Below are 72,089 nucleotides of genomic sequence, written 5' to 3' on the forward strand. Positions count from 1 at the left end.
TACAATTATGCCCCTATTAACCGAAATGGGCCCACATGCATATTTAATTATCCTAAACATGCATTTCTAATCACATAATCATTTAATTCACATATTAACATAACTAAATCAATTATTTCCCTCTCGACACGCTAATCAAGGAACTAAGCCTTATTAGCAAATTTGGGACGCTACAACTATCCCTTCCTTACAGAAATTTCATCCTCGACTGAATAACTCGGGATACCGATCCTGCATATCAGTCTCAAGCTCCCAAGTTGCCTCTTCCACTTTGTTGTTCCTCCATAGCACTTTCACTAAGGTAATGGTCTTGTTCCGTAAGACTTTATATTTCCAGTCTAGAATCTGAACTGACTTCTCCTCATAAGATAAATCTTGATCTAGCTCCAGGTTTTCATAGCTCAATACATGCGTAGGATCTGATACATACCTCCGAAGCATGGACACATGAAATACATTGTGAACCCCTGATAGAGCTGGAGGCATTGCCAACCTATAGGCAACCTCTCCAACTTGTTCCAGAATCTAGAAAGGGCCAACAAACATAGGGCTCAACTTGACCCTCACTCCAAATCGTTTCACCCCTCTCAAGGGAGAAACTTTGAGAAACACATGATCACACTTGAAACTCTACACTCCTACGTCTCAAGTTTGAGTGACTCTTCTGTCGACTTTAGGAGGCGAGCATTTGAGCTCTAATCTTCTCAATCGCCTTATTGGTCCTCTAAACAACCTCAGGACCTAAATACTTTCTCTCACCCGTCTCATCCCAATGGATAGGTGACCTACACTTCCTCCCATATAACACTTCATACGGAGCCACTCCGATAGTCACCTGATAGCTGTTATTGTATGAAAACTCAATCAAAGGGAGATACTTACTCCAAGATCCCCCAAAATCCAGCACTCAGGCTCGCAACATATCCTCCAATATCTGAATCCTCCTCTCTGACTATCCATCTGTCTGAGAATGATAGGAGGTACTAAACCACAACTATGTACCCATAGCCTTCTGCAGGCTCTCCCAAAACTTGGAGGTGAAGGTGCGGTCCCTATCGCTAACTATCGACCTCAGAGCCACATGAAGTTGTGCAATTTCCTTTACATACAACTCAACATATTGCTCCAGTGTATGAGTTGTCTTAACAGGCAAAAAGTGGGCTGATTTGGTCTACCTATCCACAATCACCCACACAGAATCATACTATCTTACTGTCTTCGGTAATCCAACCATGAAGTCCATGGTGATGTCCTCCCATTTCCATTCTGGAATCCCTAAAGGCTGTAGTAACCCTGCTGGCCTCTGATGTTCAGCCTTTTCCTACTGACAAGTCAAACACTTGGCCACATAATCCACCACATCCCTCTTTATTCCCGGCCACCAATACAAGGTTCTCAAATCCTCGTACATCTTTGTCGTACTCGGATGTAAGTAATAGGGAGTGGTATGAGATTCATCTAGGATCTCTCATCGGATACCGGAATCCATCGAAACGCGAATCTGACCCTTATAACTCAGTAAACCCACCTCTGAAATAGAAAAGTCCTTAGTCGCTCTGGCTGAGAGATCCTCTGTGTGCTTCCTCAACTAGGAATCCTCCCCCTGTGCTTCCTTGATCCTCTCAAGGAGCGTGGACTGAAGAGCGATATTGGCTAGCTGACCAACTACCAATTCAATTTATGCTTTGGTCATCTCTTCAGCTAACCTCTCTGATATCTGCCTCGAACTAAATAACTGTCTTGGGCCCTTCCAACTCAGTTCGTCGACCACCACATTGGCGTTCCCAAGATGGTATAGAATGTCACAATCGTAGTCCTTTACCAATTCCAGTCAACGCCTCTAGCGCATATTAAAATCCTTCTGGGTAAAGAAATACTTCAAGTTTTTATGGTCGGTGTATATTTCGCACTTCTCTCCATACAAATAGTTCCTCCAAACCTTTAGTGCAACTACCACCACTGCCAATTCCAAATTGTGAGTGGGATACCTCTGCTTATACTCCTTCAGTAGTCTTGACGCGTAGGATATCACCTTTCCATCTTGCATCAATAAACACCCCAAACCCTGCCTAGAAGCATCGCACTAGACTACAAACTTCTCATTGTCTAATGGAAGGCTCAATATCAGAGCGGTGATCAGTCACCGCTTCAATTCCTTGAAGCTATTCTCACATCTATCTATCCAGACATACTTGTTCTTCTTATGTTAGTTCAGTCAACAGTGTGGCTATTCTGGAGAATCCCTCAAAGAACCTCTGGTACACTGCTCAGCCTGGGCCAGTCTCTTACTGCCCCAATCTTGCTTGGGTCCACTAGAATCCCCTCCTTGCTGAAAATATGGCCGAGAAATGTTACTTGGGGTAACCAAAACTCACATTTGTTGAACTTAGCATATAGCCTATGCTCTCTCAACTGTTGTAGTACCAGGTGAAAATGCTTCTCGTGCTCTGTCTCTAAATAAGAGTATACTAGTATGTCGTGAATGAATACGATCACAAACTTGTCCAAATAATCCCTGAAGGCTCTATTCATCAAGTTCATAAAGGTTGTTGGGGCATTGGTTAATCCAAAGGACATGACCAGGAATTCATAATGTCCATACCTCATGTGAAATGCGATCTTTGGTACGTCCTCCTCTTTAATCCTTAACTGATTGTAGCCAGACCGAAGGTCAATCTTGGAGAACACTGTCCTCCCTTATAGCGGGTCAAACAAATCGTCAATCATGGGCAACAGATATTTATTCTTAATGGTTAACTTATTCAGCTCTCTGTAGTCAATGCACATCCTTAAGGAACCATCATTCTTCTTAACGAACAACACTGGAGCACCCCATGGCGAAAAACTGGGTCTGATGAATCCTAGGTCTAGTAACTCCAACAACTGAATCTTTAGTTCCTTTAACTCTGCCAGAGCCATTCTATAAGGTGTCCTAGATACTGGCTCCACCCCTGACACCAACTCTATGAAGAACTTGATCTCTCTGTGTGGTGGCAACCCTGGAAGGTCTGTTGGGAACACAATAGGAAATTCGCATACTAATCTGGTCTCTTCTGGTCCAATTGAAACAATCCTAGAGGTATCCACGACCTATGCAACCTTCTTGCATTAGGTCTCTAGCCTTCAGTGCCGAGATCATAGGTACTCGTAGTCCACTCACTATCCCCAAAAATACAAAGGTTACCTTCCCTTCCAGTTCAAAGGTCACCATCCTTTACTTGTAGTTTATCGTTGCCCCGTACTTTGATAACCAATCCATCCCCGGAATCATATCAAAGTCATCCATCGCTAGCTCAATCAAATCTATCGACGACTCCCTACTATCTATCTCTATTGGCAGTGCTCTAACCCATCTTCTAGAGACTACCGGTTCCCTAGTTGGCAACAAAGTCCTAAATCCCCTAGCATACAAATCACTAGGTCTACATAAATGATCTATCGCTCTAGTAGATACAAACGAGTGAGTAGCCTCTGAATCAATCAATGCAGTAAATGAAGAACCGACACTAGAAATCTGACCTGCCATGACCGAGGGACTAGCCTCAGCCTCAATCTGGGTCAAGGTAAATACTCTGGCAGGATTAAAATACTAGCCTTCGGGACCTCGAATCCTACTAAATTGGGTAGTAGGATCCTTCTTGAACCCTAACATTTGGGTTCCTGAGCCTAAAACCCTCAAATACCAACAAATTTCCATTTGTGCCCTGGCCCAGTCCTTAAGGGCCGCGACGTGCTCAAGTCGGAGAGCATTAAGCTCTCATCAAAGGGCCACGGACCGTGACACGCCTCAACCTGACTCGTGATGCCTGGGAAAAATTCCAAGGCCCCTAGCCTCTGTGTTCAAGCGGGCCACAACACTTGATGAGTAGGGCCGCGACTTGAGCCCCAGAACCCAGAAATACCATGCATTTCTTTGCATTTTTCCACAGCCTAACCTATAAATCCTCACCCAATTCAACCCATGAACTTAGAATTGAACCCAGAATTTATGTCTAGGCAACTTAGTTAGCAAAACATTCCAAGAACCGGCTCATAATCTCATCAAAACTTAAAAATCAAACTAAGCTTGAACCTAAGCAAACTTATCAAAATCACAGCAGAATCAACAAAAAAAAGATCAGGTTTGAACCCTTACCTCACTAAGAATTCCACCGAGCTAACCCCAAGCACTTCAAACCTCTAATCCTTCAATTCCTTAGCCTAAAGCCCTCAAAATTCAGCAAGCATCCAAGCTCTAAAGAGAGGGAGAGAGAGTCGAGAGAGAAAAAGTAACAAGGCTGAGGGATTCTGTATTTTTATTTGGTTTCCAGAATTGTGTTGTGGCTTAAGTCTATCCTCAGCTGCCTAAGTCCACAAAATGTATAAAATGCCCTTAAGTCTATCCTTAATCCGTTAATGCCACCAAGGGCAATCCCATCATTTGCCACATCCCACTAATTCCTCGAGTGTTCCTATAATTCCCTATATAACCCCCGACATACTTCAACAAACACGAAATCACTACCCGTTATCCGATAATCCTGGACACATATTATATCCCCAAAATACCCCTAGGCTCCCCCCGAGCTGGATCCTCGACCGCGTTGTGACTATTTCACTATTCCTCTCCCTAGGACCGTCTCGGATCACACATAAAAAATATATCACCACAATCTTGTGGTATCAAACACAACATACATATGATTCATATTTATGCCCTCAATGGGCCAAAATTACAATTATTCCCCTATTAACCGAAATGATCCCACATGCATATTTAATTCACCTAAACCTACATTTTTAATCACATAATCATTTAATTCACATATTAACATAATTAAATCAATTATTGCGCTCTTGGTATGCTAATCAAGGGCACTGCGGCTTATTAGCAAATTTGGGACGCTACAAGCATGCTCGAAACATTTCGAGGCTAGAAATGTGAAGTATGCGATAGAGGAAAAAAGCATTAAAGGTAGACAGTGCGCATAAAGGTTTCGATAAAGAAATTTAAGCATAAAATATAAAATACCATTAAAATATAAAAAACTCAAACCTTGAGTTTTAATTGTATTTACCCGAAGGGCAAAATAAAGTTAATTACAAAAAAATATATAAATAAAATGGGTCACAACCCATAGGATGGTCCTCAAGGATCGACAACTCCATCAACCGCGGTCCCGGCTTGCTCGGAGGCCTTCAGTGTGTCTTCAGCATCAAGCTTGGCCTCTTCCTCCTACAGTCGAGCTTGCCTCCTGGTGATAAACTCGGTCTCCCTGTCGGATAGAAAGTTGGTATCGAGATCAGGATTTTTGGCCCAAATTTGATACATCACCATGTTTACGGCGTAATATTTTTTGCTCTTAAACTTCTCAAGAAGACGAGCCTTCTCACTCTCGATGAACTCAAAGACCGTCTTCTTGTCCTCTTCCATCTTGGTGTTTAGCTCCTGAATTCTTTCAATCTTTGACTCTCTGGCCTCCACCTCCTTTCGGGTCGCTTCCAGCTTAGCGTCCAGCTCCTGGACCCTTTTAATCTCTACATCTCTAGCTTCCACCTCCCTCCGAGCCATTTCCAGCTTTAGCCGAGCCTTTTTAAGATCATCCTCGACCCTAAGCTGTGCATCTTTGGCCTCTTGGGCATGCACCTTACTTCATGTGACCTCGCAGTTCATGATCAAATTATGTTGAACGAAGGATAGGAAGGCCTGCAGTTAAAAACTGATGTTAGAAGTGAGGAAATAAAAAATTGGTACGGAAACCAAGAGCCTACCAATTTTGAGAAAATAACTTACCGAAGAGAGAAACTCTCCACTCTTGTCAAAAAGAGTGTTGGCATCCTGTCAGGTGGTCAGGAAGTCCCACTTGGGAGCCTCGGGGTTCCTAAGGCAATGACCTATGCAAGTCAATGTGTCAGAAACCAGCTGCACCCCGGAGGTACCGACAACACTTTCAACCACGAAATCAGCCACGTAGGTCAAGACCGTAAGATGGCGGTTTCGGGTAGGAGGCTGAGCAAGACGAGCATGCCCTGGTTGACCCGCAGGAGAAAAGGCCGCGGTTTCCAGGAGGGTCAATGACTTGGGCTAGGTTAGACGGTTTCGAGGCCAGTTTAGGCCAGTAGGGCTTCTTGGAGAGCTTGGAAGGGCGATCTCCCTTTTGCAACGATTGGTGGAATTTGTTTTCTCTCGAGGCAACCGAATTATTGAGGCGGTTGTCCAAGTCAGAATCCATCTCACCTAAAAAAAAAAAGATCAATTATGTTAAGAAAAGAAAAACTACACAAGTCTAATGTTGAAAACGACTAAGTATTAGGAACCTATTTGGAGGACTCATTTGAGCTCAAGTTAGGGGACCAGGAAATTCTACTATCTTCTGATGAGGCTAATGGAGTTCCCTCCCTAAAAGTAAGGGACATCCTCGAAAGTTCCATATAGTCGTTGGTCCCATACTGGACGGCTATCCCATCCCAAACTTCGTTTAGAATGTCATTGTTTGGTACTTCCCTAACCAACTATTAAACCTATGTACCTTAAGGTCTACCCCTGATCAGGCCATGAAATTATTTTGGGGATTGTTAAATAAAACTATGGTAGTGGGTTTCTGTCTAACCAAAGTGGGAGACCATTTGGACAGGTCATGCACAACTTTACCTCCTTCAGACGAGCTCATTGAGGCCTCATCTTGTGCTTCGTTACCCAAGCACGAAGGTTTGATGGGCCGAGGCACAGGGTCGTGTGACCTCGAACCCACATTTTTACCTCTAGTAGGGAGCTTGGCTGTTGGCACTGGGACTTCTTCTCACTTCGCATATTTGTGGATTCCTTAGTCGTCTATAGACTCGCCTTCACCAAGGAGGCCACAAAGCCGGAGCTTGTCCTCGTGAAAAAGGTAGTTAAGAGATTGCCGAACGTAGGGGAGCTTGAGGATTGCTTCCCTGTGGTCCTTCATGGCCTTTGTAGGTTATGAGCGATGGTAATTGGCTACAAGAAAAGATTGGATGAGCATTTCAAGCTCAAAATAAAATAAAGGAAAGAAAAGAACCATGACAGGATACTAACGTATTTACTGGAATGAGTAAAAATGGGAGGGAATGAGACTGTCTATCCAAAAGAACATGGTCTTGAAGTTGGGAGGATGGTTGGGGATATCCTTGAACAACCATCTCTCCTTTGGATAGATCGACAGGTAGTAAAACCCATCTCTACCATGAGCTCGGGAGGGGTGGCTCTTGAGGCAGAAGAGGTATAGAATCTCCTGTGTCGAATGCCCATCCCACTTTATCTCGTGGTATAAGGACCTAAGAGAGGCCAAGACCCCATATGAGTTGGTTTAGACATAGGATGGTGCGATGTCAGCATAGTTTGTGAAGCTCTATAAGTAGTCCCTTAGGGGAAGTAAGGCCCTAACTCGCATGTGTTCGCGACTCCAGGCCACGAACTTGACCTTCCTCTCAGGATCATCTTCGCCTGGGGTAAAGCAGCTCCTCTCATCGGAGCTGGCGGGCCGACACGTCAGCTTGTCGGATAGCTTTAACCCATGGCATAATAACTCTGATATCTGCCTGGTCGAGGTAATGGAACTTTGGTAATGCTCAGCCTCAAAGAAATTGTTCTCCGAGACTAGAATGGAAATGGACTTAGAAGTGGCCGGCTGGTTTGAAACATTCTCCATGAGGCTGAATGAGAGTGCATCGGGGGACTAGGCTATGGTGACTTTAAGCTTAGGATCTAGTGGAATTGGCCGGATCTCGGGGTCTGGATCGAGATACATAACAACCCAAAGCTTCCTTCTTTTTCCCTCTTTGACCTCGTCGATCTGGCGTTGAAAATGGGCTCGGATGTCCTCTCTTTCGAGCTGTTCCTTGTGGTCATGGATTAACTGTTGGTTTCGTGTAAATGACGATCCAAGACCAGGAGAGGGTGGATAGTAAGGGATGGCAAGCTAGGGCTCCCACCGATTCTATGAAGGCTACGACATCTAACAAGAAAGAAAAAGGTGAGGGCCCATTATAAAAAATAAAGTGGAAAAGATTAAGATCTTGATAACTTGAGTTTACAAGCTCAAGATAACAAGATCGCCTTAATCGAGTCTGAAGGTTCAAAATAACGAGATTTCCCAAATGCCAATACCGAACTATTGAAATTTTTTGGGCATCAAGAGTGTACTCACGTGAGAGTGAGATGGTTAGTGTCAGTTTGGAGTATCCCGAGTTTCTAGGGAAAAATGGACAGTTTCCCAAAAAAGGAGATACTATTGGGGTGCGTGCGTTAAAAGCTAATCCAAAATCCTTTTTTCTTAAGCTACATGAAACCTATATCCTAATACCCCATAACCTAAAAGGTCCCATTTTTATCATTTTTTACCATAATTGTTTTGCCTAAAATATATTTCCGATCTATGCAAGTCTACATAATCAGAAGCAATTTATTGTAAAAGGAATTTCAAGAATATGGTAGAAACCAGAAAAAATGTTTGTATGTACAAAGGAGACATAACCATAAAACAAAAATTATGAGAGGTAAAGACTAGAAAACTTACACAAGGTTGTTTGTGGAAATGTGGAGATCTTCAACTGAAGAATGGGAAGCAAGAATGATCTCACAGAGTCGAAGGTGGTGAGGTTTCTCTGCTTCTTTGGTTTGGAAAACATGCAACGGAAGGGGCTAAAATGCAAAAAGTGAATGAAATGGTGAAGAAGAAAGGTTATATATAGGCAAAAGGAATGGTAAAATTTGAATGGATCTGGACCGTTGCATGATGATTTGGAAAAATTTGACGGATCCTATTTGATCTTGAAAATGGCGGCAAAAAGGGAATAGGAGAGGACGTGTGCATGTAAAGGGGTACTTGAGTACTCTCGGTAAGTGATCCCCCAGTGACACATATCAACACTCGAGTGTGGTAGATGGGCACGTTTTTTGAAAGTGAAGTTCAAAAGTTTCCTTCTAAGAGGATTCGAACCAACACTTTTGAGGGGGCAAAATGTTACACCCAAATTTTGAGAATAAAATAAATATCCTCGAAATGTAGGCTTGAAAAAGTTAAGCTCGTATCTAGAAATGTTAGCAGCACACTTATACGAATCATCAAGTGGTTCCATATCTATTATTAGAACTCGAGCATGAGTCCCATTGTTCGAGCCTGAGTTGCAGGCTCGAAGACACCAACCTTCTTTGAGGAACGTACTTGACCAAATTACTGGATGAGGAGGAGGTTATAGTTGGAGCGATGAGCTCGATGCTTGGCCATTCTCGAAAGCACATCAACACAACGATCGAGCTCAGTGATGTGTATTGCACGTGGAAAGACTGTTAGGATATTCCAATTTCGTAAGGATTCTTGTCCTCGGACCTGGAGTGGCTGCCAGGAGTCAGACGTAGCAGCTGGGGCCCACCAGATCATCTGACAACTTTTGGTGAGCCTCGATTAGTGGTGTCAAGTTCATACCCTCGACAATCGACATTTCCCACAACCCCGCCTAACATGGGTGAACGTGTGCCTTATCTTGACATGATCAGATACATGTTCCCCATAAAGTTGGTAGGCATCTTTATGCAAATGGGCCCCGTGCGATCCGTCTGGGCCCATGGTCTTTGTTAGTGCATCCCTATGTAATTAATTAGCAGTTTACTCCCCAAATAATGGGGAATGTTGTATTAATTGTTAATTAAGGGAATTAATGACCGAGGCCTCTATAAATAGGGCTGGGGTATCTACTTGTAAATGGTTAAGAACTTTGGCTAGTTAAGCATTGTAAACTCTGAGCAATATATACAATGCCTGAGACTCCATTGAAACTTGCTCAAACAAGCTTCAAACTTACTAATACCAAATACTCATGGATTAGGGCTTTTTTTATAGCCTGGACCATGTAAAATCTCTGCGTTATTTTCTTTTAGTTTCTGTCAAGTTCTTAGATTAGGTTGATAACGAAAAAAGCAATCAACATTATGGTTCTTTCGTTGAGAGCTTGAAGAAAGTTTGAAGAAAAACGACCATGGTGACCACTAGACGGAACGCACCAGACAACGTAGCTCTTCCCACTGAAGATGAGGGGGGAGAAACCAGTCGTCCACCTCCACAAGACCTCCCGAATACTGTCCATGAGGGTTATGATGAAAATGTCGATTACGATGGTGTATACGACAAAGGCGATACAATATATTATGAGGAGGATTATCCTCAGCCTATGGATGTGAAAGATCCGCCAGAGGTGGTGACGCTTTGCAACCCGCTGGCCACTCAACAACGAAAACTCGATGCCCAAGAGGAGAATATTGTTGCCCTATAGGAGATGGTTAATGCCATGAGGGACACTTTGGCGACTCAAGGGCTACAAGTGGACCCCCACATGGTGAAGTACCATCTAACCAGCCAGCTGATGTGCCACCCATGTACCTAGATGGAGTGTTGCCTGTTAACGTAGTAGGTGTGCCTGCCGAGCACCCCGCTGGTGTGGCGTAAGATCTGCCAGCTGGTGTCCCGCCTGCGCACCCAGCTGAAACTGGAGCCCTACCTGTGCCATAGGAGCATGGTAAGGGAAGAGTCAATGAAAACCCTGCTCTAGGGCAGAAGAGGGTTCCTTGAGCCCCTGAACAGAACAAGGCCCAAAGTTCACCAAGCAAGAAGAAGGGGAAAGGTGCTCAAGGACATCGTCAGGCCGCTAGTGCCCGTGGTGCCGTAGGCATTCTTCTTAGGCGCACCGAGATGGACTGCACTAGGCCCAGAGGAGGTGTCCCCCCAGCACCTCGCCAGCCTTGCAGAACCCTTGGCCAAGGGACCAACAAGAGGAACGCCTCCATTAACCGAGAGCAAGCCTTCATCATCTTAGTTATTAACGAAAACATTAAGTACGATGGCTTATATGCTCGTACGGGTATAGCAGCCTCTGGGAGCAACCCCGGGAAGAAAGGTTAGCCAGACCTCCGAGACGATGTTAATGCTCATTAGAGAGAACACCCGACATAGAGTGCCAATCAAGACCACAACCCTCTCCACGCAGAATTGGAGAGCTTAACAAAGATCATGCTCAGGATGGATCGAAGACAAGGCCAGGACTACGACTCAGAGGATGAAGATGGGGAGTCGTTCCATCACATCTTATGAGGGCAACACATATCCCACTGACCATCTGTCAAAGTTCAATCGATTGATGTCGGTGCATTGTGTCTCTGAGGACACAAATTGCCACGTGTTCTCGTTGACCTTGATGGGTCTGGTGGACGAGTGATTCAAGAAGCACAAACCAAGGTCCATTCACTCATGGAACCAACTCTCCTCCTCATTTTGAAGATAGTTTATAACGGCTAGAAATGTGAGCTTTGAGGTCAACGCCTTGGAAAACATAAAGCAAGGACCCCTCGAGACCCTTAAGGCCTACATCAAGCGCTTCAAGGAGGAAGCCGCTAGGACCAAGAGGGTCGACGACGACCAGTAGTGGAAGGCCTTGTAGTTAGGCATTTGAGTAGGATCTCCTTTGTGGGATGACCTCCAGCAGAGGGAATGCCACAGGCTCGATGACTTCATTCATCGAGCACAAGAGTACATAAACTGGGAGGATGCCCAGATTGGGGCGTTTGGCAGACCTGTGCTTTCCCCACCCCATTGGCTCCGAGCCCAGTGGCTCCGAGGACCCAATACCCCCTTACACTCCCATCCAACAGAGTGTGGTGGGTACCCCGCAGTTTAGTCCGGCTGTCCAGTCAATTGGCTTTAGTGTCATGCCTCTTGCTATTTTCAGTGCCGCTCTGACGAGATATGGAGCCGCAACCACTAGATACAATGCTTTTTAGCCTACGTACAGTGCTAGAACTGTGACTCTCGCCCAGTCAGCTGCACGAAGCAGGACCCCCATTGGAAGTAAGCGCAGGGAAAAGGTAAGGGCAGAAAGCCCAAAGGAACTAGGGTAGTATCAGTAGAACAAGGAGCGACCCCTTAGGATAAATATGTCTCACAGAACTCCGAGTACACAAACCTGGTAGAATCTTGTCTTCATAGCCACGGAGCAGCATGTCCACTACCGAGAACAATAACCCATCTAGAGGGACAAGGTTTGGAGAAATCCCAAAAAAAAATTTCGGTTCCATAATAACGTGGGTCAACACACCAATGAGTGCCGACAACTCAAAGATGAGATTGAGAACCTCATCAAGCTAGGGCATATGCATCAGTATGCTCGGGGCAGAGTACCTCCAGTTCAGGCCCCGACTGCAGGAGCGCCTCCGCAGCTGGCAACTCCCCAAGATCTAAGAATAGTACTTATAGCCCCATAATAGCAAATAGTCCACAGGCCTCCCCTAGTGACTGGGAGAGTGGGAACTATCTCCAGAGGATCTTACTTGGAGGGCACCTCCCGGGGTTCGCAGAATAGATATGCGTGAGCCTTGAATCATGATGATGTAGTGCTAGTGTTATCTCAGCTGCTAGCACAAATGCCTAGGACGACTGACCAAGTCATCACATTCTCCAAGTACGATGCTCGGAGGATCCATTTTCCCCACCACGATCCTTTGGCGGTCGAGAGCTAGATTTCCAATATGATGGTGGCTCGGATCTTGGTGAACAACAAGAGTTTGGTTAACATCCTATTTAAGTCAGCATACAAGAAGATTGGGTTGACCACGAGTGACATGTCCTAGTGTACCTCGACTCTATACAGGTTCTCGGGGGAAGGGCTCATTTTTATGGGGAAAATTGAGCTACCCGTGACACTCAAAGAAGTGCCTCGTCATGCCTTCAAGTACTGTACCTTCGTTGCAGTGGATTGCTCCTTGGCGTATAATGCCATCTTTGGGCGTCCAGCTTGGTAGAATTTGGAGCAGTCACTTCAATTCACCACCTATGCATGAAGTTCCCCACAGAGGCGGGAATCGGTACAGTCTGAGGAGACCAGAAATTGGCCAGGAAATGCTACAATGTATCCCTCAAGCAACCGTAATGGTGATCGAGGCGACGACCCTTGAGCGACCTCTCCCCGAGGAGGTGGAAATACACGCTATTCAAGTAGAGGAGTCTGATGAGTTGGACTCTCGAGTTCAAGAAGAGAGAGCTGTCGAGCACATGGAGGAGGCCAATGAGGTAACTCTTGATGGCCTCCTTCCCTTACAAGAAAACCAAGATCGGGAAGAACCTTAAGGCGGAGGTCTGAGAAGCCCTGGTGAGCTTTCTCCAAGACAACATAGATGTTTTGGCTTGGTCTCACCCTGACATTACATACATTGACCCGAATATCATATGCCACACCTTAAACATTGATCCAAATGTCACTCCGTTTCAGAAAAAGTGTAGGACTATCGACCCAACCCGGGCACTGGCTTTGAAGGCCGAGGTGGACAAGCTTCTGGCGAATGGGTTCATTTGAGAGGCTCAGTATCCAAAATGGGTATCTAATCCAATCCTAGTGCCCAAAGCAAATGACACTTGGAGGACCTGTATAGATTTCTCCAATCTTAACAAGGCATTCCCAAATGATTGTTTTCCTTTTCCGAAGATAGGTCAGATGGTCAAGGCCACCTCTGGATATGAACTTTTGTCCTTCATGGATGCGTACTCAGGGTACAACCAGATTTCCCTGCATGTCTTATACCAAGAGCACACCAGCTTCAGAACTGAGAAAGAAGTGTACTGTTACAAGGTGATGCCCTTTCAGGCCCAAGAATGGTGGTGCCACATATCAGAGACTGGTAAACCGTATGTTCAAAAACCAGTTGGGACGAAACATGGAGGTTTACGTGGATGACATGCTGGTTAAATCCAGAATGGCGCCCGACCACATGAAAGACCTATTAGAAGTGTTTTTGGTGCTTCACAGATTTGGGATGAAGTTGAATCCTCAAAAGTGCACTTTTGGAGTTGCCTCTGGGAAGTTCTTGGGTTAGCGCCCGAGGAATCGAGGCAAACCCCAAGAAGATCAAAGCTTTGGTTGATATGCCATCCCCTCGCAAGCATAAAGATGTGTAGAGCCTCATCGGAAGGATAGCAGCCCTGAGCCACTTTGTCTCCAAGGAAACTGATAAGTGCATACAATTCTTCAACTTACTTAGAGGAGATCAGAGGTTTCAATGGAGGGAGGAGTGCGAACAAGTGTTCCAGCTATTAAAGGTGCACATGGCCAACCCACCGATCCTCTCGAAGCCTGTAGATGGAGAACCCCTTCTCCTCTATATGGTTGTGTCAAAGAGTGCCATCAATGCTGCCTTGGTGTGTGAGGAAGGTCAGGTCCAGCACCCCGTATACTATATAAGTAAGAGAATCCTCAGGGAAGAGTCCAGATACCTGCTTATGGAGAAGTTAACATTCTGTCTAATGGTGGCCTCTCATAAATTAAGGCCCTATTTACAGGAGCATCCCATCAAGGTCCTCACTAACCATCCCTTGCAGAAAGTCCTTCAGAAGTCGGAGTCATGCTGAGTCAGTTCAACATCACCTATCACCTGAGGACAACCATCAAGGGATATGCACTGGTAGATTTCACCGTCGAGGGAGCGAGAAATCATGAGAGACCCGGGGATGCCCCAATGCTCGGGCCTATATGGAAGCTATACGTAGTTGGGTCTTCCAATGAGAATGAATTCGGAGTGGGTTTGATCTTCGTATCCCCCTAAGGACATAGGGTCCACAGTGCCCTGAGGTTTGGGTTTGATTCTCCCAACAACGAGGCTGAGAACGAAGCACTTATTGATGGGCTCTGGGTAGCTCTGGAGCTCAAAGTTGAGGTTGAAATCTTTAGTGACTCACAATTGGTAGTCAATCAGGTGCTCAAAGAGCACCAAGCCTGGAGGACAAAGATGGCCGCTTATCTGGCGGAAGCCTAAGAAATGCTACACATCTTTAAGAAATTTACCATACGACAAGTGCCACGGGAACATAATTCTAATGTTGATGCCCTGGCTAAGCTTGCTACCCCCAGGTATGCTGCGTTAATCAACATGGTCCCTATTGAATACTTGGCTGCTCCAAGCATCTTAGCCCTCGAGGAAGTAGAAGTTGTCCAGCCCCAAGATGGCTGGATGGAGCCTATTGTGAAGCATCTTGTCTCAGGGGAGTTACCGCAGAACAAGAAAGCATCTCGTAAGTTGGTTTACCAGGCACCTCGGTAAGTCATCGTGGACAGTAAGTTGTACAAGCAAGGGTATTCATTTCCCTTACTCTGATGTGTGCCCAAGCAAGAAGCTAGTCTTATACTCCAGGATGTACATGAAGGCTTTTGCGGGGACCACGCTGGGGACAAAACCTCGCCAAGAAAATCTTGAGACGCAGATACTTCTGGCCCACTATGAATGGTGATGTAGCGGATTAAGTCAAGAAGTGTGACAAGTACCAACGCTTTGCCAACATACCCCGAGCTCCTCCAAATGAGCTCACTCGGATGACGAGTCCATGGCCCTTCACAGTCTGGCGCATAGACCTTATCGGGTCCTTGCCTATAGCGAAAGGAGTGAAATATGAAATTGTGGTAGTCGTCTACTACACGAAGTGGGTCGAAGCTGAACCCTTGCTACCATCACCTCAAAGAAGGCATTGGACTTCATCATCAAGAATATTATTTGCTGCTACGGGCTCCTGAGGAAGATAGTCTCCGACAATGGCCTACAGTTCGACAGTGAGTTGTTCACGAATTTCTATCGAAGGCATGGGGTGGTAAAGAGCTTTTCCTCCGTAGCTCACTTGCAGGAAAATGGATAGGTGGAAGCAGTCAACAAGATGCTTAAATCCACCTTGAATAAAAGACTGGAGCAGGCGAAAGATGCTTGGCCTGAGGAGCTGCCTAAGGCATTGTGGAGTTACCGCACCACTGCCAGGACCTCCACCGGCCACTCGCCATTCTCCATGGCCTATGGGTATGAAGCCATGCTCCCAGTTAAGGTAGAAATTTCCACACACCGAATAAATATGACTGATTTGACCACAAATCACACTTTACTCCAGGAGTCTTTGAACCTTGTGGAGGAGTTCTCAACTTCGAGTAGCTTCCTACTAGCAGAAAGTAGCCAGATATTTTAACTCAAAAGTAAAGGATTGAAAATTTGGGGTCAGAGATTTGGTGTTGTGTAGAGTTTTCTTAGCCACCCAAGATCCTGGTGCTGGAGTGCTGGGCCCTAACTGGGAAGGTCCATACCAAGTCGAGAGCATTGTATATCCCAGGACTTATAAGCTTGCCCGACTGGGTGGGGAGTTAGTACCCCACGCCTGAAATGTTGAGCATCTCTACCGGTATTACCAATGATGTGAGCATTGTATTTTTTTTAAATTCTGTAATCATTTTGTAGCCTCCGAGCACAAGTAATGGAAACCGTGTAGACAAAACTCGGTAGAAAATTTTAAAAAAATCTGGTTATATTTAGTTTCCTTTTTTTATTCTATTTGTGTCGCTCGCCTGTAAAAGTGAACGCAGACTAGTCTCTGATCACTTAGAGGGCATGGGGTTAGGGCAGCCTCGCAGAATATAGTGTCTCGCGAAGGGTGACCTAGGAAACAAGCTTGTCATGAGCGAAGTAAGCCTAGTGTCATTACCCAGAGAATAGAAAAATCTAGGGAACCAAGCAAAGTCTGGGGAAGTCCATGACTTAAAGATCCTAGAAGCGCGAGAACGAACTTTGGGTTACCTCCCAAGGACATTGAGCCCGAGGAGTCATGACTAAAGTCCTTAAATCTTGAGATGTGAACGAAACCCATGTCATCTATACTTTTGCCTAAAGATAGGAAACTAAGCTTGTCATGAGTAGAGTAGGCCTAGTGTCACGAGACTTCGAAGATTAGAAAAACTTAATTGTGCAAGAACGCATTTGGGTTACCACCCAAGGAGCTGTGACCAAGTTCATAAATCTCGAGATACGAATGGAAGCCCGAGTCATATGCACTTGAGCCCGAAGCCTCAAGTTGCCAAAACTCGAGCACCGTAAGGTTAATCCTAGCATTGGGAGTCAATGACCAAGGAAGCTAAGCTAGTCAATGAGCAAAGCATCCTAAGTGTCATGGGACCCCTAAGCTAAGACTTGGGAAAATTACCACTATCATAAAAATCCAAGTAACTCGAGGTTGGACCTAAGGTATTCTCCCGAGGACTGCGCGTGCCCAAGGAGTGAAGAGCATGTCCCAATCATCGAGATGTGAACAGAGTCCTGAGTCATTTGTACTCAAGCACAACCCCAAAATAATCACCCCAGCAATGAGAAATCCATGTAACGTGAGTGCTGACTCGAAGTGTGAATGAAAATCTAACATCGCAAGGCCTGGCCTAAGGACGTGAGACTTGGTTGCATGCTCCAGGGACTTACAACCCATGGACAACAAGTTCATGACTTCCACGTGGCACATGTCTGAAAAACTATACTCGGGGGGCAAGGTGAAAAGCCCAGGATAGCGTCACGGGGATAGTGCGCCCTGGGGCGCGATTATCTCAATACATTTGACCTCCCAGAGCCTGAGGGATTGGCACTTGAGGGTACCAGATGGCATTAAAGTTTCTCCCAAGGACAACGAGCCTAGGAAGCAACACTAAATGCCCAAAGAGTCAGTATTGAGATAAGAACCTTAGAACCATATAGTGTAATAAGGCCTCCTAAGGCCCAAGTTGTTGAGACTCGAGAGCGTAGGACCGTCAAGTGCCCCACTTGACGAGGAGTTAAAGTTAAACCCAAAGACTGCGTGATTGGGAGACAACACTAAACGCCCGAAGTGTCTAAACACTAAAAGGAAGATCTTCAAGCTCTAAGTACAATGGATATCCTAGGCCCTAAGTTATTGGGACTCAGGGACATAGGACTACGTAGTTGTTCCTACTTGACATCGCATTAAAAGTTAATCAAGAGGACTACGGGCCTGGGGGACAACACTAAGTTCCTAAGACTATCCAAACACTAAGAGAAGTAGATACACTCTAGTCACCAAGATTCGAGCGCAAGACCTAAGTCTCTAAGACTTGAGGCCCACAAAATGTGGATGGGTTGAGGTTTTGGACACTCGTGGCATTACGTTACGTTGAGTTACATGAAACCCAACCAAATTAATAAGACCAAATTGCATAATTATTAATTGTTAATATGTCAATAAAAATGGAAATAATGGCAAGAAAAGTAGTGCAAGTTGCATAAAGGTTAAAAGGTATTTACAATTGAGCTCGGGGGTTCGAGCATTTAATTATTTACACCCCAATAAACAAAAATGCATGCAGGCTTACTTAATTAAACAAAGATAAGTAAAATCACTTCGAGCCCTTGACCGAAGGAACTTCCGCCACCACCTCAATGATAGGATCCGCCTCGGCAGCATGACCAATCATCGCAACTTCCTTTTCCTGGGCTGCATTGGCTCGAAGGCGTTCCACGAGCATCATTTGCATATTCGACTCCTCAGTGAATGACAGATCCATGTCCCTGTTGCTCTGCCATGCTACAAATAGGGTGTCATCTGCCATAACATTGAGATCCATCTCTAGCTCCTCTGCTTAGAGTCAGAGGCTCTCATTCTCTCGAGCGAGGATGTCAGTGCGAGAGGCAGCGTCGCAGCTTCTTCTTTGGTCTTAGCGAACTGAGGACTCCTCCCAGCTTAGGTGGAGTTCCTATCGAACAACTTTGAGCTCCATCGACAGCTTGTCTTTGGCCTCCTCCACGAACCGGGTCTAACCCAGAGCATCCTCCATTAGCTTCGACTGCATCGTGACCAGCTGAGTATCATCCTCTAAGGCACGGGCCTTGAGATCCTCCAGCTCCTTCTGGAGCAGCGAGTGCTCCTCAAATGGGACCACATTCTCCTTGAGGGTTTCCATCTCTTCCTAAAGCTCCTTCAGCTTGAAGGACCTCATGGTCATGATGTTCCCAAGTCGTTGGTTGAAGGACGTATTCTGCACCAAAAAAATACTTGTTAGCTCGATGAAGAACTAAGACAAAAATAAAAAGGGGAGTTAAAGATTTTTGAGCCATACTCTTAGTGCAATGTGGCAAGATCTTGTTGTCACTACCACAACGAGCGAAGCAGGGGAAGGGCATGTCGCATAGGGACCCACCAATCCCTGAAGCAGCTCTGCGACGAGGGGGGGACATCTTTTCTCAGACTCTCCCCGCGAGGAGAGGCTCTAGCTCCTCGTGGCAAGGAGGAGCAACCAAACCCTGCAGTCTGTCTTCTTGCAGGTACTCCGCAAGTACTTTGAAATCCCTGTTGCCTTCATCAAGAAAGACATTGAAGTGCTCAACTACCTGTCTATGCTTTTCTAAGTCTTCTCCCTCGAAGTGGTCGGGAAAGACCACTAGGTGAGGTGTCCTGACCAAAGGATAGTCAGACACCCTAGACGAAATTTATTTTCCCTTCTGAGAGGCCCCTCATCATGAGGATGGGAGACCTCGAGGTCAATGACCTTTTCAGTAATTGTTGGCCTCAGAGTAGTAGCCAACAGAGCAGTGTTTGGGACTACAAGAGCCGTCGAAGGTGGAGGAGCGACCACCGGAGCCAAAGGCATTGATTCCGAGGGCAAGGGCACCCTGGCCAACACCTCCGTGGTGTTTATTTGAGAGGGATCCATCACCCTCTGATGCTTTTTCCTGACCAAGTTGGATAGGCCCATGCTTTCTGCACAAAGAGATAGTTTAGGTTAGTCTTCGAAGGAAAAGAAAGGAAGCTATCTATAAAAACATACATGCATGCAAGGCACAAAGATAAATCTGCTCGGCTTCTTTCGCCTCCGTGGTAGCTTGGATCGTGGGTATTATCTCTGTATGCTCCTCGCAGAGACTCTATTCGTACTCGTATTGGGCCTTCGCCGCAATATACTGCGTATGGAGCCTCGCCTCGTAAAGTGATTTCTTCGAGTCGTAAAAGCTGGTGAGTGCCACGGGGCTTATCCTTTGATCCTCTCGAAGTAGGCCATACTGCTAAAGATGGGCCTCGGTGACGAGGAAGCCAAGATTCATCTCTTCCTTGGGTAGTGCTTTCATTTTCTTAAACCTTTCATTGTAGGCGTCAACAAAATGTGTGTGGCGAAAGGGACCTGAGAAGAAACAGTTGAGATTAAAGAGCAACTACAGGCAGAGGAATATTAAATTGAATAACCTAAGAAGTAACACTTACCAACCCCGGCGAAGTTCAGGAGAAGAGTTGGGTTGGTCCGCGTGAGGAAGCCACTTGCCCTAAAGAAGTGGTCCTTGTAGTTCCTTGCGTGGTTCTCATTGCCGCACAAAGCCTTGCACTTCATCCCCGGGTACGTATGCTTCATCAAAGTATAGTACCCCTTCCGCTAATCCTTCTTCTCTCCTGGTCAGAACCTGTAGACATACAATATCTCAGCTAGGGATGGAGCGGGCCAGTTCTGCCTCTTGTACAGGACGTACAACCTTGTCAACACCCGATATATATTTAGGGATAGCTGGAATGGAGCTATGCCGACGAACTTCAAAAGGTCAACATAGTACTAATGCAATGGCAAAGCTGCACCAGCTTAGAAATGAGACGCACTCCAGGCCCTGAGGCCGTGGACGCACTCAGGTGCTCTCTCATCCTCCCAAGACAGGTGCACCCACATGGTAGTGGTGTCCACCCCATGGTGGGTTATAATCCTATCCAGAACTCCTCAGTTTCTGAGTTTGCTGGGGGTCACCTCCGCCTCAAAACCCGCAGCGATATATGTTTTGTTCGACAACAGGGGGCCCGAGTTTGCCTCTTCCTCCGACAGGCCGTGTCGGAGAGGCTTCTTCTTCATCTGGGGAATATCTTCCCTTACCATGAGAGCCTCTACTTGTTTTCTCTTCTTGGGAAGTCTTCCTGCCTCTCAGGCCATCTCCAGTATCTCTGAGTCAAACGCGTAGAACACTTACTGGTGTAGTTGTTGAAGATCCTCAGACATTTGAAACAAGAAACCAAGCAGTTAGCGTCATGACCCAAAAAAGATAGGACAAGGACAAGAACCCCTAAGATCACTACTCAAGAAGATAATAAGGAGAGTTTCTAAGGGACTGGAGTGTCTTTGGAACCGAAGGATGGTCTCCGGAGAACACCATGTGAAATTATGAACATTGCCGAAATCTGGGAATTTTCCAGATTTTGGTCGAATGTCGAGAAATGTGAAAGGTCGCATACAAAGCGTAAAGGGCCATTTCGACTGCTTCTAACGTCAAAATGTGTCAGAGAATGCCTAAAAGAGGTCAAAATGTCCTCCGAAGTGCAAAAAATTCAAAATCCTAGGAATGCACCTATAACACTCAACATAATTAAAAAAATGTGCTCCAAGCCAAACAGGGGACAGAGAAGTAAAACTTACTTGAAATGAAACACTTGTAAGTACTAGAGTGAGTTCGGACTTTGAAAATTGTTTGCCTTCTGACCAGAAGTATGATGATTCTCACTATCCGTCTAGGGCGTCAGGAGAGAGGTTTTGAAACAAGGAAGTGAAGGGGAAGAAAGGTTTTGAAGGTTCTAAGGTTTTGGATTTTGAATGCTAAAAGTGATTTATGAGAAGCGGTTTTTGAAGTTTTATACTCGAACGACTTAGGGTGGAAGTAACTCCACCCCAACCATTGATTACCTATGAGATAGGCACTCGAGAGCAATCCAATGGTCAAAACTGAAGAGGCATGGATTGTGATCATTAGCATGGGAAAATGATACCTCGGATATGGAGTGAAAAGACACCTAGGGTATGGATTAGACGTTTGGGTAGTGGAATGGGCTCCTCATTAATAGAACAAATTGATGGGCCCAACAATAAGGAGTCGACATGTGGCATTACTTTTTCCAAGAGTGACGACATGAAGAGCCCACGCGTCTCCTCCCGAAGACTTTTCGAATTACTCCTCTCAATCTAAGTCTCCACTGTCCGGAGATAAATGAAGACTTAGGGGGAAAATGTTGTCCATGTTTTCAACCAGAGGACACGTGGCATTCATTAGAGGAGTAATTAAGTTCCTCGGACGCTAGTGAGGTTTTGTACTATGATCTGGCCAGGCACAGATGTCTCCATGTGAGGTCATGTCCCGAGGACTATTCAAATGGCCCTCGCTCTCTTCATTCGCCATTCTCCCAGGTCTAGGATGTTGGGGTTTTATGCCCTAATTAAAACTCAATTTCTTTGTAATCTCATTTTATTATCAATAAAAGAATATAAATCAATTTTTGACTTGGTCAATCACTTTACTCACATATTTTATTTTCATGATTATTTGTTTAATATAAACTTCTATTAAATCCTGAGCATATAGCTAATTATATTTATAGTGACGTAATCACAGTGGAATATAAATATGATTATATGTTCAAAAAATGTTAGCCCTAAGATTAGTTAGTGCACAAGATTTACACTGACTTGCCAATCTACGATATGATCTACTTACACATTATAGTGTTATGTTCTTTCCAGAACATTAGCAAAGTAGATAAGATCGAATGTATTTGTTACTGTTGATGTCGTTTTTCGTCAACTTAGAAATGTAGAGCAATTAAACAAAATACCAGAGGAAACAAACAATAATAGGCACGATTTTTACGTCGTTCAGCAGTTAAAATTTGCCTGGTCCACGAGTCAGTGTTATTCACTTTATGGAATTCTCTCAAAGCTTTCTGGAAGCAATTTTACAGAGTCTTCCCAATATAAATTTCTCCATCCTCTACAAATGAATTATTCCACTCTATTTATAGAGTGGTTTACAGAATATCTCCCCTCATATTTCGGGGAGTTATTATACAAATCAATTAAATAAATGCAATTAATTATATATAGTTACTACGTATACGCATAAATCCCATGATATTTGGGATTTAACAACAAATTACAACCAATCCCTTAAACATAGCGACTTTATAACAATAAAGATGTTCACACTCAGCTTGTGACCTTGAACATTCAATTCACATGCCTTCGAGACCGATCAACAATCACAAGTTTGATGCCTCAATTCGCCTCAACTTTTAACAAGTAACACTGTTCTGATCATCCTTTTCGAGATCACAATGCCTGAGCTCGAACCGTATTGTCTGATGGTAGGAAGGGAATCAGGGAATTTATACAAGTGTTGAACCACTGTCATTGTAGCTTCGAGCTTGACATATATTCTCGGAACACCTCCAAGACCACGTAGTTTTCGAGCTCACCAATTTTGATGTTGTCGCACTTACTGGATAGCGAGGTTGTTCTTGATATTTTCAATAAAGCTGATTATGACGAACCTGCTCATTTCGAGATCAAAATTTCTATTCTCGAAATTTGGGTGTAACATTTTGCCCCCTCAAAAGTATCAGTTTGAATCCTATAAGAAGGAAACTTTTGAACTGCCTCTCACGAAAATTGAGCCACCTACCACACTCAAGTGTGGATACGCGTCAACCACGGATTGCGCAGTCAGAGTACTTGAGTACTTTTTCGACATGCCTACGTCTTTTCGTGTTTCAGCTTTTTGCCGTCATTGCCATATTTACACCCCAACAGTTAGATCAGACTCTAAATCAAACCAACAACCCAGATTAGTCCGACCCTTGACATCCTCTGGGGTCTATAAATATGTCTACTATGTCTTCTTCATTTCACTTTCACTCTCTTTACAAATTCGCACCAGAGAAAGAGAAAAGAAAAACTATAGACTCTTTGCATGTTTTCCAAGCCACGAAAACAAAATAATTCTAGCACTTTCGACTTCGTGAAGTCATTCTTGCAACCGATCCTTCAGTCGATAACGTCGCTATATCCACAAGCTTTTGTGTGTAAGTTCCTTTCCTTGATTTCTCAATCTTTAGTTCTTCATGCATTTTTATGTACTTTCTTTTCGTATGAATATATGCACTAGTTAGTAGCCTTAGCAATACTGTTTAGTTGGTACTACATAAAATTAGGACTCAAAAATCTTTAACCATGGGTTTGAAACCCAGATTCAGTGCAAAAAATGCAAAGGTAGGATTTTTTGAATAATAGCGTATCGTGTAAGCTAAGAAATGGGAGTTCTGAATTAGGATTTTTATCTGCACAATTCCCAAAATTATCACATTTTTTGGGTAACCATCAGCTTTATCCCTGAAAATTCGGGATCCTTAAAATGAATCCAAACTTTCCCACTCTCGTGTTAAGTACATACTCGTAGCCCGAACTTTAGAATAGTTAGAGATTCCACTTCGAATTTGATTTATCCTTTCGAGGCCTCAGTCTCGATCGAGTTTACTCTGTGATCTCATGCTTTCGAGCTTGAATCACCAAAACTGTAATCTGTGATTTCTTCCATGCCTGGTCCTCACCCTTTTTTTTCTTGTTAGATGTCGCAGAACTCTGAGAATCAGTAGGGGTCAGTGGTTGCAATTCCTTACTCTCCATCAACTCCTAGTCCGAAGTCTCCCTTCACTCGGAACCAACGTTTGATTCGCGAGCACCACAAGAGGTGCGAACAAGAGGACATCCGAGACTTTTTTCGACATCAGATTGGCGAGGAGGAGGAAGGAAAAAGGAAGATACTCCGAGTCACGATTTATCCAGATCCAGACCCTGAGGTCAGACCTATCCCGCTCGATCCCAAACTAAATGTCGCCATTGCTTGTGAGCCTGGTGCACTTTCCTTCTCGCTGATGGAGGACCCTTCAAACCATCCTTCTAGTTCTCGAGCTGCATCCATTCCCACCCTACAAGAGGGTTTTTTCGAGGCTGAGCATTACTGGAGTTAAGTTACCTCAACGGGCCAAATTTCTTAGCTATTAGCTTGTCACGACTTGAAACTTTCTGGCACACTAATGTTCCGACCTGTGACTCCGAACGAGAGAAGCTGCTTCACCTCGGGAGATGGCAATCCTGACAACAAGATTAAGCTCGCGGCCTGGAGTCACGAGCACATGAGGGCAGGGGCTCTGCTACCCTTGAAATCCTATTTTAAGGATTTTCTGGACTTTGTCGGGCTCACTCCCTTCCAACTCCAAACCAATTCATATAGGGTTCTTTCTGCTATCAAGTCCCTATACCATGAGCTGAAATGGAAGGGACCCTCGCCCCAAGAGATTTTGTATCTCTTCTATCTCAAAAGCAACCCCTCTCGAGCTCGGGGATGGGATGGCTTCTACTATTTGTCGAGCTGTCCGAAGGAGAAGAAATTTTTTAAGGATATACCAAACCATCCCCCAAACTTCAAGCTCGCGTTCTTCTAGACGGATGGCCTTGCTCCTTCTAGATTCTATTCATTCCAACTCATCCGTAAGTACTCACACTTATCTCTTTCCTGTTCATTTAATTATTAGGCTCAAAATAATAACATGTCACCATTTCTCCAGCCTACTATCCCTATCCCACCCCCTCAAAGTCGATGGTGGAACATAAGGACACTCTGCTCCAACTGCCCTATGGTCGACGTTCCTTATCTTATCTTCTCCATGAAGAGCAGCTCCGAGCCTGTGGCCTCTTGGAGCAAGACCAGTCTACAGACGACTCTTCCTATCGCAAGTACTTCAAGTTGGAGCTTGTGCCACTTCCCACTGAGAGACTTCCCCCGAGACGGAGGTCTTCGAGCTCATGGGCCCGTCCCTCTGTGGCTCGCCATCATGATCAGCCTGCCTTGAGAAATGAAGCCCAGGATAAGGCCTCAAGCTCAGGTGGTGGAGGTAAAGTAGTACTTAGTTCTGCCATGTGGTCCCCTTCTCTTTATAAACACAAACCCAACGTACTTGTCATTTTTGAGGAACCTAGCAATAATTTTCATGCTTTGTCCTGGGTAGATGAGTGGGTACATAGGTTTGATAGTTGGTTAGGTCAATACCAAACCATGTATAGTTTAAACGAGGTTTGGGATGGGTCGTCATTCAATACGGGACCAACATTTATAGAGACCTTTCGAGGTTGTCAACTACGTATAGAGAAGGGACTCCCCCAACATCCTCTGAAGATAGGGGAATTTCTTGGTCGCTGAGCACAAGCTCGGTATAAAGTACCAGTTAGGTATCTTTTGACCTTAGTCTTGCTTCTTTTTGTAATTTAGGCTCAATCACTAATGTGTAAATTGTGTATTTGCAAGCGACATGGAGTCCGACTTGGACAACGTACGGAGTCGTCCTATGAGGGCGAAGGGGAGTAAGCGCCAGAGGGTGTCACAGAAAGGAGGGCGCTCACCAAAGATCCAAAGAAGAGCTGAGGTGACTTCTCCAACCCCAAACTCCCAAGGCCCGAGCCAAGCTGCTGCTGCAAACCCCAAGGTCAGGAGACCTGCCAAGGCCTCGCTGCCCATGCCTCCTCTTGAAGTCCAGCCCTAGATACTCCAAGACGGTTACTATGAGCTTTAAACAGTGCTTAACTTGCTAAACGAGTCATTAGGTTATAAACGTGCATCTAGGTGTTATTAATTGGCCAGGGTGAAAATTTTCTATTAAAAGGAATGGATATATTTTATTTAAAACATTAAACTGTACAAGGGCCCATAAAAGCGTTTACAAATTATTTACAATCCAAAATGGTCATTACAGTGTAAAAATTGCAACCTGCTGACCTAAGCGGCAAAATATAGGGTTAACCCCTAGTTCCCCTAAGAAACACCTTGGCCGTGGTGGTCAAGAGGCCATATAAGTACACATTGCCACCTAAGCTCTCCACTCAAGGATGGGTGAGCATTTCTTTCCCTTTACCTGCACCATATAGCACCCGTGAGCCAAGGCTCAGCAAGAAAACTCATTACTGCATGTATACAATATCAAATGATGATTAAGATAATCATACTAGGCGCGTAGCCCTAATTAGATAATATCAAGATTCTAATAATCATGCTGGGGTGTGTAGCCCTAATCAGATAAGTGACTGATGAGTAAGTCACGAACTTAAACCAGATGAGTGACTATGGAGTCACAAACTTGAATCAAACAAATGATTAAGTCAGGAACTTGGGCTCCACACCCTTAGCGATGTGACGATGCAGTCACCTAGGCCTTCTATCCCTGGCTCTAAGTAACTAGCCTTTAGACTACACAAGCGCTTTTGTTTTTCATCGAACTTAAGGTTGGTCAAGCATTTCATGCCTATAACGATAATGCTTATGTCGATTAGATCTAATCTTTTTGGCTTGTGTTAAACACGCTAATATCGTTCTTGACTCTTAAGCCAATACCATATGACCAGTGCTCAGTGCTACTGCCGAACTTGACTAATGAGTCACAGCTTCACAGTCAATACTAACACCTTAGCCGATTCCTAACTCATAGGTCAGTTCCATACACAGATAAGCAAATTGCTAAGCATTTGATATGCATTCCAGATATACAAATAGAGCTCTCAACATGTTACATCAATAACCATACATGTCACATACTGGGTGCAGTTTTCTTACCTTTGGTTCGAGCATGAAATAATAAAAAATGACCCTTGAGAACGATCAGTCCTTTGATTCCTTAGCGGTCACCTAGTCATAACCAAATATGGAATTCCATCAATAAAATGAGTAATAAATGGTTCCCGGACCAAGACCTAGCCTCCGGGAGGACGAATCCTACTAAACTGGGTAGTAGGAATGATCCCGAGGCCTAAGGTTTGAGTTCCCATGATTAAAATACAATTCTGGCCAAAAATGCCCTTAAGCGCCGTGGCCCCACACAAACTTGCGCCGCGTTCCGTCGCTTCCCTACAGAGGCTGAACCCAATCTACCTGTGCCTAGCATCGCAGTGCTCCTACCCTGCGTCGCGGCCCTAACTGCCTAGACAGCAAGCCTACTCCTTCATCGAGCCTGGGCTGTGGCCCGACCACGAACCTAGCCAAAAACCTCATTTTTCCTCCTTTAAATCCTTCCAAAATCCTACTAAAACATCTCCAATTCCAAAAATAAAAGTTCCCAAACATCACAATGGCCCAAAACTATCAAAACCCCAGGCTCAAACAAATCAAACACTCATCAACACATAAAATCCAATTTAAAACTTAGAAACTCGAAAACTCAAAACTTAACGCTTGGATTACCTCTGATTGAGTTGTTTCTTGCTAAATCCTCTGGTTAAAAAGCTTATAATCTTTCCTAGTATTGCTATGCCTCGATCCTCACTTGAATCCGAGTCCTAAAACTCAAATTTCCTTCGAAAATGTGAGGAACAGTGAAAAGGGATAACAGGAGAAAGAGAAAAGGTGTTTGAACGTAGTTTTTCTTCTGACAGGTTACTTCAAACTTAAGTAACCTCAAGTAAATCCTAATGCTCGGGGTCCCAAAAATGCCCCTGGGGTAAAATAGTCAAAACTCCCAAAATTTCTTCCTGATCTCACTAACTCCCAATATATCATCAAATAATTATTCTCATTATCCAATATCCCAATAATTGACCCCGTTATGACAAAATCGCTAAATTGCATCCTAGGATCGTCTCATGCCGAATAGCTCGAAATATCCACATAATAATGTGATCTCATCCATAATTCCCCAACATGCATGAAAATATACAAATATGCCCTCAACGGGCCAAATTACCAAAATTCCCTTATAATAAAAAGTGGACCCACGTGCATGCATTTATCATGATGTAATAATATAATTCACATAATCATGCATATAATCATTTAATGGCATAATAAATCAATGATGGCCCTCCCGACCTACTAATCCAACCTTTAAACCTCATTAGGGACTTTGGGGCATTACAACTATCCCCTCCTTACAGAAATTTCGTCCTCAAAATTTACATGACAGCTCGGGATACTGATTCTGCATATCTGACTCCAGCTCCCAGGTCACTTCCTCGACCTTGTTGTTCCTCCATAATACCTTAACCAAATATATCATTTTATTCCTGAGGACCTTGTCCTTACTGTCTAGTATTTGGACTGGCTGTTCCTCATAGGAGAGATCTGCTTCAAGCTCCAGATCTTCGTAACTCAAGACATAAGTCACATCAAATACATACCTCCGAAGAGCTGAAACATGAAATACGTTATCCACGGCCGACAATGCTAGTGGTAAGGCCAACCTATAAGCCACCTGACCAATCCTCTCCAAGATCTCAAATGGACCTACAAATCTAGGGCTCAGCTTGCCCTTCTTCCCAAACCTTCTCACCCTTCCATGGCGAAACTCTAAGGAAAACATAGTCTCCCACTTGGAACTCCACGTTCCTGCATTTGGGATTTGCATAACTTTTTTGCCTACTCTGAGAAGCGAGAATCCGAGCTCTAATCTTCTAAATGGCCTCACCGGTCCTCTGAACTACCTTAGGACCCAAGTATCTCCTTTCACCTGTCGCATCCCAATGAATGGGAGATCTGCATTTCCTACCATACTGCATCTCATAAGGTGCCATCCCAATGGTAGATTGATAACTGTTTTTATAGGAAAACTCAATCAAAGGTAGATACTTGCTCCAGGATCCACCAAAGTCTATCACACATGCTTGGAGCATGTCTTCCAATATCTGGATCATCCTCTAAGATTGTCCATCTGTCTGAGGATGATAAGCAGTACTGAACTTCAACTGGGTTCCCATGGCCTTCTGTAAACTCCCCTAGAACTTGGAATTGAAAGTGGGGTCCTGATCTCACACGATCGACCTCGGTGCTCCATGGAGGCGTACGATCTCTCTCACATAAAGATCTGTGTACTGATCAACTGTATACGTAGTCCTCACTGGTAAGAAGTGAGCTAACTTGGTATAGCGATCCACAATAACCCAAACTGAATCATGTTGACCAACAGTCCTGGGCAACCCTACCACGAAATCCATCGTGATGTCTTCCCATTTCCATTATGGGATATCTAGAGGCTGCAATAACCCTACTGGCCTCTGATGCTCAGCCTTGATCTGTTGACATGTCAAGCACTTAGCCACACACTCCACTACATCCTTCTTCATCCCAAGCCACCAATACAGCGATCTCACATCCTGATACATCTTCGTGGTGCCTGGATGCAAAGAGTAAGGAGTAGTATGAGATTCATCCAAAATCTCTCGTCTCAAAGTAGTGTCTAACGAAACACATATTTGACCCTTGCTCAACAAGCCCAAATCAAATACTATATAATCTCTGGATACTCCAACCAAAATATCCTCTCTGATCTTGATTAGCTGTGGATCACCCAACTGACCCTCCTTGATTCTCTCCAACAACGTAGATTGTAGCGCAATATTGGCCAATTGGCCCACTAGCAACTCTATACCAGCTCTGGTCATATGTTCTGCTAACTCTCTGGATATCAACCTCGCACTATAAATTTGTCCCGAACCTTTTTGGCTTAAAGCATCAGCTACCACGTTGGCCTTTCCTGGATGATGTAGAATCTCACAATCATAATCCTTTACTAACTCCAGCCAATGCCTTTGTCTCATATTCAGGTCTTTCTGGGTGAAAAAATACTTCAGGCTCTTATGGTCAGTGTAGATCTCACACTTCTCCCCATAAAAGTAATGCCTCCATACCTTTAATGCAAAGACCACAGTCGCCAACTCTAAATCATGAGTGGGATATCTCTGTTCATATTCTTTCAGCTGACATGAGGCATAAGCAATCACCTTCCCTGACTACATTAGAACACAACCCAAACCATGATGTGAGGCATCATAGTATATCACAAACTTCTCATGATCTGTTGGAAGACTCAGAACTAGAGCTGTAATCAACCTCTATTTCAGTTCCCGGAAGCTGTTCTCACACCTGTCTGACCTCACAAACTTCTGGTTCTTGCATGTCAGCTCAGTCAATGAAGTAACAATATTAGAGAACCCTTCCACGAAACGTTTGTAATAACCTACCAATCCAAGGAAACTTCTCACTTCTGAAGCATTCTTTGGCCTTGGCCAATCTCTGACCGCCTCAATCTTGGCTGGATCTACTTTAATCCCCTCCATACTGACAATGTGCCCAAGGAAAGATACTTGAGATAACCAGAACTCACACTTCTTAAGCTTTGCAAACAATCTGTGTTCCCTCAGTCTCTGTAGAATTAACCTCAGATGTTGCTCATGTTCTGACTCTGACTGAGAATAAACTAGGATATCATCGATGAAGATGATCACAAACTGGTCCAAATAATCCTTGAACACTCTGTTCATCAAATCCATAAAAGCAGTTGGGGCATTAGTCAATCCAAAAGACATGACTAAGAACTCATAATGCCCATATCTAATGCGAAAAGCAGTCTTTGGTATGTCTCCCTCCTTGACCCTTAACTGATGATAACCAGAACGAAGGTCTATCTTTGAGAATGTCCTTTTACCTTGCAACTGATCAAACAGATCATCTATCCTTGGTAGAGGATACTTGTTCTTAATTGTTAACATATTCAGTTATATGTAATCAATACACATCCTCAGAGAACCATCATTCTTTTTCACAAACAAAACTGCCACAACCCAAGGTGAGAAACTAGGTCTGATAAAACTGAAATCTAACAACTCCTGCAGCTGTACTTTCAATTTTTTTAACTCTACTGGGGCCATTCTGTAAGGTCCTCTAAAGACTAGCTCCATCCCTGGTGCCAGTTCTATCACAAACTCAATCTCTCTATGTGGTGGCAATCCTGGTAAATCTTTTGGAAACACATCCAAAAACTCACAGACTAGTCTGGTCTCACCGGCATTACCTGAGTGCTGTCAACCACACTGGCTAAGAATCCAATGCAACCACCTTCCAATAGATCTCTAGCCCTCAAAAATAGATTTCTTAGGTATACGAGGTCCATGCACAGTACAAAAAAACACAAAAGGATCCTCACCTTCAAGCTCAAAGGTGACCATCTTCCTTCTGCAATCTATGGTTGCCCCATACTGCAATAACCAGTCCATACCCAAAATCATGTCAAAGTCAGTTGTAACTAACTCTATCAAATCCACTGACAACTCTCTGCCCTCCACTGTCACTGGCAAAGATCTGACCCATCTTCTGGATACTACCAACTCCCCAGTGGGTAATAAGGTCTCGATCCCCACAACATAATAATCACATGGTCTACACAGTATAATTCTACTAGTAACAAAAGAATGTGTAGCACTAGAATCAATCAAAATAGTATAAGGGGTTCTAGCACTAAGTAGCTGACATGTAACTACTGAGGGTGAAGCCTTAGCTTCTACTTGAGTCAATGTGAACACTCGAGCTGGGGCTGAGCTGTCCACCTTTCTGAGCTCTTCCTTTCTTACTTTAGGGAAATCTTTCTTGAAATGACCCACTGCTCCACATAAAAAGTAGACCTTTGCCCTAAATTCTCCCAAATGGCGCCTCCTGCACCTAGGGCACTCAGGATAAGTCTTCCAAGACACATTGCCACCCTAGTGACCCATTATAATACCTCGTGGTCGCCTATCAGGACCTGGAGCTGGGAAGGTATCAAGAACCTTCCTCTTTTGATCACTGGGGCATCCACCCCTACCTGAACCCATAAATGGAGGACCTGTCCTCCTTAACTCTCTTCTGGCTACATTGTCCCAGATCTTATTTTCTGTGCTCTCAATTGTGAGCACCTTCTCCACCACCTGTGCATAAGTTGTAACTCCAGTCACAGTAGTGATACGAACACACCGGGCTAGTCTAGGCTGTAGCCCCTAGACAAATCTCTCCCTTCTAGTCCCATCTATGGGCACTAGCTCCATGGCAAACTTTGCCAATCTATTAAACTTCAGGGCATATTTAGTCACTCATAGACACCCCTGAAGTAATCTGATAAACTCTTAAGCTTTAGCAGCCCTGATGGCATCATTGTAATACTTTTCATTGAACAGAGTCTGAAACTCTTCCTAACTCAGGGCATTGAAATTTATGGTTTAGGATATAACCTCCCACCAAATTTGAGCATCCTCCCGAAACATGTATGTGGCACAGGCCACCCTCTCATTACCAGACACCCTCATGAAGTCAAGGATGGTGGTAATCATGCTCATCCATTGCTCAACTTTAGCTTGATTTACAGTACCCTAAAAAACTAGAGGTTGTTGTTTCCTGAACCTTTCATAAAGAGGTTCCCATTTGCTTCCAGCCTCAGGCAACTACTCAACTGTTGGCACTAATACAGGTGGTGCCTCAGGAAAAATGTTTCCTGTAGGAACTTGCTATTGGTCATTCTCTTGACCCTGTCTCTTATTCTGGCCTTGATCTTCCTGGCCAAATGGTGAATCTGTCTATCTTGGAATCATTCTATCACTTAAACTGTGCTGAAACAATCAATACGGCCAATCAGGCAGTGATAACTAAACCTCTTGCCACCTCACAGTCCAAGATCAACAGATAATCACCCATATTCCACAATTATACAGATATACAAATGGATACATGATCATAGCATTTATCATTTAACACATATCAATTGATAATTCACAGTGAACAATACTAATAAGTATGTTTTAGCAATATCAATACTAATAGGCACGTTCTTGCTGATGATGCAGTAGTCAAGACCCAGATTTATCAATGTATTTCATGTAGACAAGTAAAGAATTTATACTTCATTTAAGCAGTTAAATATATAAATAAATAAATAATTACCAAACCATGAGTCGAGCTTTTGTTTAGTGGCAAGTGTACAGGCCCAGTCAGTCTACAAGAACCCTAAACCTTGGCACGCTCTGATACCAAGTTGTAATGCCCTGGTTATCCCAAGACCGTTATTGTGAGCTTTAAATAGTGCTTAACTCGCTAAGCGAGTCATTAGGTTATAAACGTGCATCTAGGTGTTATTAATAGGCCAGGGCGAATTTTTTTTATTAAAAGGAATGGATATATTTCATTTAAAACATTAAATTGTACATGGGCCCATAAAAGTGTTTACACGTTATTTACAATCTAAAATGGTCATTACAGTGTAAAAATTACAACCCGCCGACCTAAGTGGAAAAATATAGGGTTAACCCCTACTTCCCCTGAGAAACACCTTGGTCGTGGTGGTCAAGCAGCCGCATATGTACACATCGCCACCTAAGCTCTCCACTCAAGGCTGGGTGAGCTTTTCTTTCCCTTTACCTGCACCATATAGCACCCGTGAGCCAAGGCTCAGCAAGAAAACTCATTCTTGCATGTATACAATATCAAATGATGATTATGATAATAATACTGAGCTCGTAGCCCTAATTAGATAATATCAAGATTCTAATAATCATGCTGGGGCATGTAGCCCTAATCAGATAAGTGACTGATGAGTAAGTCACGAACTTAAACCAGATGAGTGACTATGCAGTCACAAACTTGAATCAAACTAACAAGTAAGTCAGGAACTTGGGCTCCGCACCCTTAGCCATGTGACGATGCAGTCACCTGGGCCTTCTGTCCTTGGCTCTAAGTAACTAGCCTTTAGACTAGACAAGCGCTTTTGTTTTTCATCGAACTTAACGTCGGTCAAGCATTTCATGCTTATGACGATAATGCTTATGTCGATTAGATCTAATCATTTTGGCTTGCGTTAAACACGCTAATACCATTCTTGACTCATAAGCTAACACCATACGACAAGTGCTCAGTACTACTGCCGAACTTGACTAATGAGTCACAGCTTCACGGTCAATACTGACACCTTTACCCATTCCTAACTCGTAGGTCAGTGCCATACACAGATAAGCAAATTGCTAACATTTGATATGCATTCCAGTTATACAAATAGAGCTCTCAACATGTTACATCAATAACCATGCATGTCACATACTGGGTGAAGTTTTCTTACCTCAGGTTCGAGCATGAAATAATTAAAGAACGACCCTTGAGAACGATCAGTCCTTTGATTCCTTTGCGGTCACCTAGTCATAACAAAATATGGGATTCCATCAATAAAATGAGTAATAAATGGTTCCCAGACCAAGACCTAGCCTCCGGGACGTTGAATCCTACTAAACTGGGTAGTAGGAACGATCCCGAGGCCTAAGGTTTGAGTTCCCATGATTAAAATACAATTCTGGCCAAAATTGCCCTTAAGCGTCGCGGCCTCACCCAGACCTACGCTGCAGCCCACCGCTTCCCTACAGAGGGTGAACCCAATCTTCCTGTGCCTAGCACCGCGGTGCTCCTACCATGCGTCGCGGTCCTAACTGCCTAGACAGCAAGCCTCCTCCTTCATCGAGGCTAGGCCGTGGCCCGACCACGAACCCAGCCAAAAACCTCATTTTTCCTCTTTTAAATCCTTCCAAAATCTTACTCAAACTTCTCCAAATCCAAAAATCAAAGTTCCCAAACATCCCAATTGCCCAAAACTATCAAAACTCGAGGCTCAAACAAATAAAAAACTCATCAACACATAAAATCCAATTCAAAACTTAGAAACTCAAAAACTCAAAACTTAACTCTTGGATTACCTCTGATTGAGTTGTTTCTTGCTAAATCCTCTGGTTAAAAAGCTTCTAATCTTTCCTAGAATTGATATGCCGCGATCCTTGCTTGAATCCGAGTCATAAAACGCAAGAGTCCTTCGAAAATGCGAGGAATAGTGAAAAGGGATAACGGGAGAAAGAGAAAATGTGTTTGAACATTGTTTTCCTTCTGATAGGTTACTTCAAACTTAAGTAAACTCAAGTAAATCCTAATGCTCAGGGTCCCAAAAATGCCTCCGAGGTAAAATAGTCAAAACTCCCAGAATTTCCTCCTGATCTCACTAACTCCCAATATATCATCAAATAATTATTCTCATTATCCAATATCCCAATAATTGACCCTGTTATGACAAAACCGCTAAACTGCATCCTGGGATCGTCTCATGCCGAATAGCTCAAACATATCCCCATAATAATGTGATCTCATCCATAATTCCCCAACATGCATGAAAATATACAAATATGCCCTCAAAGGGCCAAAATTACCAAAATGCCCTTATAATGAAAAGTGGACCCACATGCATGCATTTATCATCATATAATAATATAATTCACATAATCATGCATATAATCATTTAATGGCATAATCAATCCATTATGGCCCTCGCATCCTACTAATCCAACCATTAAACCTCATTAGGGACTATGAGCCATTACAAGCCCCTTTCACCAGCTTCTGCCCCGCAACCAAGACCGACCCCCATAAGGGAGCGCTTCTTAACAGTCTCACCCCATGTGCCTGAGTTCGTGGTTGACAAAACGGCTGGGCCACAGGGTGTTAACCTAGGGTCCGAGGTGCTGACCCGAGCTGGTCAAAGCCTAAGTAGCTTCACTGCTCCCCAATGGGAATTTCTGACCTCATGCAGCGATGCTAACACCATTTTTGACAAAGGAAGCAAACTCATCATCTCGGTAAGCCACTTTTCCTTTAACCCTATGCTGTGTTAATTCGAATATTACCTCCACTGACTTTGGTTTATTTTTGCATACATGCCTTTACTTCCTTTATTTAGCATAACTTCATGCTGAATAATGAGGTAACTAGGAGTAAGGCATTGGCCCAAGAGGCCAGGGATGCCTAGTTGAGACTGGTAGATGAGCTCAAGGTCGCCCAGCAGGAGATATCGTCTTGGGATGTAGCCCTCCGGAATATGTCGGAGCTCGAGGTGATGCTGGCGATGACCCTGAAAGAGGCCGAGAACAAGAATGCCGAGCTCAAGGCCCTTTGAGAACAGAACGCCAAGCTTGAGGAAGAAAAGGTAGACATTTCGATATCATCGAAGGTGAGAAGGCTCGCCTCCTGGAGGATTTCAAGGCTAAGAAGGTTCACGTCGTTGATATGGTGATGTATCGAATCTGGGTGAACAACCCTGAGCTCGATACAAGCTTCCTAGACACCTTGGAGGCCGAGTTCATTGATAGATGGTAGGTTCACCTTGATGTTGAAGACGCCAGGCTCGAGGCCGAAGAGATTGCAGGAGCATCAGGAACGGCTGGGGAGACTGCGGGAGCATCAGGAACGGCTGGGGAGAAGGTGTCGGCTCCATAAGTGTGGGATCATGGGATGTGTCCCATTATTTTTTGTAACTCATTTTATATATATGCCATTGGGGCAAAGACAATACATAGCTCACTTTAGAGCTATTTCATTATTATTTAGACAGTAATTTTAATCTTTATGCACACAATTTTCTTGCTCGAAAACCTTCATGCATTTGATTTTACATTCAACTTTTGCTTTTAGATTTTTGCTTTACATTTTTGGGTTGAAATGTTTCAAGCATGTTATATTAAAGTCTTGCTTTTATGTTTGTTTATTCGTACAAACACATTTGTTGGATTTAAGCTCGAGTTTCAATGCATTCATGCACAGTTCACTTGATATATCCATGTCCGACCTCGTTATTGTCAAGGTCGAACCTTACTTTTACCATGTACTCGAAAGTACTTATATGTCATGTAATCTTAGTAGTTTAGTTATATTTTGCTTTTCTAGTCACTTTTTCTCATCCTCAAGTAGGTCCTCGAGGTTGTGAGGTCGAAACTTATTTTTGCAAAACTTTCCAGCCTCAGAATCGACTTAATTCGCAGTGGGTTTATTTACACCAACTTTCTGTCGATTAGTTTTAGCTAGTTTGTTCCAAACTTATTTAGCTCATGTCGGGTTTGTAATCCATACACTTATAATTTTTATAATCTGGTTATGTCCAGACAATCTTAGCTCGCGTGTTTTGTTATTAATCCATACACTTATAATTTTTATAATCTAGTTATGTCCAAATAATCTTAGCTCGCGTGTTTGGTTATTAATCCATACACTTATAGCCTTTAGCCTGGTTATGTCCAGACCATCTTAGCTCGCATGTTTGGTTTGTAATCCATACACTTATAGCTTTTAGCCTGGTTATTTCCAAACAATCTTAGCTCACGTGTTTGGTTTGTAATCCATACACTTATAGTCTTTAGCCTGGTTATGTCCAAACCATCTTAGCTCGTGTATATACTTATAACTTCTATGCTAGGTTAATGATCCATACATTTTTGTTAGTTTACGTGTATACTTAAAATTTTCATGTCGGGTTAATGATCTAGACATTTTTATTTTATGTTATTTATTTTTTCAAACTTATGGTATGATTGTATACCACTGATTCCCCCTTAATATGCTATGAGTGCGGCCATAGGTTATTGAACTAAGAGAGTTTGCAAAAATACAACATTTAATACAGAAAACAACTTTTGAGTAAAATTTAACATTTTATTAACAAAAGTCTGAAAAATAAACAAGCTTGGTTACAACATAAACACTCTTCCTACATTACTGATAATAAGGTCGTAGATGTTCACCATTTCAAGCTCACAGAGCCAACTCTTTGTTCAATCTTGCCAATTTATACACCTCAAGTCGAATAATAGACTCGATTTGGTAAGGTCCTTCCCAGTTAGGTCCGAGTACCCCAGAAGATGAGTCTCGTGTAGCCAGAAACAAATGTCGTAGGACTAGGTCTCCCAATTCGAATTTTCTATCTCGAACCCTCTTATTAAAATACCTAGTAGCTCGTTGCTGGTATGCATCATTTTTCAATTGAGCTTCATCTCGTCTCTCTTCAATGAGGTCTAGACTTTCTTCAGGCTGGGATTGGTTCGAGGCCTGATTGTACGCATGGCTTCGTATTGTAGGTATTTCGACTTCAATAGGAAACATGGCCTTGCACCCATATGCTATGGAGAAGGGAGTATGCCCTATTGAAGTTAGAGTTGTGGTTCGATAAGCCCACAAGACTTGAGGTAACTCTTTCGGCCACCTTCCCTTAGCCTTTTCTAACCTTTTCTTAATGGAACTTTTTAAGGTCTTGTTGACTGCTTCGACCTGACCATTTGACTGGGGATGGGCGACGGAGGAAAAGCTTTTTATTATCCCATTTTTTTCGTAGATTGGGGTAAACAGGTCACTGTGGAACTGGGTATCGCTGTCCGACACTTTCTTTCTGGGCATGCCATATCGGCAGATAATATTTTTTACCACAAAGTCTAAAACTTTTTTTGAGGTAATAGTGGCCAGGGGTTCAGCCTCGATCCATTTCATGAAATAATCGACCGCGACCACAGTGTACCTTACTCCACCTTTGCCAGTTGGTAATGAGCCTATAAGGTCGATCCCCCACACTACAAATGGCCATGGGGAGGTCAACATGGAAAGCTCGGTGGGTGGAGCTCGCATAATTGAAGCAAATCGCTGGCATTTATCACTTCGTTTGACATACTCGAACGTGCCTACCTTGATTGTGGGCCAGAAATATCCCTGTCTTATCACCTTTTTGGATAGACTATGCCCCCAGTGTGATCTCCACAAAATCCTTCATGAATTTCCTCCAAAATTTTCTTCGCCTCGAGTGGAGTTACACATCGGAGTAATGGCATAGAATACTCTCTTCGATACAACCTTCCTTCCACAATAGTGTACTGGGATCTAATCCATCAGTTTCTGAGCCTCGTTCCATTCTACTGAGAGCCTTCCATCTTCGAGGTAATTGATTATTGGGGTCATCCAGGTAGGTTGTTAATCAATCATGCATACGTCCACTTCGTCGGGCTCGCTAATACTCGGGGTCGATAGAAACTCTACCGGGACCACGTTCAATGTATCGGCCTCGCTGGTTGTAGCGAGCCTGGCCAACGCGTCTGCATTGGAATTTTGTTCTCGAGGAACTTGCTCTATAGCGTAGAATTCAAACTTTTCAAGCGCAATTTTTGCTTTCTCTAGGTACGCGGCCATACTTATGCCCCGAGCCTGATATTCCCCCAAAATTTGGTTAACCACCAGCTGTGAGTCACTATAGCAATGTATAGCCTTTGCTTTGAGTTCCTTAGCTATTCGAAGTCCTGCTAGTAATGCTTCGTATTCAGCCTCGTTATTCGACACTTCGAAGTTGAACCTTAAAGTGGAGTGGAATCGATTTCCTGCTGGGGTAATCAATATAATGCATGCCCCCGATCTGTTTTCCTTAGAGGATCCGTCAACATAAAGTTTCCACAGCTCGCTGGCTGGGGTTACAACTTCATCATTTGACATTCTAGTACACTCGACAATGAAATCCACCAGGGCCTGTCCCTTGATGGTCGTTCTCGGGTAGTATGTGATCTCGAATTTTCCGAGTTCGACAACCCACTTTAACATTCTTCTGGATGCCTCTGGTTTGGACAAAGCTTGTCGTAGTGGTTGGTCAGTTAGCACATGAATAGGATGTGCTTGGAAGTAGGGTCGGAGCTTTTGAGATGAATGTATCAGACTAAGAGCCAGTTTTTCCATTAATGGGTATCTCTATTCTGCCCCCAGTAACCTTTTGCTGGCATAGTACACAGGCTTTTGTACTTTTTTCTCTTCTCGGACGAGCACCGCACTAATGGCGTGTTCGGTTGTCGCAAGGTATAAAAACAAAACCTCTCCCGTGACAGGTTTTGACAAGATTGGTGGCTTGGCAAGGTTCTTCTTAAGGTTTTGAAATGCGAGTTCGCACTCCTCTGACCACTCGAATTTTTCGCCCCTCTCAAAAGGTTGAAAAAAGGAAGACAACGGTCTGTAGATTTCAAGATAAACCAACTCAATGCTGCCATCCGTCCAATTAAGCTCTAAACATCCTTGTGATTCTGAGGTGAGGGCATATATATCAACGCCTTAATCTTGTTTGGATTAACCTCTATCCCTTGTGCATTTACTAACCTAAGAAACTTTCCCAAAGACACTCAGAACGAGCACTTTTTTGGGTTAAGTTTCATGTTGTACTTTCGAAGTACAGTAAAGCATTCTGCGAGATCATCGACATGGTTATCATTACATTTCGATTTAACTATTATATCATAAACATAAAATTCCATGTTATTTCCAATCTGCTCGGCAAACATCCTGTTCACGAGCCTTTGTTACGTGGCCCCAGCATTTTTGAGCCCGAAAGGCATGACATTGTAGTAGTACAACCCTTTATCGATTACAAAGCTTGTATGTTCCTGATCTGGTGCAAGCATGGCGATTTGGTTATATCTAGAATAAGCGTCCATTAATGACATGATGCCTAGGTAAGGGGAACTGTCCTTAGGGCATGCCTTCTTAGGGTCTGAGTAGCTGATACAAGTTCGCCATTTGCCGTTGGGTTTTGGGACCAACACTGGATTGGCAATCCAATCAGGATAAAAGTCATCTCGTATGAATCAATTTGCCTTTAACTTGTCGACCTCCTCCTTGAGTGCCTTCTTTCTATCATTGTCCAGGAGTCTTCCTTTTTGTTGCTTTGGGGGAAGCTTTTGTCAATGTTAAGTGCGTGGCTTATGACATTCGAACTGATTCCCACCATGTCCGAGTGTGACCATGAGAGCACATCTTGCGAGCACATCTTGATTTTCTTTCAATAAGCAAATTAATTGCTATTTTTCCTTTTCAGAAAGGTTCTTACCCACCTTCACCACCTTTGTAACATCTACTTCGTCAAGCCTGACCTCCTCGAGCTCTTCTAAAGGTTCGAGGCCAGCTCTTTCTTCTATTCTGGGGTCAATCTCTTCATCTATCTCGAAAACTGACCCATTTATCTCTTGGATAATCACTAGAGCTTGCACACTTGTCTGACTTTTTCCTCTTATGGAAATGCTATAGCACTCCCTTCCTGCGAGCTGGTCTCCCTTTAGCGTCCCGATGCCACTAGAGGTCAGGAACTTGATGGCCAAGTGCCTAACAGACGAGACTGCCCCCAGCCCAATCGAGGCGGGTCTCCCGAGTTGTACATTGTAGGCTGATGGGAGGTCCACCACGACGAACTCCATCATCTTGGTTACCGAGACTGGATAGTCTTCCAAGGCTATGGGGAGTTCGATGGATCCCATATAGGCAATCCCTTCTCTTGAAAATCCGTACAACATTGTTGCACATGCTTTCAAATCGCGAAGCGCAAGTCACATCTTTTCTAGAGTGGCTTTGTAGAGGATATTCACCAAGCTCCAGTTATCAATTAGGACTCGGCGTACTCTCTTGTTCGCGAGTTAGAGAGTAATGACCAGGGGGTCGTTATGAGGAAATTGGACATGCGACGCATCCTCTTCTGTAAATGTTATGGGTTGAGTACCATCTGTTGTTTTGGAGCTCGTGGCTCGGGTTTATAAGGAGAACCGTCTCTAGTCTTGAGCTTGTTTACATATCTTTTCTGGGCGTTCTCGCTCGAGCCTGCGATATGAGGTCCCCCCGAGATGGTTACTACATCCTCTCCATCAATCGGAGGGGGTCTCTCGTCCTCCCGAGCTCGAGAGCTATTGTGTTGGGCAGGCTGCATGGCTGCTGCCCTCCGATTTGTTGATGCTTGATTGGGATTTCGGTTTTTGACGTATTATCCAAAATATCCCCTCGAGATCAATCCTTCAATCTCGTCTTTCAATTTTCAACATTCATCGGTCATGTGTCCGATATATCTATGGAATCTATAGTATTTATTTGAGTCCCTTTTTTCCTTTTGATTCCTCATGGGATTAGGTCCCCTGAATAGGACCTGGTTTTCATTGGCCAGGTAAATATTCTCCCGAGACTCATTGAGCTCGGTATACACCTTGTATACAGAGAAGTATTTATCCCCTTTCTTCTTTTTTACCTCCATCAGCCTCGGGATTATTCCCTTCGTTCTTCTTCCTTTTAGAAGGGTTATCCTCAGAGGGTTTTGAAGTTGATGGGGTCACTGAGGTCGAGAGAGAGTTCACATTTGTCATTGTAGTTATGGGGTGAGAAGTCATGTTCAGTGCTAACCTCACCTCTTCTACATTGACAAACCTATGGGCCCTCCGATTGAACTCGGTTAGCAACCTAAAAGGTTTCCTTTGTAAATACTCCCAAAGGGGACTTCCTGGCAGAATACCCGCTCTAACGGCCATCAGGTGACCGCTATCATCGACATCCTGAGCTCGGGCCACTTCTAGGTTAAACCTCGTGAGGTAACTCTTTAATAACTCATTTTGCTATTGTCGGACATTGGTTAAGGCTGAGGTGCCAATCATGGCCTTAAACTGCTTCTTAAAATCTCTAGATAATTGATCCCAGGACGAGAACGAATGTCTTCTAAACTTCTCAAACCAGTTTTTTGCTGGTCCTATAAGTGTGGCTGGGAACAACATACATTTAAGCTCGTAGCCCACATTGTTGGCTGGCATGATGGTGTTGAAGGTACTCAGATGACTATACGTGTCTGAGTTCCCATCAAACGGTGGGACATGGGGTATTCTGAATCCCTGAGGAAACAGAGTGCTGGAGATATGCAAGGCAAATTGCTCGAGTTCTTCATCGGACTCGTTAACTTTGATCCTGTTATGCTCGTCTTCTAGGAGCATGAATGCTCTTTCTAACTAGTCAGTCCTCTCCTGGACCAAATCCACTGGGGGTCGAGCCTGGACTTGAGGGGGCTGGTTATCGTTAATAAAAACTTCAGCTCCCTGTCTTGGTATAGGGTTATTTGCTGGTTGTTTATGTCCATTCAGATGGTCGCGCAGATAAGGGTTCGGGGGATTATCTCGCCCTCAATTATGGTTTAGATGATCGTGTAGGTTAGGGTGATTCCCTCGATTCCCTGTATGCCTTGGCTCGGCGTTATAAATGCTTACGGACCGAGTGTATTCCTAGCTTTTGCTTACATAACTTGTAGCCCTCTCTGGATGTGTGTCTCGATGATTACGAGGTGGGTCCCCTGCTGGCCTTCTTGTTCCAGCAGTTTGTGATCTTGACATTTGGCTTCCCGATGGCTGAGGAGCCCTGTGATCTTGGGTAGCCTATCTTTTGTTCCCCTGTCCAGGCCTAGCCTGTTGGTTTCCATCTTGACTACCACTGCGAGATGGCCTCTGTGGTGCAGTTCGTGGGACCTCTCGGACTGGCAAAGGGTGCCTTATTGGTGATGGCGGGTGTCTTATGGGTGATAGTGGCTGTCTCCCATTTTCGGGCCTGGATGGCCTAGAGTTTTCCCGGACAAGCTCCGGGTTGTTTCTTGCAGTATCAGGATTCAAGTTCCGAGCCACTGGAGGGGCTCGGTTATTACCCGTTCCTGTAGGCAAGTCTGCATTAGGGTTGGCAGTGGCCTCAGCCCGGGCACTTTTATGGGGCCTTGGCTGACTCGGGTGTGCTGCTTGTTCCACCTTCCTGGCAGCTGTGCTCCCACAGGGGCATCCTCTAGACCTTCAAGGAGGTGTCTAGGCGTCAGCTGCCTATCTGGCTAATTCTTCATTGCGTTTTGTCACCTTTTCTAATTGTTTGCGCAATTGACAATTTTCAAGTTCCACAATGGGAACATATCTCTCAGGATTGTAATATAAATCCTCGTCGGGCCTGGGAGCAGGCGACCCCCAAGAGTTGGATGAATCACTCCTCTCCTCAGGGTCAGGATCCACCATAGGCTGCTTTCCAGGTCGTCGAGGATATTCCTCGGTACGAGGGGTCTGTTCCTCAGGTATTTGGGGTAATGGTCGCCCACCAGTATCGGGGTTGCATGCAGCGACCATTGATGATTCAGGAGGTTTTTTGATTAAACAGGCTCACGTCTTGTTAAATGTCTCTCAATGAAAGCACCAAACTGTTGACGCCATTTTTCATCAACTTAGAAATGTAGAGTAATTAAATAAAATACCAGAGGAAACAAACAATAATAGATATGAGTTTTATGTGGTTCAACAGTTAAAATCTGCCTAGTCCATGAGTCAGTGTTATTCACTTTATGGAATTCTCTCAAAGCTTTCTGGAAGCAATTTTACAGAGTCTTCCCAATACAAATTTCTCCGTCCTCTATAAATGAATTGTTCCACTCTATTTATAGAGTGGTTTACATAATATCTCCCCTTATATTTCAGGGAGTTATTATACAAATCAATTAAATAAATGCTATTAAATGGATATAGTTACTACGTACACGTATAAATCCCATGATATTTGGGATTTAACAACAAATTACAACCAATCCCTTAAACATAGGGGCTTTATAACAATAAAGATTTTCACACTCAGCTTGCAACCTTGAACATACAATTCACATGCCTTCAAGACCGATCAACCATCACGAGCTCGCTACCTTAGTTCGCCTCAACTTTTAACAAGTAACACTGTTCAGATCATCCTTTTTCGAGCTCACAATGCTTGAGCTCGAACCGTCTTGTCTGATGTCAGGAAGGGAATCAAGGAATTTATACAAGTGTTGAACCACTGTCATTGTATCTTTGAGCTTGACATATATTCTCGGAACACCTCTGAGACCACGTAGTTTCCGAGCTCACCAATTTTGATGTTGTCGCACTTACTGCACAACGAGGTTGTTCTTGATATTTTCAATAAAGTTGATTATGACGAACCTGCTCATTTCGAGTTGGCACTATATGAGCCTTACTTTCGAGATCAAAATTTATATTCTCACAATTTGGGTGTAACAATTACATCGGACAAGACCAATATTGATAGTGGATAAGATAAGTAAGTATACCGTTATTATCTATTCTAGTCATATCATATAGTTGACCATAGGTCAATTTAATCTGAATTTTGAGTGGTTATTATTCTAACTAATTGTATTATTTGAGTTCTTTGACTTGTTTGTTACTAGTTTACCCTATGGACTAGCCCATACTTACATCTTGGGAACTCGGTAGTAAAATTGAGTAGGAGTGTTAATCATAGATATGAACATCTATAACTTCTAATGAAGAAGTAAAATGATGGTTTCATTTTAGTTTGGTTCAAGGTGCTAAATGATGGAGATCTCATTTCAGTAATTAATATTAGTTTACCGAAATATCATTTACAAGGAACTAAGTGTTTTAAGGATAAAATACAATGAGGATAATAACGGTATTTTAGTCCCATCTCATTGTGGACCGTCTTTGGAGGATTGAGTGATAATTATGGTTGTAACAATGGATAATTATAATGTATCTATATTTCTTATAGAGCGTTCTATGAATTCAAGAGTGCAATTCTGAGTCTTTAGTGGAGTCACGATGAATTAATAAGTTAGTAAATTTATTTATTAAATTTATGATAACTTATTGGAGCTTTATTTCATTGGCCCATGGTCCCCATGGTACCTTTAATAAAATCATCTAGATAGTCTCAATTAATTGATTTAATTATCAATTAGAATTATCAAAGTTGACCAGATCAAGTTTAGATAGTTTCACAGAGTTGTACAATTTAGAGAAGAAAAGAGATTTTAGGGCATATTTATTAATTAAGAAAAATTGGTGTCTATATTAATAAATAAGTTTAAATCAAGGTTCAAATTATAAATAATTAATTTGATAAAGGATTTAAAAAATTATTTAATTAATTAATCAATAGAAAATAATACATGCCTTGATTTTTAGTCCAACGGGCTTATAATTAAAAGGGAAATGTCACGGGCCTATGGCCCATGGGAATTTCAACCTAGGGCTGATAATTTGAAATTATTTTATTGATTTTTTAATTAAATAAATAACATAATTGAGCCTATAAAATGAATGTTAAGTGGGAGTTGAAAACAGATGATAGAAAGACTATTTGACTGAAAATCAAAAGATCTACTCTTGATGCTCTAGGTTTTAGATTCTCTCTACACATAAGTCCTTTTCTGAGCCTCAATATTCTCTTCTATTCTTCTTCTTATTGTATCTGTCTCTTGTGTTAAGAATTTTTCACTCTAGTCTAGGTGATTCTAAGGATACTTTAGAAGGTTGTGAAGAAAATTGAAGAACGGTTCAATTTCTTGGAGATACCCTGCAACAGAAAGGATACAAGGGTTATAGAAACTGAATGAATGACTCAATCATGCTGCTGCACAATAATGTAAGTGTTCTTGTTATTATCTCTGTATGAATTCAATTTTAGAAATATGTTATAGGTTTTTTTATATTAATATGTTTAATATTTGATTTACATGAAAATAAACAAGAACCTGCATAAGTTTTCCCAACATAGAATTCTTGTCCTCGGACCTAGAGTGGCTGCCAGGTGTCAGTCGCAGTAGCTATGTCCCACCAGATCGTCCGACAACTTTTGGTGAGCCTCGATTAGTGGTGTCGAGTTCGTACCCTCGACAATCGACATTTCCCACAATGCCGCCTAACATGGGCGAACGTGCGTCGTATCCTGACACGGCCAGATACCTGTTCCCTATAAAGTTGGTAGGTAGCTTTCTGCAAATGGGCCCCATGCGATCCGCCTAGGCCCATGGTGTTTGTTAGTGCATCCTTATGTAATTAATTAGCAGTTTATTCCCCAGATAATGGGGAGTGTTGTATTAATTGTTTATTAAGTGCATTAATGACTCAAGCCTCTATAAATAAGGCTGGTGTATATCATTGTAAATAGTTCAGAACTTTGGCTAGTTAAGCATTGTAAACTCAGAACAATATATACACTGCCTGAGACTCCATTGAAGCTTGCTCAAACAAGCTTCAAACTCACTAATACCAAAAACTCGTGGACTATGACTCTTTTATAGCCTGAACCACGTAAAATCTTTGCATTATTTTCTTATAGTTTCTATCAAGTTCTTAGATTAGGTTGATAGCAAAAAAGGCAGTCAATAATATATATTTATGTTATTTTTCTATTACATATATGTTTTGATAATAATAAAAGAAAAAAATCAAGCACATAAATATTTTTCGGTTATAATTTTGAAAACATAATTGATAGAGTAATTTAAATGAATTTTTACACAAAATGCTATATTTGGCAAAAAAAAATTGCATTTATACGGAGGCACGATAATATTTTCATTTTTATGATTGACTGTTATTTTTTTCTTTTATACGGTGATGGATGTTGAGTTTCTTCAGTGGGTTTGGATGCAAATGCGCTAGTGAAATCCTAGAAAGGAGTGGTGCAAGGCAGCCTGAACTGGAGTGGAGCGAGGTTAAATAGGGATTAGGTGGTTGACTTTTGAATGTGTAACTGATGCGTGTGAAGAAAAGAGTGGAAAACAAAGTACCTTTGTTTTTGTATAGTAAAAAAGAGGTATATATATATAAATAAATATTGTTCATATGATAATGGTGAAAGGATATCGGAAAAATTTGTAGGAATTCCTCTGTCGTAGGAGTTCATCTCCACAGCCACAACTCGAAACTGCCAAAATAATTCATCTACTTATTCATTGAGTGAGAATTGAAAGTTCAAACTGAGTGTCAAAAGAACTAAGGAAGTTTTTGGAGAAGGTGGTGAAGGGTTATCTTCCATACGTTATAGATAAGGTCAAAGCCATAAAAAAAAATGGTGTAAGATTTTTCTAGATTAGGGGCTACGTATCAATATTAGCATTATATTCTACATCTTTATAGTTTTATTTGGATGTGTATGTGCACATCAATCAAGGACTATTGATAATTTATAATATAAGTTATATATATTTATTTTGACTACTCACACATTTAGTGGGTCTAATAATATTTACATAATGCACATTTTTATATAAAATATTATAATTCTTTTAAATAATTAAATCTTTTGAAATATATTGAGAATTGAAAGATTGGATTTTCCCAAGAGAAAAATTTAATAAAATGGCCCTAATGTGTATATGTGTCTTTCTATATTAAGAGTTGTCAATTTTATTTTTTCTTTTAGTTTATTTTGAGTGTAATTTAGTTATTTATATTTTTAGTTTTTTTTTGTTGTTGTGTGGGTTAATTTTTAATGATTTTATTAGTTTATTTAAGGTATATATGTAGATGATCTAAGGTATATTTTAGGGTGACATCTAGTTGATTTTGTATTTTTAGTGTATTTTTTGTAAATATAAAATATTTCAGTCTTTTTATTGTTGTTGTGTAAGTTGATTTTGGGTATGTTTAGTTTTCTTTTAAGTATATTTTGGGTTGATGTTTAGTTGATTTCTAATTGATTAAATTTTTAGTTTTTCTTGACATATTTTACAATGCACTGGCAAGTTTTTCAATGTTGGTTTTTTTAGTTTATTTTGGGTTTATATTCATATGTTGTGATATATATATATTTTAGTTTATTTTTGACACATTTTATAATGCAGTAATAAGTTTTTCAGTGTTGTTTTGTTGTTGTTTTTTAGATTATTTTTTGTTGATACAACATGTTGATGTTTAGTTGATTTGCATGTGTTTTTCCAATACTGAATTGTTGTGGGGTTGCTGTTAGTTGAGTTTAGGTTCATTTTTCAAAACTGTATTACTGTGGGGTTAATGTCTAGTTGAGATCGTATTTTTATAATTATAAAACTTTAAAATCGTATTTTTGAAAATTTGAGTTAGTAAAACTGAAAAAAAAAACTTTAGGGGTCATAAAAATGTAAAAAAAAACATAAAAATTGTGTATTTATGAAAAAACTTCTAATTTAAATATTTTAATATAAAATTTTAAAATATGTGATGAGAAATTATTATGACTCATTAATTACTTTTTAAAAAATTTATTTACCTAATTTAGATGACTTTATTACTTTTTTAAAAATTTATTTACATATATTTAGATGACGTATTAGGAAACAATAAGATTTATGTATTTTTACCGCCAATATCTCTTAGTTTTATAATTAAAATTATAATTTTCAAATATAAAAATTGAAGCAATTATATAATAAAATGGTACTTATGAGATTATAATCTTATGAAATTAAGATAATAAATAAATAATTAATTTCTTTATTAGTCTTTTTTAAAATAAAATCCCTAAATTATTTTGTATATGATACTAATTAACAAATCTAATTAATAAATTGTTGAAATGTTAATAAAATCTAATTAACAAGGCCTTCAAATATTAATAAAATAATTTAGTAATTTTTTGAGATTAATAAATTATTTTATTTTTTATTTTAATAAAATTTTACTTTGGCATTAAAGTGTAACAAAACAAATTATATAAGTATTTATGCCGATAATCGAGTGCTGCTACGTGTATCGGTTGACATACTTAACAACTGATGGACCAACATTCTCACCAAATGTGTAACAGTAGGAATTTTTGATGCCAAAAAAATTATATAGAAATTTAAGTACAACAAAATGAATTATATAAAAATTTATGCGCAAATTTCCCAATAAAAAATAATGAGTGTTTCTATGAAAAAGATTGCATCGTTTAATACTTAAAAATTATCTTGTGACAATAATTTTTTATTTTATTTATAATAATAATAATAATAATAATAATTAATCCGTCAATAGTGATTTAACTATGTTGAAAGTGAATAAGCAAACGTTGTATATATATAGAGTATTGTTATGGGTATTATATATTTCCCAACATTACTTGATACATCATATATATGCTACATCAACAGGTGTTATAACTAATATACTTTTAAAAAAAATTTGTCTGCGGCAAATTGTTTGAAGGTTAGTTCTTTTGATGATCCTGATTCATTCCTAAATTCAGTTAATTTGTTTTAACCAAGAATCTAACTTATTCATTTAAGAAACTCGCCCACCACTATTTTGATTTTTTGTGACTAATCACTTTAGGTATTTTATATTGTATCTATGTATATCTTTATATATATTTATAAATATGAGTTTAATCAAAATTGTTGTGTTTCGTTAGATTTAATATTTTTTTATTATTTTTTAACACTATTATTTTTAAAATTATCTAAATAAGGTAATTTAAAAAAAGTAATAAAATTATATAAATAAGATAAATAAATTGAAAAAAATAAACTAATAAATAAGCCATAATAATTTCACGTCCCATATTTTAAAATTTAATATTAAAATATTTAAATTGCTTTATCAAATATTTTTTCAAAATTATAACCAAAAATTATTTATGTGCTTAACTTTTTTTATTAATTTTTTATTTAGTCATTTAATGTGCTTTGTTTATGCAAATATATATGTAATAGTGAAATAAAATATAAATATGCATATTTTTTATTTTGTTGTTTAGTTTTGTTGTTTACTTATTTTGTTGGCTTTAAAGTTTTTTTAGTTAAATAATTAAAATTTGATCAAAAAAACTTCGCAAATTCATACTTATAATTTAGAATTTTTTTAATATTTTATTATATTGAAATTCATATGTAATTTTTCTAAAAGTAAATTAAAAAATATATATTTAATTTTAAAACTATGTTCTACCATATCTTTATATATAAAAAGTGTGTATCTAACGGTGTTGACGTCGTTTTTCGTCAACTTAGATATGAAGAGCACTAAACAATGATGCAGAAAAAATAAAAGGAATCACAAGCTTTTTACGTGCTTCAACATTTAAAATATGTCTAGTCCACGAGTCACTATTATTACTCTCACTACTCTCTCAAAACTTTTTCAAAAAGCAATTTGGCAGAGTATTCTCCAGTACAATTTTTGCGTGAATATAATTGAATTAGACCAGACTATTTATAGACCTGGTTATGAAAATATCTTCCTTTGATTCATAGAAGTTACCATAAATAATATTAATTTGAAATAAATATCATAAATGCATTGATTACATAATATCCCATAACAATAGGGATTTTATATCTAATAATAACGAATCCCTATGAAATAGGGATTTCCTAACAGCATTCTCGAGTGTGAAACGCGTTGGTGAGCTCGATCGTATTTGTTACACCTAGATTTCAAAATAAGCACAGTCGTCATATGATCCTTCAATCAGACAGTTTTGCTATAAATGACGACCATGTAAGCTCGAGTAGTGTGTAGCCTCGAAGATTCTCCGAGCTTGTGAGGTAAGCTCGCAATAGCAAGGGTTCAACACTTGTATATATTTCCTGATGCATCTCTTGCCCTCAGACAAGATGGTTCGAGCTCGTAATAGACAAATAGTCTCAAAGGTGTAATGGACTCAGTATCTGAGCTAGTCGATTACGTGTGGATGTAATTTCTTAACCAATCCCACGTTTTATGGGATGTTACCGTGTATGTGGAAAATAATGCATTAAGTGGCATTATATCATTTGAAATACAGAATATCTTCCCGAAATATGTGAGAATGAATTCTAAAACCTTCTCTATAAATAGAGAAGGAAACTCCATTTTTAAGGGATCGAAGTTTTGAGATCTTGAGAGAAAATTCTGGGCAACTATTCTTTGAAAGTTTCAAGAAAACTCCCAAGGGTTAATAACACAGACTCGTGGACTAGGCAGATTTAACTGCTGAACCACGTAAAAAGATCCTATTTTCATCTTCTTATTTTATTTCCTCCAATATATTTGTGTTTGATTGCTCTCCTTTTAAGTTGATGAAAAACGACGTCAACAGTTTGGTGCTTTCATTGAGAGCCATTAAACAGTGCGTGAGTCTGTTTAGTCAGAGAGCCTCTCGTATTAGCAATGGCTGCAAACGATCCCAATATACCGGAGGAGGAAATTCCCTGTGAGGAAGATTACCCACGGTGTCCTAGGAAGCAACCTATGACGGATCCTGATCCCGAGGAAAGGAGTGACTCATCTGATTCTCGAGGACCGCCACCCCAGACCCGACGGGACATGTATTATAATCCCGAGAGATATGTTCCAATTATGAAACTCGAGAATCGCCAGCTGCGCAAACATTTGGCAAAATCTATCAAATGCAATGAGGAGCTAGCCAGAATGGCTGCAGTGGCACAAGTGCCTCCACAAGACACTCAGGCCCCACCTCGTAGGCCTAGGGGACGTCCTCACAAGAATGCAGCCACCCAGAGGGCGGAACAAGCACCGCCACCAACATCCCATCTTGTTCAGCCGAGAACTCGGAAGGGGAATCGGGTCGAGGCCCCTGCCAACCCGACAACAGCAGCACACACGGGAATGGGGAATAATCGAGCCCCCTCAGTGGCTCGGACCTCAAATCCTAGTGCTTCGCAGAATGTCCCGGAGCCTAACCGGGAAAATTTGGGACCTTCTAGGCCCAACAATGGGAGACATCAACCATCTCCCATAAGGCACCTGCCATCACCAATAAGGCATCCCTCACCAATTCAGGAAGCTGCATGACTTGCCCATCAAAATAGGGACCGACAAGCTGGACCAGGACAAAGAAATGAAGGAGAGGCTGCCCGAGATCGCAGGGCTCCTTAACCTACTAGAAGCCAAATGTCACGGTCACGAGCTGCTGGGACAAGGAGACCAGCAGGGGATCCACCTCGTAATCACCGAGCAACAAGCTATGTAAGTGAAAGCTAGGATTACACTAGGTCTGTGAGCATTTATGACACAGAGCCAAGGAATTTCGGGAATCAAGGAAATCACCCTAACCTACAGGAGCATTTAAACCATAATCGGGGATGTGATAATCCCCCAAACTCGGATCTACGAGATCATCTAAATGGTCGCAAACAGCCAAATTACAATCATGCGTTGAGGCAAGGAGCTAGAGTTGTTATCAACGATAACCAGCCCCCTAAGGTTCCAATTAGGCATCCCGTAGATCCTATCCAAGAAAGGATTGAGAAGTTGGAGAAAGCATTCAGGCTTTTACAGAATGAACGTAGCTGGGAATAGGATGAAGAGTTCGATGAGGAACTCGAGCCCTTTGCCCCGCATATCTCTAACACCCCGTTTCCTCAAGGGTTTAGAATTCCTCATGTCCCACCATTCGATGGAAATTCGGATCCATACAGCCACTTGAGCATATTCAACACAATTATGCGGGCCATTAATGTGGGCTATGAGCTCAGGTGTATGCTGTTCCCGGCCTCTCTCACAGGACCAACTAAAAACTGGTTTGAAAAGTTCAAAAGACATTCGATAGCATCCTGGGATCAACTATCTAGAGATTTCAGGAAACAATTCAAAGCCATGGTTGGCATTAGGCCCGAGGCATCGACTTTAACCAATGTACGACAGCAACCGAATGAATCACTGACAGGTTACCTTACAAGGTTTAACCTAAGGTGGCTTGAGCTTGAAATGTCGACAATAGTGGTCATTTAATGGCAGTTCAAGCCAGTGTAATGCTAGGAAGTCCTCTCTGGGAAGACTTGTAAAGAAAGCATGTCAGGTCCTTAACCAAGTTCAATCGAAGAGCTCAGAGGTTTGTTAATGTAGAGGAGGCGAGGTCAGCATTAAATATGACCTCTCAACCCATAACTACAATAAACACAAACTCTGCCTCGACCTTGGCGGACCCTACAACTTCAAAACCCCTAAGAGAAAGAAAAATGAAGGGGGTAACGCCGAGGTAGATAGGGGGAAAGAAGAAGAAATGGGAAAGGTACTTCTCCATATACAAAGTATATACTGAGTTCAATGAGTCTCGGGAGAATATCTACCTGGCTAATGAAAACCAAGTCCCTTTCAGACGACCTGATCCCATGAGGAACCAAAAGGCGAAAAGGGATTCTAACAAATTCTGTAGATTCCACAGAGATATCGGACATACAATCGATGAGTGTAGACAATTAAAGGACGAGATCAAAGGATTGATATCGAGGGGATATTTCGGGTAATATGTAAGAAACCGAAACTGTAACGACCCAAATGCACTAATTAGGCTTAAGGACCTTGATTAGTGTGCCTGGAGGGCATAATGGAGATTATGTGTGATTTTACTGATTAAGATGCATGATTATGATTTTAAGCATGTTATATGACTATGTGTGTATTACGTTATGTGATAACTATGCTATGTGATTTGTACCACGTGGGTGTGGTGGTATCAATGTGATGCACGTGCCGAGACGGTCCTAGAAAGCTAGATAATGGTAATTGGTGATTTGGTAACTTGTGTAACTGTTAGTAACCATAGAGAGTAACAGGTTTTATTGGAAAAATGGTAGAATTGTAATGTTAGTAAAAGGACAAGTGTGCCCTTGAGGTTTAGTTAGAAAGGGATATTTATGGAGGGATTAAGTGGTCTTTTGGCAGTGAATAGGTGAGTTTCAGCTGAAGGGAAATACAATTACGTAGGGAAATTAGTTTATGCTGAATTTTGGAGACCTAGAAATAGAGCAAAAGAAAGATAGAAGAGGGCACCTGAATTTGGCTCTTGGAAGGAGAATCAAGGGGGTTTGAAGTTAGCAATCAAGCCTAGGCCAAGAATACTCAGAGGTAAGGATTTATCTATGATTTGTCTAAGTTTCAAGTCTGGTTTTTAGAGGATAAGCATGAATTGAAACAAGTTGGTGGCTGGTTTTGAATGAATTCAAAGTTGAAATAATCAAAAGAGAAGGTGGTTTGAAGCTGGAGGTTGGACTCTCCATTCAAGGTAAGGATTCTGTGTAATTGTAAAGCTTATTTCTGTTATGGATTAGGGAATTTGAAGTGTGGTTTGGGTTTGGGTTTAAGTTTTTAACTTTCTGGTTTGAGTTACTAAGGCATGGAACTCAAGAGTGAATTTTGGGAATGATTGTGTAATTGAGTTAGGGTATGATGTTTCTAGGTTGTTGTGAGGTCTATTAGGAGTTTTGGGTTGGTTTTGGGGCTTAGGTATGAGTTTGGAAAGATTTGGAATGGTTTGGGTTCGGGAAAAACGTAAGAAAAAACCCATAATTCTAGGCTCGCGAAGGAGCGCCGCGGCACTGTTCTTGCGCTCCGCGGCGCAAGGCTGTTTCTGGGCAAAGTGTGTTCTCTGAATTTCTGGGCGCCGCGGCGCTAGGCCAATTTCAGGACATGGGATTTTGCAATTTTGAGCCTTTGCTCCGGGGGTTCAGGGGATGCCTTCGGTGCATTGTTTTAGGGATTTGGGGGTTCCGAGAGTGTGGGATTGGTTCCGGAAAGTATTTTTGGATTGGTTAATGACAAAGGAGGTTTCATTTATGTTGTGATTAGGTCTTTGGAGAGGCTCGGGGTAGTGGACCGTGCTCGCGGCTTCGTGGCATCAGAAATTAGTGTATTGAAAGGTAAGAAAATGCACCCGGTTGTATGGTTGTGATGGGACTAAGTGCTCCCGAAGGTTATATCGTGTCAACGTTGGTATTACACCATGGGACATGTCATAACGGTCTAAGAGTGTCGTACATGAATTTAGCGCACAGGGCGCAGATTGGCCACTGGGAGCCAAGAACAAGAGGATAACAGAGGGAGCAGCCTGAGGGTGCTAGCCCTGGTTATCGTTAGTGAATTGTGTATATTGTGAATTGAAATGCCTAGTATGTGGAATACTTGATCGTATTGACTGATGATATATCTGAGTTTATGTGATGCTATGTGAGATGTTGATTTGTTTGTTAGTTGTTCATGCTCTGCTGTTGTTATGTTTTCTTGCTGGGCCTTGGCTCACGGGTGCTACATGGTGCAGGTAAAGGCAAGGGCAAGCTGGACCAAGCCTGAGGTGGAGAGCTCCGAGGTGGAATGTACATAGCCAGCAGTTCGACCGCCACGGTCGAGGAGTGGACCAGGACAGGGATCACCTAACAGCTTATTTTGCCTTAGTATGGCCGGTTGTTGTACATGAACCTTGTGTCTTTTGTAAACGGTCTTTGGATTTAATATTTTTGGGATCCCATGTAACAGATGATACTTTTTAATGAAAATGTGGCTTTTAAGACCAAAATGTTTCTAACCCTAGTTCCTTTATAGTTTCAATGACACGATTTTATTTAAATGACTTGGTTAGCAAGTCTGGCACTTTATAAACACACAGTGTAACGGTTTTGGCTATCCAGGGCGTTACAGAAACCCCAATCAGGCTTCCACCAGCCAAAGGGCAGTAACTGTGCAACCTGCCTAGAATAGTAATTCCCGAGCTCAGGAAGATGAACGACCTCCTCTGATTGTTGGAGAAGATGTTATAACCATCTCGGAGGGACCCCATATCGCGGGATTGGGCAGGAATGCCCAGAAAAGATATGTGAATGAGTTAAAAACTGGTGACGGTTCTCCCTACGAACCTGAGCCTAGAGCTCTGAAAATATAAAGGGTCGAAACTCAACCCATAACTTTCACTGAAGACGACGCGTCTCATGTACATTTCCCTCGTAATGACCCTCTGGTCATCACCCTTCAGCTCGCAAACAAGAGGGTACATCGAGTCCTAATTGACAATGGGAGCTTGGTGAATATCCTCTATAAGGCTACTTTTAGAAAATATGGGACTCGCGCTTCGCGACCTAAAAGCTTGTGCAACTACGTTGTACGAATTTTTAGGAGAAGGGATTGCCTGCATGGGATCCATTGAACTCCCTGTGACCTTGGGAGACTACCTAGTCTCTATAACCAGGATGATGGAGTTCGTTGTAGTGGATCTTCCATCGACTTATTACGTACTACTTGGGCGACCCGCCCTAAGTAGGGTTGGGGGCAGTTTTGTCCGTTAGGCATCTGGCCATCAAGTTCTCGACTTCTAGTGGCATCAGGACTCTAAAAGGGGACCAGCTTGCGAGGAGGGAATGTTATAGCATTTCCGTTAGCGGGAAAAAACAAACAAGTGCCCAGGCACTTGTCATAAGTCGGAATGAGGACAGGACAATCTTCAAAATCGACGAAGAAATTGACCCTAGAGTAGAGGAAAGAACTGACCTCGAACCATTGGAGGAGCCCGAAGAGGTCAAGCTCAAAGAAGTCGATCCCCCAAAGACTGTGAAGGTGGGGGAAAATCTTTCTGAAAAAGTGAAGTAGCAATTAATTTGCTTCTTAAAGAAAAACCAGGATGTTTTCGCGTGGTCACATTCAGACATGGTAGGGATAAGTCCAAATGTGATAAGCCATGCACTCAATATTGACAAGAGCTTCCCCCAAAGCAGCAAAAATGGAGACTTCTGGACGATGATAGAAAGAAAGCCTTAAAGGAAGAGGTCGACAGGTTAAAGGCAAATCGGTTCATACGAGATGCCTTCTATCCTGATTGGATCGCCAATCCAATATTGGTTTCGAAACCCAATGGAACGTGGTGAACTTGCATCGATTACCCCGACCTCAACAAGGGATGCCCAAAGGATTTCTTTCCCCTACCTTGGATCGACCAGCTCGTAGATGCCACAGCTGGGCACTGCCTTATGTCATTCATGGATGCTTATTCTAGATATAACCAGATCGCCATGCACGCACCGGACCAAGAGCATACGAGCTTTGTAACCAATAAAGGGTTGTGCTATTACAATGTTATGCCCTTCACGCTTAAAAATGCTGGAGCGACGTACCAAAGACTCGTGAACAGAATGTTCTCCGAGCAGGTGGGTAATAACATGGAAGTTTATGTTGACGATATGTTAGTCAAATCTAAACATAAAGATAACCATGTAGACGACCCTAAAGAATGCTTTATCGTACTACGAAAGTACAACATGAAACTCAACCCCCAAAAATGCTCTTTTGGAGTATCTTCGGGGAAGTTTCTGGGCTTCATAGTAAACGTGCGAGGAATAGAGGTTAATCCTGACAAGATCCAAGCGTTAATTGACATGCCATCATCTCGAAAGCATAAAGATGTCCAGAGTTTAACTGGATGGATGGCGGCATTAAGTAGGTTTGTTTCTAAATCTACAAATCGTTGTCTTCCATTCTTCAACCTTTTGAGAGGAGGTAAAAAATTCGAATGGACAGAAGAATGTGAGCTCGCATTCTAGGATCTAAAGAAACACCTCATGGAACCTCTGATCTTGTCAAAACCTATCACAAGAGAAGTCTTATACTTATATCTCGCTACAACTGAGCATGCCATCAGTGTTGTGCTCGTCCGAGAAGACAAGAAGGTACAAAAACCAGTGTACTATGTCGGCAAGAGGTTACTGGGGGCAGAATCGAGATACCCATTAATGGTAAAACTGGCTCCCAGCCTAATCCACTCATCTCGAAAGCTCCAACCTTACTTCCAAGCACACCCCATCCATGTGTTGATTGACCAACCACTACGACAAGTCTTGTCCAAACCAGAGGCCTCGGACAGATTATTGAAATGGGCTATTGAACTCAGACAGTTCAAGATCACGTATCATCCGAGAACGACCATAAAGGGGTAGGCCTTGGCAGACTTCATCGTGGAATGTATGGGAGTATCTAATGACGAAGTTATAACCCCAGCCTACAAGCTGTGGAAACTCTATGTCGATAGATCTTCCAACGAAAATGGATCGGGGGCAGGAACCATATTAATCACCCCAGTAGGAAATTGATTTCACTCCGCTTTGAGGTTCATCTTCGAAGCATCTAATAACGAGGCTGAGTACGAAGCTTTATTGGTAGGACTCCGCATAGCTAAGGAACTCAAGGCCAAAGTAATTCACTGCTACAGTGACACGCAATTGGTGGTTAACCAAATTCTAGGGGAATATCAGGCTCGTGGCATAAGAATGGCCGCGTATTTAGAAAAATCTAAGGCCACACTCAAACATTTCGAGTTCTATGCCATAGAGAAGGTTCCTTGAGAATGAAACTCAAATGCAGACGCCTTAGCCAAGCTCGCCACATCCAACGAAGTCGACACGTTGAATGTAGTGCCAATAGAATACCTGTCGACTCCCAGTATCAGCGAGCCTGAAAAGGAAGACGTGTGCATGATTAATTCCGAACCAACCTGGATGACCCCAATAGTTGATTACCTCGAAACCAGCATTCTCCCAGCAGAACGGAACAAGGCTCAAAAATTGTTGTACTAGATTCCGAGATACACTATTATGGAGCGAAGGTTGTATCGGAGAGGATATTCTATGCCGTTACTCCGATGTGTGACCCCACCCATGTCAAAGAAAATCATGGAGGAAATTCATGAAGGATTTTGTGGAGACCATACTGGGGGGGCATAGTCTATCAAAGAAAATTATAAGACAAGGGTACTTCTGGCCCACTTTCAAAGTAGATGCATTCGAATATGTCAAGAGATGTGATAAATGCCAACGATTCGCTACAATTCCATGAGCTCCACCATCCAAACTAACCATGATGACCTCCCCATGGCCATTTGCGATATGGGGAATTGATCTCATAGGATCATTTCCAACCGACAAAGGTGGAGTAAAGTATGATGTGTTCGCTGTCAATTCTTTTACAAAATGGACCGAGGTCGAACCCTTTGCAACAATTACCTCGAAAAAAGTCCTGGACTTTGTGGTAAAAAATATCATCTGTCGATATGGAATGCCAAGGAAAATAGTATCAGATAATGGTACTTAATTCGATAGTGAATTATTTACACATTTTTGTGAAAAAATGGAATAATAAAAAGTTTTTCCTCCGTTGCCCATCCCCAAGAAAATGGCCAGGTCGAAGCGGTAAATAAAACTCTCAAGAGTTCTATGAAGAAGCGGTTAGAAGAAGCTAAGGGAAAATGGCCCGAAGAGTTACCCCAAGTTTTGTGGGCATATCGAACTACAGCTCACACTTCAGCAGAGCATACCCCCTTTTCCCTAGCATATAGGTGTGAGGCCATGTTGCCAATGGAAGTCGACATACCCACGATCCGTAGCCATGCTTATGATCAAGCCTCGAACCAATCCCAGCTCGAAGTAAGTCTGGACCTTATTGAAGAAAGGAGAGATGAAGCTTAACTGACAAATGCAGCATATCAGCAGCGAGCTACCTGATATTTTAATAAAAAGGTTCGTGATAGGAAGTTCGGATTGGGAAACTTAGTGTTAAGGCGTGTGTTTCTAGCTACAGGGGACCCAGCTACGGGCGTACTTGGACCTAATTGGGATGGACGTTACCAGATCAAGTCAATTATTCGACCTGGAGTCTATAAATTGGCGAGATTAAATGAAGAATTGGTACCGCGAGCTTGGAATGGCGAGCATCTACGACCTTACTATCAATAGTGTAGGGATGATGTCTCATTGTAACCAAGCATGTCTGTGTTTGCAAAATTTATATTAATAAAATATTTGATTATGATCAACAGTCATTCTTGTTCTTATATGTTAATTTTTTTGCAAACTCTCTTAATTTAATAACCTATGGTCACACTCATAGGATATTAATGGGGCATCAGTGGTATACATACCATAATTTTGAATAAATTAATAACATTAAAATGTCTGGATAATTAACTTGACATAAAAGTTATAAGTATATGCTCGAAATGAGTGTCTGGACATAACCAGACGCACGAGCTAAAGTAATTTGGACGTAACCAGATTATTTAAAAAATAAGTGTCTGGACATAACCAGATACGCGAGCTAATATGATCTAGACAAAACTAGAATAAAAGTATGCAAGTGTATGGATTACAAACCGAACATGACCTAAATAGGTTTGGAACAAACCAGCTAAAACTAATCGACACAAGTTGGGAAAAGATAAACCTACTTCGAGCTAAGTCGAGATCGAGGCTAGAGTATTTTGCAAAAAAAAAAAAATAGTTTCGACCTCATAACCTCAAGGAGCTACTTGAGGAAGAGGAAAAGTGACTAGAAAAAGCAAGATATAACTAAACTACCCCCCTTACATACCACTTAAGTACTTTCGAGTGTGTGGTAAAATTAAGATCCGACTTTGACAAGAAACGAGATCGGATGTGGATGCATCGATCAAACTGTGCATGAATGCATAGAAATTCGAGTTGAAATCTGACATATGTTTGTATGAATAAACAAACATAATGGAAAAAATTTAATATAAGTTGCTCAAAATATTTTGACCTAGAAATGTGAAGCAAAAATATTAAAGTAAAATCCGAGCATAAAAATTAAGTATATCATATGTAAAAGTTTTAACAAATAAAAAATAACTCTTGTACGAGCTATAAATTGTTTTTGTCCCAGAGGCATAAAAAAGAAAAATCAATTATTACAAATATTTTAATGGGACGCAGCCCATGATCTTGCTTCTAAGAAGGTGGAGCGTCCCCCCCAGCGGCATCTGGCATTTCCTTAGCCCTTTCAGCCTCTTCCTCTGCCTCCAACCGAGCTTGCCACTTAGCCACGAACTCACCCTCCAGTGTACCCAAGAAGCTTGTGTCGAGATCGACATTGTTGGCCTAGATCCTGTACATGGCCATATCCACAGCTCGATCCTTCCTTTGCTTAAATTCTTCGAGGAGGCGAGCCTTTTCACCCTCCATTATCTCGAAGGTGGCCTTTTTCTCCTCCTCGAGTTTGGCATTCAGATTTTCAAGTTCCTTGACCCTGGAACTCTTCTCCTCGAGCTCTTTGATCCCCGAATTCCTCTCTTCGAGCTTAGCCTCCAGCTTTGACTTGGCAGCTTTAAACTCGTCGGCGAGCTTAAGCTGGAGATTCTTCGACTCCTAAGGATAAGACATGCTCGCATGAACCTTGTTGTTCAGTTTGTAATTCAGCTGAGCAACTGCAGCGAGAGCCTAGTACACAAACAAATTAAGTCATAACATGTTCCAAGTAAAACACAAACAAATAACAAAGTAAGAAAAATTACCGAGGAGATGAGCTTGGTACTCTTGTCATAAAGGACATTGGAGTCCCGAGCATTGACCAGGAACTGCCACTGAGAAGCCCTAAGATTGCTAAAGCTTTGGCCCACTCAAGATAGGACATCCAAGCCAAGAGTGGCTCCGTGAGTCCCCGCAGCACTGTCGATGACATACTCATAAGAATGAGTCAAAATCGACAGCAGACGTCCCTGAGTGGGAACCGGTTTCTTCGGAGCTGGTGCGGTCGTTTGAAGGGTTTGGATGGCAGGAGACTTTGAAGGAACAGCTTTCGCAGGAACCCTGATCTGGGAGTCGGAGGTCATGACTTGGCTCGGCCCTTGAGGGGCCAGAGGAGGAGGAGTCACCTAGGTCCTTTTGGGGACTTTAGTAGGCTGACTAGCTTTTTGTGATGCTCTCGAGCGCTTTCTTTGCTTGGCTCCTGAGCAGCTGTTGAGCATGGTTTTGAGGTGAAAGTCCATATTGCATGCATAGTCAAATCACATTAGTAATTGAGCTTAAAATGCTAAAGTAAATGTGAAGCAAAAAATTAATGGAAACAAATAGACAAGTGACAAGAAAACTAACTGAAACTCTCCCTCGAGCTCATGCTCAGCGACCAGGTAATCCCCCTATCTTTAGAGGAGGCAGGGGGAGTTCCTTCCCTATACATGGAAGTTAACCTCGAAAGGTTCCTATAGTCGTTTGTTCCATATAGAATGGCTATCCAGTCCCAAACTTCATTTAGACTATACATTGTTTGGTATTTCCCCAGCCAGCTATCGAATCTATGGACCCTATCATCTACCCAAGACCATACATGGAAATTATCCCTATAATCTGGGAATAGGATCAAGGTGTTGGGTCTATATTTTAGAAGGGAAGGAGACCACAAGGCTGAGTTGAGAATGACTTTACCTTTGTCACTCGAGCTCGAAGCTTCATCGTTGGCATCATTCCCCGACACAGCCTTCGGTGATGGCGGGCTGGGGATCGAGCCCTCGAGCTCGTTGACCTTTGCCTCGGAGGAAGTTTGTCAGTAGGGAGTGGTACATGCCCCCACATGGTGTACTTTCGGTAGGCAGTGTCGTCCATCAACTGGTGCTGTTCCAGAAGGCCGCAGACTCGAAGCTTATCTTCATGAAGAAGATAAGAATGGACCATATGGCAACTGGAGCAGAACTTCCTTGTGCTCCTTCATTGTGTCTGTAGGGGTAGGATAGTGATAATTGGATAAAGAATCGAATGCATTACAATTAGTTTGAGCCTAAGCGTTAATCGAGCATGAAAGAAAAAAGGGGTCATATACTTAAGAATTCGTCTAAACTAATAGAACTTTGAGGGAGCCAAGCCATCTATCCAAAAGAAGGCTAGCTTGAAGTTGGGGGGATGGTTGGGCATGTCCTCAAAGATCTTCTTCTCCCTAGGATAGCTCAACAAGTAATAGAAGCCAGCTCCTCCCCGAGCTCAGGAGGGGTTGCTTTTCAGGCAAAAGAGATACAGGATCTCCCTTGGCGAAGGTCCTTCCCACTTTAGTTCGTGGTACAGTGACGTTAGGGCTGACAAGACCCTGTATGAATTGGTCTGGAGTTGGAAGGGCGCGAGCCCAACAAAATCCAAAAAGTCATTAAAAAAGGACTTCAAGGAGAGTAGAGCCCCTGCCTTCATATGCTTGTGACTCTAGGTCGCGAGCTTTAGTTTATTATCAGGATGACCATCCCCCGGGGCATAATAGCTTCACTCATTGGAGGTGGGAGCTCGACATCTCAGCGAGTCGAATAGTCCAAGATCATGAAGGGCCAAGATGTCGGAGATTTGCCCTAGCGAAGAAATCCAGCTCCAGTAATGCTCGACCTCAAAAAATTCCTCCCTTGAGGAAGGAATGGCAGTTGGCTGCGAGGTGAAAGGATGATTTGATGACTCCTCCATCAGTGAGAATACAAGGTCACAAAGTTTGAAGGCAACGGTTATTTTGAGTGTAGGGTCAAGAGGGATCGGTCTAAGCTCGGAGTCTGGGTCTGGATAGATAGCGACCAAAAGTTTTTTCCTTTTCCTCTCCTCAACCTCGTCGATTTGACGTCGGAAGTGAGCTCAAATATCTTCTTGTTCACACCTCACTTTATGCTCACGAATTAGCTGCTGATTTTGGGTGAAGGGCGATTCAGGGCTTGGAGTTGTCAGAGAGTAGGGAGTTGCGAGCACTGACCCCCACCATTTTTTAAGATTCTGCAACATCTAGCAAGAAAGAAAAGGGTGAGGGCCAAGCACACAAGGAATAAAGAATAAAATTCTAGGTGATGCGAGCTCGAAGGCTCTAAATCACGGAATAAGCTCGGTCGAGATCGAAATCTCGAAGGAACCACTGAGCCATTATAAGGCTCGGGCCTCGAGCGTGTATTTGACGCAGAGAAGGGAAAATGAGTTCATTTTATGAATCTTGTATTTTCAGGGAAAAAATTAACGGTTACTCAGAAAGGTGATAATTTTGGGAAACGTGCAATTTAAAACCCTAAGTCAGCACCCCATTTCTTGGTCTACACGGTACATTACCCATAAGCAAGAAATAATAATAAAAAAGCTACATTCGCATCCTCTATGCTAAATCTAGGTTTGAAACCCATGATCTCAGAAATTTTTTGAACCCAAAGATTGTGCAGTATCAACTAAACTATGTGGTTGAAATTATTAATTGCTACAAATATCCTAGTACAAAACTAGAAAATATGCTCACAGTGCAACAGGGACACATAAATGTAATAACAAAAAAATATATATAAACACATGGGATCAAGAACAGGAACTTACACACAGTGGCTTGCGGATACAGAGAGATTGACGACTGGAGGAGTGGTTGCAAGAATGATCTCACGAAGTCGAACAAGCCAAACTTGTTTTGCTTTCTCGGTTTGGAAAACATGCAAGAACAGAACAAAGTTTGGGTTCTGGTTTTTTCTTTTTTCTCTGAAAGTTTAAAATACGAAAGTGAGGGGAAGAAGATGGTATGGGCATATTTATAGACCATAAAGAATGTCAAACGATGAACTGATCTGGACCATTGTCCGAACTTGATATTTAATCGAACGAATGGGCACAGACGTGACAATGGCGGCATAAAGGTGGCAGATGAATAGATGTGGGCATGGTACAAAAGCACTCAAGTGCTGTAGTTGAGCAACCCCTAGCTGACACGTGTCCACTCTTGAGTACATTAGACAGTACAGTTTCCAAGGAGGGCAATTCAAAAGTTTCCTTCTCATAGGATTCAAACTTTTGAGGGGGAAATATGTTACCCCTAGATTTTGAAATAAGCACAGTCATCATATGATCCTTCAGTCAGACAGCTTCATTGTAAATGACAACCTCGTAAGCTCGAGTAGTGTGTAGCCTCGAAGATTCTCCGAGCTTGTGAGGTAAGCTCGCAATAGCAAGGGTTCAACACTTGTATATATTTCCTGATGCATCTCTTGCCCTCAGACAAGATGGTTCGAGCTCGTAACAGATAAATAGTCTCGAAGGTGTAATGGACTCAGTATCTGAGCTAGTCGGTTACGTGTGAATGTATTTATTGTTATAGAATCCCTATGTTTAAGGGATATTATGTAATTTGTTAACCAATCCCACGTTTTATGGGATGTTACCATGTAAGTGGAAAATAATGCATTAAGTGGCATTATATCATTTGAATTATAGAATATCTTCCCAAAATATGTGGGAATGAATTCTAAAACCTTCTCTATAAATAGGGAAGAAAGCTCCATTTGTAAGGGACCGAAGTTTTGAGATCTTGAGAGAAAACTCTGGGCAACTATTCTTTGATAGTTTCCAGAAGACTCCCAAGGGTTAATAACATAGACTCGTGGACTATGCAGATTTAACTGCTGAACCACGTAAAAAGATCCTGTTTTCATTTTCTTATTTTATTTCCTCCGATATATTTGTGTTTAATTGCTCTCCTTTTAAGTTGATGAAAAACGGCGTCAACAGTATTGCTGACGTACTTTCGAGACTAATCCAGACTTCAAGCTCACCGTTCCAGTTATAACATCCTCCTCATCTAGTAATTTCATCGAGTACATTCCTCGGAGAAGGTCGGTGCCTTCGAGCCTACAACTCAGGCTCAAATGATGCGACTCATGCTCAATCGCTAGTGATAAATCTATAAGTAGACTAAAATGCTGATAGCAGATCTGGAACCATTATATCTATTTTATTCTCGAAATTTAGGTGTAACATTTTGCCCCCTCAAAAGTGTTGGTTCGAATCCTCTGAGAAGGAAACTTTTGAACTTCACTTTCGAAAAGTGTGCCTATCTACCACACTCAAGTGTGAACACGTGTCATTAGGGGATTTCATACCGAGAGTACTCGAGTATTCATTTCTCTGCCCACATCCCTTCATATTCCCTTTTTGATGCCAATTCTCTAAATCGGACGTGGTCCCTTAGATCACACCGTAACCCAGATCAAGGGCTCAGACTCCCCCTTTTAGCACCACTTTTTTTTTTTAACCCATTTGCCATCTTCTTCCTTTTCACTTTTTCTTTTTAATTTTAAGAAGAAAAACAAACACGAACCAGAGCTCTCCTTGCATGTTCTCCAAACCAAAGAAGCGAAGTACTCTTTCCACCTTTGGCTCCATAGGACCGTTCCTGCTACCTCTTCTACAGTAAACGATATCTTCATACACACAGTCCACATTGTGTAAGTTCTCTGATTTCATACATGTATTTTTTTTTACGTATGTTTCCTCTATGCGTAAAAATTTTTCTGGTTTCTACCAGATTCTTGAAATCTCTTTTTCACTAGGTAGTTTCTGATTTGGGTAACTTTGTAGTGATTAAAAATATGTTTAGGAAAAAAGGTTCGATGAAAACAGATAAAAATAATGTCTTTTATTTAGGTTATTGGGTAATAGGTTATAGGTTTCGTGTAGCTTAAGAAATAGGGTTCTGAATTAGGGTTTTAGCGCACGTATCCCAATAATATCGCATTTTCGTGTAATTGCCACTTTTTCCCTTGAAATTCGGGATTCTTTTAAATTGACAATAATCACCCCACTCTCGTGTGGGACACCCTCGATGCCCCGAACTTTGCAATAGTTCGGTGTTGGCATTTGAGTTAATCTTGCCATTCCAAGCCTTCAGGCTTGATTAAGGTGATCTCGTTATCTCGAGCTTGTAAACTCGATTTATCGAGATTTAATCTTTTCCACTCTTTTAAAATAATGGCCCCTCACCTTTTCCTTTCTTGTTAGATGTCTCAGTCTTCAAAGAATCGATGGGAGCCCAAGCTTGCCATCCCTTACCATCAACTGTCCCTTCGACCAGAATTGCCACCAGCAATTAATCCGTGAACATAAGGATCAGCTCAAACAAGAGGATATACGAGTCCATTTTGGACGTCAGATCGACGAGATCGAAGAGAGGAAGAGAAAGAAGCTTTGAGTTGTGGCATATCCTGATCCGGACCCTAAGATCCGACCCATTCCACTAAACCCCAAGCTTAAAGTCAATGTAGCCTACTCTCCTGACACACTTTCATTCAGCCTAATGGAGGGTACCTCAGATCAACCGTCCACAGCTCCCAAATCTCTTTCCATCCCGGCCTCAGACGAATCGTTCTTCGAGGCCAATATTACCAAAGTTCGTTCACCTCAACTCAAAAAAATTTAGAATTACTGTCCTGCCACGGGATAAAGCTGGCTAGCAAGCTGGTGTGCCAACCCACCAGTTCGGATGAAAGATATTGCTTCGCTCCTAGTGAAGATGATCCCGAGAGGAAGGTTAACTTCACAGCTTGGAGTCACGAGCAACTGTGAGCTGAGGCCTTATTGCCTCTAAAGGATTATTTTTAAAGCTTCTTGGATTATGCTAGTATCACCCTATTCCAACTCCAAACCAACTCGTATAGAGTCCTGACCGCTATGAGGTCGTTGTACCATGAGATGAAGTGGGAGGGACCCTCGGCACACAAGAAGCTCTATCTATTCTTCCTCAAAAGTAACCTTTCCCGAGCTCATGGCGAAGATGGCTTCTACTACCTCTCGAGCTATCCCAAGGAGAAGCGGTTGTTCGAGGATGTTGCGATAAATTTTAATTGATTAAAATACACAAGTGCACTTAATCACACAAGTAATACAGTGATAAGTAGATTGTCTCCACATAGATTGCAAAATAGAAAAATAGGCAAAGAAACTTTATGCCCTTTTGAGCAAAGAAAATTAAAACTCAAGGTTTGAGTTTTTTTATATTTTGATGATAGTTTACATTTCTTGCTCAAAATATTTATGCATATTCTCTACCTTGAATGCTTTTTCCTTTATTACATGCTTCACATTTCTAGCCTCGAAACATTCCAAGCGCGTGCAAAAAGTATTATGTTTGTTCATCTACACAAATGCTTGTCGCGCTTGAACTCGAATTTCCATGTATTCATACATAGTTCATTCGATTGCACATTTTTTGACTTCGTTATTTTCAAAATCGAATATTACTTTTACCTCGCATCTTTGTTATGAAATACTTATTAGGTATGTAACCTCGTTAGTCTAGTTAGTTATTTTTTATTGATAGTAACTTTTCCTCATCCTCGAGTATGGTCTCGGGTTTGCGAGGTCAAAACTTATTTGCAAAAAATTTCCACCTCTCTGTCTCGACTTCTAAACTTTTGTTGGTTTATCTAGAATTCTAATTTGTGATCGTGCCGATTAGAGTTTGCTAGTTTGTTCCAGACTTGTTTAATTCGTGTTAGGTTAACGATCCATACACTATCATTGTTTACTTCATGTTTGGTTAATAATCCATACACTTTTGTTGTTTACATTTTGATTAATTTTATTTCATTTTTATTGATGCTATATTTTTGAGCTTACGGTATTATTGTATACCACTTATGCCCCCTTAATATCCTATGATTGCAATCTTAGGTTATTGAATTTTGAGAGCTTACAAAAATATAACAATAAAACACACAAAATTTGAATAAAAATCAGTACTTTATTGATGAAAGACAAAAATCAAATACAAGCTAGGTTACACATGAATAAAAATCATTCCTACATTACTAATAATAAAGTCGTAGATGTTCACCATTCCAAGCTCGTGGGACCAATTCTCCATTCAATCTCGCTAGTTTATAAACACCAGGTCGAATGATGGACTCGATTTGGTATGGTCCTTCCCAATTAGGCCCGAGCACACCCGCAGAGGGGTCTCATGTGGCCAAAAACACGCGTCTAAGCACCAAATCTCCCAATCCAAATTTTTGTCTCGAACCCTTTGTTGAAGTATCTTGTAGCCCTTTGCTGTTATGCAGCATTCCTTAGTAGGGCTTCATCTCGTTTTTCTTCAATTAGGTCTAGAGTTTCTTCAAGCTGGGATTTGTTTGAGGTCTGGTCGTATGCCACGCACCTTATCGTTGGGATTTCAACCTCAATAGGTAACATGGCCTCACAACCATAAGCCAAGGAGAGGGGGTATGTCCCATTGAGATCTATGTTGTCGTTCTGTATGCCCATAGGACTTGTGGTAGTTCTTCTAGCCATCTTCCTCACTTCTTCGAGCCTTTTCTTAATAGAGCTCTTCAGAGTTTTATTTACTGCTTCGACCTGGATGTTTGCTTGTGGGTGGGCTACAGAAGAAAAACTTTTGATTATCCCATTCTTTTCACAGAACTGGGTGAATAAGTCGCTGTCGAACTGGGTCCCGTTGTCTGATACTATTTTCCTTGGTACCCTATATCTTCAAATTATATTTTTCACCATGAAATCCAAGACTTTCTTTGAGGTGATGGTAGCTAGAGGTTCAGCGTTGGTCCACTTTGTGAAGTAATCAACAGTGACTACGACATATTTTACTCCCCCTTTTCTAGTTGGTAAGGATCCTATGAGATCAATTCCCCATACTACAAATGGCCACAGGGAGCTCATCATGGTAAGCTCGGTAGGTGGAGCTCGTGGGATTGAAGCGAACCATTGACACTTGTCATAGCTCTTGATGTATTCAAATGATTTTGATTTACCTTTTATGATGGACTATGCCCCCTAGTGTGGTCTCCACAAAATCCTTCATGGATTTCTTCTAAATATTTTCTAGCTTCGAGCAGAGTTACACATCTTAGCAATGGCATGGAATGCCCTCTTCTATACAACTTCCCTTCCAAGATGGTGTATCTTGTTATTTTGTACATAAGTTTCCTAGCCTTGTTCCGATCTACTGGGAGGGTCCCGGTTTCGAGGTAGTCAATTATAGGAGTCATCCAGGTAGATTGTGAATCAATCATGCTGACATCTTCTTCTTCAGGCTCGGCTATGCTTGGGACCGGTTGGAATTTATACTGGTACTACATTAGTGCCTTAGCTTCTTTGGTCATGTGAGCCTAGCTAGGGCGTTCGCATTTGAGTTTTGTTGCAGCAGAACTTTTTCAATGGCATAGAACTTAAACTGCCCGATCGCTGCCTTAACTTTCTCCAAATAAGCTGCCATTTTAATGCCACAAGCTTGATATTCTCCTCAACCCGGTTAACGACTAATTGGGAATCACTACAGCAGTGAATAGCCTTTTCTTTGAGCTCGAAAGCTATCAGAAGTCCTGCTAATAGTGCTTCGTATTTGGCCTCGTTATTTGATGCTTCGAAGCCAAATCGTAAGGCTGAATGAAAATGATTTCCCATCGGAGTGATCAAAATGACTCCTGATCCTGACCCGTTCTCATTAAAAGAACCATCGACATAAATTTTCTGCAGCTCGTGGGCTGGGGTTATGATTTCCTCATTGGTGATCCCCGTACATTCAACTATGAAATCTGCTAAAGCCTACCCTTTTATCGTTGTTCTTGGATGATAAGTAATCTCGAACTTCCTGAGTTCGATGTAATGTCTAAATTCCCTAACGTGGCTTAATGCCTGAATTAGGGGGCCAAGAAGGCCATAATTCATTAAATGCATGATTATGTGAGTTATATTATTATATGATGATAATTGCATGCAAGTGGGTCCACTTCTTATTAGAAGGGCATTTTCGTAATTTTGGCCTGTTGAGGGTATATTTTTATATTTATGTGCATGTTGGTGATTTATGGGTGAGACCACATTGTTATGTGGATATGTTTGAGCTATTCGGCATGAGACGATCTTAGGTTGCAAGTTAGCAGTTTGGTCATAACGGGGATTATTTGCCGGGCTTGGGGTGAGCCTAGGGGTAATTTGATGCTTAGTACATTACCGGGTAATGGGATATGATTTAATAATTATTTAAGGAAATTGAGAATAACAGGAATTGGATGTCATTAATTATGATTAATGGGATTAACAGGAAATGACAGTTTTGCCCTTGGGCGGCTGTGAAGGTTTTGATGACCCTAGGGGTATTTTGGTCTTTTGACCATTAGATATGTTTAAAATTTAGTGGGCTGTAGAAGGTTAAGGAAGAAAAATAGAGCCCTTCTCTCTCCATCTCTCGATCATCTCTTTCTCTCTCTCGGGTTGAGATTTTTTAAGCTAAACTTGAGGATTTAAGCTTGGGAATTAAGGCTTAAGAGTTTTGGTTGTGTTTAGCCATTGGAAAGGGTTAAATTTAAGTTCGAGGTAAGGATTTCAATTTAAATTCTTGGTTTTTACTCTGTTCTTAAGGTTAGTATAAGGCTTGAGGTTTTGATCTTGGAATTGGGTATGTGTTGATGTTTTGAGTGGTTTAAGGCATATGTTTTGTTGTTAAACTAGTGGATATGTTGTGTTGATGTTTGGTCTTGATTTTTGGAATGGTTTGGTGAGGTTTTGGCTGGTTTTAAATTGAGAAATAGGCAGGGGAGTTGGGTTCATGGGGTCAAGTCGCGACCAAGTTCATGCAAGTTGCGACTTGAATCCATTCCAGAGCCTCCCCTATTTGTTGTCTATAAGGCGCACCGCGACCCACAAGGACAAGTCGCGGCCCACCCCTGGCACCCCAGACAGAGGCTCTCTGTCTTGGGGGTGCGCCACGGCCCTTGGGGGCAGATCGCGGCCCGCCTGCCTTGTTTGTTCCAGGAAGGGTTTTTATTGTGTTTTAGGCTTGGGTTTTCATTTCTTTAAGCTCGTGATCGAATCTACTAATCATTTTAGAACGATTCGAGGTCCCGAGAATGAGGTTTTAGACCATGAACCTTTTATGATGGGATTTCATATTTGGTTATGATTAGGTGACCGCTAAGGGACTTAAGGATTGATCGTTCTCAAGGGTCGTTCTTT

The sequence above is a fragment of the Humulus lupulus genome, chromosome X (assembly GCF_963169125.1).
Source record: "Humulus lupulus chromosome X, drHumLupu1.1, whole genome shotgun sequence".
Taxonomy (NCBI): Eukaryota; Viridiplantae; Streptophyta; class Magnoliopsida; order Rosales; family Cannabaceae; genus Humulus; species Humulus lupulus.